Here is a 69,060-nt window from a genome sequence, read left to right on the forward strand (position 1 = left end):
TAGCTGGTTTGAAGCTGGCTAGGGAAGTTAGAGCTCAGAAACTCAACATCTACAGTGACTCACAAGTCATTACTCACAAATAACAGGATGCTACCAAGCCAAAGATCCTACCATGAAAAAATATTTGGATAAAACCAAAGAACAGTTCGGACAACTCGGGGAATATAGGATCTGCCACATACCCCACGAGCAAAATGCCCGAGCTGACGCACTCTCAAAGCTAGCCAGCACCAAACCAGGGGGCAACAATAGAAGCCTCATCCAGGAAATACTGTAGAACCCATCAATATCGGAAGAAGAAAAAATCCTAGCCATAACAGGTCGGGATCAAGCATGGATGACCCCCATAATTAACTACCTCAAAACAGAAGCTCTCCCTACAGATGAAAAGAAGGCAAAGGGGTTAAAAAGGGAGGCACAGTACTACACTATCATAAACAACACACTATACAAAAGAGGGATCTCAAAACCTTTGTTAAAATGCGTACCGACTTCCAATACAAAGGAAGTCTTGGAGGAAGTGCACAGCGGTATTTTTGGTAATCATCTCGGAGCACAAGCTCTCACCAAACAGGTACTCCGAGCGGAATTTTATTGGCCAACTCTACGAAAGGAAGCTACAGAATTTGTAAAGACATGTCCACCATGTCAGAAGCATGCCAACTTTCACATCGCCCCGCCGGAAAAACTCATTAGCGTGACCTCTCCCTGGCCATTTGCAAAATGGGGACTCGATCTTCTCGGACCCTTCCCACAGGGATCGAGACAAGTAAAATTCCTCATAGTAGGGGTAGACTATTTCATGAAATGGATTGAGGCAGAACCTCTAGCCAATGCCACTGCTCAAAGAAACTGGAAATTCCTATATAGGAACATTGTTACAAGATTCGGGGTCCCATACTCCATCACCACAGACAATGGCACCCAATTCACAGATACAGTCTTCAGAAAATTAGTGGCCGACTTGAATATAAAACACAAGTTCACCTCCGTCGAACATCCCCAAGCCAATGGACAAGCCGAAGCGGCCAACAAAGTCATATTGGCCGGGTTGAAGCGGAGACTGCAAGAAGCAAAGGGGGCTTGGGCCGAGGAACTTCCACAAGTCCTATGGGCATATCGGACAACCCCCCATTCTACTACGAACGAATCACCATTCCGACTAGCATACGGAGTGGAGGCAATGATTCCAATAGAGGTCGAGGAAGGATCTCCCCGAGTAGTCCACTACAATGAACAAACCAATTCTCAACTCCAAAGAGAAGAGCTCGGCATACTTCCAGAAATCCAAGAAAGAGCTCAGATCAGAGAAAAAGCACTAAAGCGGCGAATGGCTTCCAGGTATAATCAAAAGGTAGTGCCAAGAGATTTCACGGAGAATGATCTCATCCTAATCCGAAATGATATTGGAACAACTCGACCCGGAGAAGGAAAGCTGGCAGCTAACTGGAAAGGACCCTACCGAGTCACAGAAGTACTTGGGAAGGGCTACTACAGACTGTCCGAACTCGAGGGATGAGAACTCCCTAGATCATGGCACGCCTGTAACCTAAGAAGGTACTATAGCTAGGAAAGGTAAAAGATCTCAAGATGCACTCTTTTTCCTGAAAAGGTTTTTTAATGAGGCGTCAAGATTGAGACTTAAGGGTACGAAAAACTCCCGCCTATATATATATATATATTCCTTTAAATAAAATACATTTCAGATATTCCACAAATTCCCAAGACGCATTAATCTGAAGCCTTCATCGTCCGATTATAAAGCAACAGATCGACAGAAAGTGAAGAACAGATTCACTGTACGATCTCGATAGGAATGATCGATCGACAAAGGTGAAAATGCGATTCACCTAAAGATCGATCAAACCGGGACAGAAACCACCATCTACAAATCGGCAAAGATGAACACAGAATAATGCAAGAAGTTATCGAAAGTGATCCCAAAAAAGAACCTGACGAGGTCTTATGGATTGCTATATAATAACTTAAAAAGATTGGCCGATACTAAAAAATTGGACCAAGTCAACCCAAGTTATCAGCAAATCCCTGAAAAGAGGTCTGACCAACCCTATTAAAGAGGAATTGCTATAACTTAGAAGAGATTGACCTAACGAAGTTGGTTTCCTACAAAGACAAATTGTAGAAGTAATCCTGAAAGAGACCTAATAAAGGTCCAAGAAAGAGGATTACAAAAACAACTTAGAAGAGATCGACCTAACAAAGTCGGTCTCCTACAAAGACAAGTTGTGAAAGTAATCCCTGAAAGAGACCTAACAAAGGTCCAAGAAAGAGGATTACAAAAACAACTTAGAAGAGATCGACCTAATGAAGTCAGTCTCCTACAAAGACAAGTTGTAGAAGTAATCCCTAAAAGAGGCCTAACAATGGTCCAAAAAATAGGATTACAAAAACAACTAAGAAGAGATCGACCTAATGAAGTCGGTCTCCTACAAAGACAAGTTGTAGAAGTAATCCCTGAAAGAGACCTAACAAAGGTCCAAGAAAGAGGATTACAAAAACAACTTAGAAGAGATCGACCTAATGAAGTTGGTCTCCTACAAAGACAAATTGTAGAAGTAATCCCTGAAAGAGACCTAACAATGGTCCAAAAAAGAGGATTACAAAAAAAACTAAGAAGAGATCGACCTAACGAAGTTGGTCTCTTACAAAGACAAGTTGTAAAAGTAATCCCTGAAAGAGACCTAACAATGGTCCAAAAAAGAGGATTACAAAAACAACTAGGAAGAGATCGACCTAACGAAGTCGGTCTCCTACAAAGATAAGTTATAAAAGTAATCCCTTAAAGAGACCTGACAAAGGTCCGGGAAAGAGGATTACAAAAATAACTTAGAAGGGGACCAACATAAAGAAATCGGTTATGAGGCGCTAAAAATACAAACAAAAGCGAGAAAACCGAGAAGCAAGTCGGGCCCCCCACAGTCATGGCCTCAAAAGAATCCAAGCTACAAACAATAAGTACGAAAGCAATCTAAAGAGGCCAAGCAGCAAGATTCCAACAGATACGATGTTAAAGCACAATAAAAGCATGGTATGATAAAGCTTCAAGAGGCCACCAAAATCAACCTAAGAAAGCTACTTTTATTTTTCAAAATAAAAGTTGCCAGGCAGACAACTAAAAAGCGTCAGCAGTTAAACAAAACAATAAACAAGTTCAAAAGCCCACAAATCGGGCTATTTACACAAATACTTAGAAAGAAGATCAGCTAAGATCGGGAGCCTTCCCGGCAACATCAGTACGGGGAGAAGGAGGGCGAGTCTGAATAGGCACAGCATCTACAGTTCCATCATCCCGGTTTAGAATCTGGCAATCCGGATCAGACATAACGGGAGGAACCGAGGAGGTCGACACTTTGACAGAAGGCACAGGGGGAGGATCAGCATCATCATCATCCTGGTCATCAGGGACAATCTTACCATCCCTCACGACGTTGTCCAGGCTGAAGAGAGTAAGGTCAGCCTCAGGAGCAATAATCCGAACCTGCTCCTTCAGGTTCTCGTAGGCAGCAGTTACACTACCAACAAGATGACCCTGGAGCTCGGCATAATCAGCTCAGGCATTTTCCAACTCCTCCTTCAGACGCATCCCCTCCCGATAAGATGTGACATAACTATCCTTATGTCTCAGGGCTGTATCCTCAGCCAGCCTTACAGAGGCAGCTAAAGAAAGGGAACTCGCCTTCTCATTTGTTAGATCCTTTTCCAACTTGGCCACCTTCACCTCGAGCTCCTCCTTCAAGCCATTTATCCGATCAAACTCCCGTTTGGCTTCCTCCATAAAGGCTTTGGTGGCATGGAGAGGAAGACTTTGGGCAGTTCGATACAGGGCCGCTCCCAAGTGTGCCAACTTAATACCACTTCGAGCCACGCAATCAAAATGCTGAAGAAGGGAGACGTCATCCATAGAAAGGGCGCCATAAGGACCGATTTGTTGATCTATAAACTCGATCGGATCAAAGTCAGGAGCGTCAAGGTTGAAAGGCTCAGTTACTTTCTGCTTCTTACTAGGAGGAGGGCCAGAAGCAACGGCCGAAGTCTGTGAAGGATCAACCTGACGAAACTGAGGAGTAAGAATTGCTTTCCTCGGCCTAGGAGAAATCGGCACAGGAGGCTTTAAAGGGACCTGAGAAGATCCCTCCCCGGCCACCTTGGCCGAGATGTTCAGAGCAGCAGTTGCCTTCGTTGCCTTTTTAAAGGCCTTCATGGGATCACTATTCTTTGACATCTCTGCAAATACGAAATCAGCCACAACAAAGAGTTACAAATCCAATAAGAGGAAGAAAAGGGAAACAAGTATGAAAACAAGTCAGACAAGTACCTGATGATTGGATTTTTGACGGTATAGAATTTCACAAATGAATTCTCGTTGCAAGTATAGTTTCCAAACCAATCAAAAATCCTTTCATACAAAAGATTGTTTGTCACAAGTAACAAACCCCTAATTTTATAAACCGAAGTATTCAAACCTCGGGTCGTTCTCCCTAGAAATTACAATAAAGTGCCTTGTTATTGGTTAGAAATGTGTTTGGGGTTTTGGATAAGAAGCATGAAAAGTAAATGGCAATGAAAATAAACTAACAACTATAAAAGGCTCTTGACAAGGTATGAAAATTAGAAGTCCTATCCTAGTTATCCTTCTAAGTTGTGATGAGAATTGTTCATTGCTACCACTTAGTTAACCCTTACTAAATAAAGGAAAGTCAAGTGGATGAATTGACTTGAGCCACAAGTCCTAGCCAACTCCCAAGGAAAGACTAGCTTTAGTGCACTCCAAACCAATTAGCAATCTCTCCAATTACCAATCAACAAAGGAATTAGATAACTCAAGTGTCACTAATTACTCTACCTAGGCCAAGAGGAACAAAACCTACACTAAAATCCAACCAAGCATTTCATCAAACACTTGGAAGGCACAAAAGAAAAGCATAGTAATTTGACAACAAGAATAGAATCTAACAACAATTATTGCAAAGAATTAACAATAGCAATCAAGGAAATCACAATTATCATGAATTACCTCAAATTGTATTATGGAAAGAAAACAAAGGAATAACAATCTATCCAAAACAAAGTGAAGAATTACAATTATTAAAGCACATAACTAGAAAGAGGAAGAGGAGAAGATTAAGAATTGGTAAATGAAAAGTGAATCAAAGCATGAATTAAACCTAGATCTAAGAGGGAGATTAACCTAAACCTAATCCTAATTCTAGAGAGAAGTGAGAGTTTCTCTCTCTAAAACTACTTCTAAACTAAGCTATGACTAATGGTAACTAACATCTAATGTCTTCCCCTTAAACCTTCATCCTTTTATTCCTTTCTCCTAGCAATTGGCGCCAAAAATGAGTTCAAAAACCCTCTCAAATCGCCAGGCACGTGTTGCATTAATGAAGTCATGTGCGGTCCTCGACGCGTGCGCGCACGGTACGCGTGTGATGAGCGGATATTTTATACGCTTTTTGGGGGTAATTTCATGTAGATTTTAGTATGTTTTAATTAATTTTTAGTAGAATATTATTAGTTTTTAGGCAAAAATCATATTTCTGGACTTCACTATGAGTTTGTGTGTTTTTCTGTGATTTCAGGTATTTTCTGGCTGAAATTGAGGGAGCTGAGCAAAAATCTGAGTTAGGCTGAAAAAGGACTGCTGATGCTGTTAGATCCTGACCTCCCTGCACTCGAAAAGGATTTTCTGGAGCTACAGGAGTTAGAAAGTAGACATCTAGGGCTTTCCAGCAATATATAATAGTCCATACTTTGCGCGAAGATAGATGATGTAACTTGGCGTTGAACGCCAAGTACATGCTGCTGTCTGGAGTTAAACGCCAGAAAAACGTCATAATCCGGAGTTGAACGCCCAAAACACGTTATAACTTGGAGTTCAACTCCAAGAAAGGTCTCAACTCGTGAATAGCCTTAGTCCCAGCCCCAGCACACACCAAGTGGGCCCCAGAAGTGGATTTCTGCACCAATTATCTTAGTCTACTCATTTTCTGTAAACCTAGGTTACTAGTTTACTATTTAAACAACTTTTAGAGACTTATCTTGTACCTCATGACATTTTCAGATCTGAATTTTATACACTTTGACGGCATGAGTCTCTAAACTCCATTGTTGGGGGTGAGGAGCTCTGCAGCGTCTCGATGAATTAATGCAATTGTTTCTATTTCACTCAAACGTGTGTATGGTCCGATCTAAGATGTTTATTCGCGCTTAATTGTGAAAGAGGTGATGATCCGTGACACTCATCACCTCCCTCAATCTATGAACGTGTGTCTGACAAACACCTCCGTTCTACATCAGACTGAATGAACTTCTCTTAGATTCCTTAATCAGAATCTTCGTGGTATAAGCCGGATTGATGGCGGCATTCATGAGAATCCAGAAAGTCTAAACCTTGTCTGTGGTATTCCGAGTAGGATTCTGGGATTGAATGACTGTGACGAGCTTCAAACTCCTGAAGGCTGGGCGTTAGTGACAGACGCAAAAGAATCAATGGATTCTATTCCAACCTGATTGAGAACCGACAGATGATTAGCCGTGCTGTGACAGAGCATAGGAACGTTTTCACTGAGAGGATGGGAAGTAGCCACTGACAATGGTGACACCCTACATACAGCTTGCCGTAGACGTGCTTTACAAACAATTGAGTTAAATATTACATTGCAGAAATTCAGAGGACAAAGCATCTCCAAAACTCCAACATATTTCTCATTACTGCACAACAAGTAACGCTATTATTCTCTATTATTTTTCTAATAATTTTAAATACTTTGACTTCTTACAATTAAATCCAAATAACCTTATTGACTTCCTAACTAAGATTAATAAAATAAACATTGATTGCTTCAAACCAATAATCTCCGTGGGATCGACCCTTACTCACGTAAGGTATTACTTGGATGACCCAGTGCACTTGCTGGTTAGTTGTGCGAATCACAAATTCGTGCACCAAGTTTTTGGCGCCGTTGCCGGGGATTGTTGAGTTTGGACAATTGAAGGCTTATTTTATTTCTTAGATTAGGAATAATTTATTTTTGTTGTTATAGAGTCATTAAATTTTGATAGGATAGTCTCTTTTCAAAAATTTCTTTTCAAAAAAAAATTATTTTTCTTAATTAATTGTTAATTTTTCGTGAGTCTAGTGTCTTGTTCTAAGTTTGGTGTCAATTTCATATCTTATAATTTTTTCTAAAATTTTCGACTTGTGTTCTTTGTTCTTCATTGATCTTCAAGTTGCTCTTGTGTATTTTTCTTGATTGATCTTTAATTTTTCCTGTTCTGTGTCTTTTCTTGTTTTTCTTATACTAATCCAAAGCATTAGTCTTCTAAAAGGAATATACCCATTCAGAACAATTGTTACCTTTTCTGCCCATTTGGCTAGAATATTGGTTTATATTCTTGATAAGGGAACACCAATACTTTTGAAAATCTTTTTCAAAAATAATTTTTCTTTGATTTAATCTTGTGCCAAACTTTAAGTTTGGTGTTTTCTTGTTAATCTTTTCATAAATTTCGAAAATTTATTTTGATTTTCTAAAAATTTTAAGTTTGGTGTTCTTTCTTTTGTTCTTGGTGTTCTTGTGAATCTTCAAAGTGTTCTTGAGTTTTCTTGTGTCTTGATCTTAAAATTTTTAAGTTTGGTGTTTTCCCTCCAAAAATTTTCGAAAATAAGGAGCATTAGATCTAAAAATTTTAAGTCTTGTGCCTTTTGTGTGTTTTTCTCTTTCATCATAAAATTAAAAAAAAATATCTTTTCTAACTAATTTTAAAACTACATTTTCGAAATTTTTTATATAAATTTCAGATTTCAATTTCAAAATTTTTCGAAAAATTTTCACAAAATATTTTTAAATTTCTTTTTATGTATTTCGTTTTTATTTATTCCACTTTTATAAAATAAATAAAATCAACATATAAATTATCTCTTGTAATCCATCATGGAAGCAAGTAGGAATGAACAGTCCAAGAGGACTCTGGGGTCATATGCTAACCCCACTACTGCTTCATATGGGAGTAGTATCTGTATACCCTCCATTGGAGTTAGTAGCTTTGAGCTGAATCCTCAGCTCATTATCATGGTGCAGCAAAACTGCCAGTATTCTGGTCTTCCACATGAAGAACCTACAGAGTTTCTGGCACAATTTCTGCAAATTGCTGATACAGTACATGATAAGGAAGTAGATCAGGATGTCTACAGATTATTACTGTTTCCATTTGCTGTAAAAGATCAAGCTAAGAGGTGGTTAAATAACCAGCCTAAGAACATCATAAAAACATGGAAACAGCTGTCAGAAAAATTCCTGAATCACTATTTCCCTCCAAAACGGATGACACAGCTAAGGCTAAGCATCCAAGGCTTCAAACAAGGAGATAATGAATCCCGTTATGATGCCTGGGAGAGATACAGAGAGATGCTAAGAAAGTGCCCCTCTGAAATGTTTTCAGAGTGGGTGCAATTAGACATCTTCTACTATGGGCTTACAGAAAAAGCTCAGATTTCTCTAGACCACTCAGCTGGTGGATCTATACATATGAGAAAAACAATTGAAGAAGCTCAAGAGCTTATTGATACAGTTGCCAGAAATCAACATCTGTACCTAAGCAGTGAATCTTCCATGCAAGAAGAAGCTAAAACAGTAACTGCAGAACTCAGTCCGGTGGATCAGGCTAATGAATTTAATTAGCAGTTAGACTTTCTAACTCAGCAGCTAGCCGAATTCAAGGAATTATTACAGGAAACAAGAATGGCTAACAGGAATATGGAAGTGCAATTGAAGCAGACAGAAAAGCAACTGTCAAAACAAATAGCAGAAGAATGCCAAGCAGTTCAATTAAGAAGTGGGAAAACATTAAATACCTCACTTCAAAGCAGCAGGAAGCTAAGAAATGAACAAATGTCTACTCAAAATCCCTCTGAGGACAATCAGAGCCAGAGAGGAATAATGCTAGCGCTGAACGCCCAGACCATGCTCATTCCTGGCGTTCAACGCCAAAAACAAGCATGAATCCGGCGTTAAACGCCCAAAGGGAACATGGTTCTGGCATTCAGACGCCAGTGACAAATGAGGAGTTGGCGTTTAACGCCACTCCAGCTTCCACCCCTGGCATTCAAACGCCAGTGGGAAATCAGTCACATACAAGTGCTGATAACAACCCTTCTAAAAATGCTTCCCAACCCACTTCTGTAGGTAATAAACCTGCAGCAACTAAGGTTGAGGAATACAAAGCCAAAATGCCTTATCCTCAAAAACTCCGCCAAGCGGAACAGGATAAGCAATTTGCTCGCTTTGCAGACTATCTCAGGACTCTTGAAATAAAGATTCCGTTTGCAGAAGCACTTGAGCAAATACCCTCTTATGCTAAGTTCATGAAAGAGATCTTAAGTCATAAGAAGGATTGGAGGGAAACTGAAAAAGTTTACCTCACTGAAGAATGCAGTGCAGTCATTCTGGAAAGCTTACCTGAGAAGCTTAAAGATCCTGGGAGCTTTATGATACCATGCACATTAGAGGGTACTTGTACCAAGCAAGCTTTATGTGATCTTGGGGCAAGTATCAATCTAATACCTGCATCTACTATCAGAAAGCTTGGTTTGACTGAAGAAATCAAACCAACCAGGATATGTCTTCAACTTGCTGATGGCTCCATTAAATACCCATCAGGCGTGATTGAAGACATGATTGTCAAGGTTGGGCCATTTGCCTTTCCTACTGACTTTGTGGTGCTGGAAATGGAGGAGCACAAGAGTGCAACTCTCATTCTAGGAAGACCTTTCCTAGCAACTGGCCGAACCCTCATTGATGTCCAAAAAGGGGAAGTAACCTTGAGAGTCAATGAGGAGGAGTTTAAGTTGAATGTTGTCAAAGCCATGCAACATCCAGACACCCCAAATGACTGCATGAGTGTTGATATTATTGACTCTCTGGTAAGAGAGGTCAATATGGCTGAGAGTCTCGAATCAGAGCTAGAAGACATCTTTAAAGATGTTCAGCCTGATTTGGAGGAATCAGAGAAGATAATAGAACCTCTGAAAATCCCTCAAGAAGAAGAGAAACCTCCAAAACCCGAACTCAAACCATTACCACCATCCCTGAAATATGAATTTCTGGGAGAAGGTGATACCTTTCCTATAATTATAAGCTCTACCTTAGAGCCACAGGAAGAGGAAGCACTAATTCAAGTGCTAAGGACACACAAGACAGCTCTTGGGTGGTCCATCAGTGATCTTAAGGGCATTAGCCCAGCCAGATGCATGCACAAGATCTTACTGGAAGATGACGCCAAGCCAGTGGTTCAACCACAAAGGCGGCTGAATCCAGCTATGAAAGAAGTGGTGCAGAAAGAGGTCACTAAATTACTAGAGGCTGGGATTATTTATCCTATTTCTGACAGCCCCTGGGTGAGCCCTGTCCAAGTTGTCCCTAAGAAGGGTGGCATGACAGTGATTCATAATGAAAAAAATGAACTGGTTCCTACAAGAACAGTTACAGGGTGGCGTATGTGTATTGATTATAGAAGGCTCAATACAGCCACCAGAAAGGATCATTTTCCTTTACCATTCATAGACCAAATGCTAGAAAGACTAGCAGGTCATGAATACTACTGCTTCCTGGATGGATATTCAGGTTATAATCAAATTGCAGTAGATCCCCAGGATCAAGAGAAAACGGCATTCACATGTCCATCTGGAGTATTTGCATACAGAAGAATGCCATTTGGCTTATGCAATGTACCTGCAACCTTTCAGAGGTGCATGCTCTCAATTTTCTCTGATATGGTGGAAAAATTCCTGGAAGTCTTCATGGATGACTTTTCAGTATTTGGAGACTCATTCAGCTCCTGCCTTAACCATTTAGCACTTGTTCTGAAAAGATGCCAAGAGACTAACCTGGTTTTAAACTGGGAAAAATGTCACTTTATGGTGACTGAAGGAATTGTCCTTGGGCACAAAATTTCGAACAAGGGAATAGAGGTGGATCAAGCTAAGGTAGAAGTAATTGAAAAATTACCACCACCTGCCAATGTTAAGGCAATCAGAAGCTTTCTGGGGCATGCAGGATTCTATAGGAGGTTTATAAAGGATTTTTCAAAAATCGCCAAACCTCTAAGCAACCTGCTAGCTGCTGACACGCCATTTATCTTTGATAAAGAGTGTCTGCAGGCTTTTGAAACTCTGAAAGCTAAATTGGTCACAGCACCAATCATCTCTGCACCAGACTGGACATTACCATTTGAATTGATGTGTGATGCCAGTGACCATGCCATTGGTGCAGTGTTGGGACAAAGGCATGACAAGCTCCTGCACGTCATTTACTATGCCAGCCGTGTTTTAAATGACGCACAGAAGAATTACACAACCACAGAAAAAGAGCTACTTGCAGTGGTTTACGCCATTGACAAATTCAGATCCTATTTAGTAGGATCAAAAGTGATTGTGTACACTGATCATGCTGCTCTTAAATATCTACTCACAAAGCAGGATTCAAAACCCAGACTCATCAGATGGGTGTTGCTTCTGCAAGAGTTTGATATAGAAATAAGAGACAGAAAAGGGATAGAGAATCAAGTAGCAGATCACCTGTCCCGAATAGAACCAGTGGAAGGGGCGTCCCTCCCTCTCACTGAGATCTCTGAAACCTTTTCGGATGAGCAACTGTTTGCCATCCAGGAAGTGCCATAGTTTGCAGACATTGCAAACTACAAGGCAGTGAGATTCATACCCAAAGAGTACAGTAGGGTGCAATCAAAGAAATTAATCACAGATGCAAAGTACTATCTTTGGGATGAACCATATCTCTTCAAGAGATGTGCAGACGGAGTAATCCGTAGATGTGTGCCTAAGGAAGAAGCGCAAAAGATTTTATGGCACTGCCATGGATCACAATATGGAGGACATTTTGGAAGTGAGCGAACAGCCACAAGAGTCCTCCAAAGTGGCTTCTACTGGCCCACTCTCTATAAAGATTCCCGAGCATTTGTGCTTAATTGTGACAGTTGCCAAAGATCAGGCAACCTACCCCACAGTTATGCCATGCCTCAACAAGGGATATTGGAGATTGAGTTGTTTGATGTATGGGGCATTGACTTCATGGGACCTCTCCCACCATCATACTCAAACACTTATATTCTGGTGGCAGTGGATTATGTATCCAAATGGGTGGAGGCTATTGCAACACCCACTAATGACACTAAAACAGTGTTAAAATTCCTCCAGAAACATATCTTCAGCAGATTTGGTATCCCTAGAGTATTAATCAGTGATGGGGGCACTCATTTCTGCAATAAACAGCTTTACTCTGCTCTGGTACGTTATGGAGTTAGCCACAGGGTAGCTACTCCATATCACCCACAAACTAATGGGCAAGCTGAAGTCTCAAATAGAGAACTCAAAAGAATCCTGGAACGGACTGTAATTAACCGTAGAAAGGATTGGGCAAGAAGCTTGGATGATGCTCTGTGGGCATACAGAACAGCATTTAAGACCCCTATAGGGACCTCTCCATACCAGCTTGTGTATGGAAAGGCATGTCACTTGCCAGTGGAACTGGAACACAAGGCCTACTGGGCAACCAGATTCCTAAACCTTGATGCCAAGTTAGCTGGAGAAAAACGATTGCTCCAGTTAAATGAGCTAGAGGAATTTAGACTCAATGCTTTCGAGAATGCAAAAATTTACAAGGAGAAAGCAAAAAGATGGCATGATAAGAAATTGTCATCCAGAGTCTTTAAACCAGGGCAGAAAGTTCTGCTATTCAATTCTAGGCTCAAATTATTCCCTGGGAAATTAAAATCCTGGTGGAGAGGTCCATATATGATTACAAGTGTATCACCATATGGATAGGTAGAGCTTCAGGATAATGAATCTAACAAAAGGTTCATTGTTAATGGACAGAGAGTTAAAACATTATCTTGAAGGCAACTTCGAGCAAGAATGCTCAAAACTGAGACTTGATTAGAGCTCAGTGGTAGTCTAGCTAAAGACAATAAAGAAGCGCTTGCTGGAAGGCAACCCAGCCATTTACAAAGTTTATTTACTAATTAAATAAATTTTCTTTTTTTACAGGTATGAGTCCAAGTATCTTCAAAGGTGAAATAGCAATTGGTTGAAGTCACAGAGTTACAGGGAAATTTGGAAGCTCACTGGCGTGAAAAAGCCAGTAAGAAACACTTTGGGCGTTGAACGCCCAAAAGAAGCACCCACTGGGCGTTTAACGCCAGTAAGGGTAGCCATCTGGGCGTTAAATGCCAGAAAGAAGCACCTTCTGGGCGTTTAACGCCAATCTGCTAGCATCCTGGGCGTTCAGAAAAACGCCCAGTGACAAAGGACTTCCTGGCGTTCAACGCCGAAAGAAGCATCAGCTGGGCGTTGAACGCCCAGGAGAAGCAACAATTGGGCGTTAAACGCCCAAAACATGCATTGTTTGGGCGTTTAACGCCAGGATGGTGGGAGGAGGTAAAAATTCGTTTTTAATCCTAATTTTTCAAAATTTTTATGTTTCAATTCATGATTTCTTACATAAACATGTTCCAAATCGTCATCCATCATATCAAGTTAGTTTTCTAAAAACCCTGATTTCTAAAAATCCATGTTTCAAAAATTTTTAAATATATCTTAACCCAAAGAAACAAATGGCTTTCCAATCCGATCCAACTCTTGTAACTTTGTTTTCAAAACTCAATTATATTTTTAAATCTTTTTCAAAATTAAAATTTCAGATCTATCTTTTATTTATTAGTTAAATCTTTTTTTTTAAATACTATATCTTTTTCTTATCATATCTATCTTTTACAAATCGTATCTTATATCTTATCTTTTTCCTTTTTTCGAAAATTACCCACCCCCTCCCTATATTGTGAATTCGGCGCCCCCCCTCCTCATCACCTTCAAACACTTGCTCTCCTCCTATCCCTCTTATTTCTTCTCTTTTGCTTGAGGACAAGCAAAGCTCTAAGTTTGGTGTGTTTTATCCGTGATCACAAAAACATACCCACTAAAGATCATGGCTCCTAAAGGAAAACAACCCAACTCAAGAGGCAAGAAAGAGAACACTCCAAAGCCACTTTGGAATCAAGGGAAGTTCTTAACTAAAGAACATTCAGACCATTACTACAAGATAATGAGTCACAGATCAGTGATCCCGGAAGTCAGATTTGATCTGAAAGAAGATGAATATCCGGAGATCCAAGAGCAAATTCGAAACAGGAATTGGGAAATTCTGGCCAATCCTGAAACAAAAGTGGGAAGGAACATGGTTCAGGAGTTCTATGCTAATCTATGGCAGACAGACAGGCAAAGAATAATTGGAGCTGCTCTCTTTGACCATCGGACCTTAGTCAGAGGAAAGATCATTCATACCAATTCTGACAAGATCAGGGAGATATTTAAGCTCCCCCAACTGAAGGATGACCCAGACTCCTTTAATAGGAGAATGATGAGGGTCAATAAAGGGCTGGACAAGGTTCTGGAGGACATATGCATCCCTGGAGCCAAGTGGACCACCAGCACGACTGGCATCCCAGTTCAACTCAAAAGGGAAGATCTAAAACCAGTAGCCAGAGGTTGGCTAGATTTCATAGGGCGTTCCATATTGCCCACCAGCAACCGTTCTGAAGTCACTATTAAAAGAGCAGTAATGATTCACTGCATCATATTGGGAAAAGAAGTAGAAGTCCATCAGCTGATCTCATGTGAGCTATACAAAATAGCAAACAGGAATTCTAAAGACGCCAGATTGGCTTATCCAAGCCTAATTTCCATGCTCTGCAAAGATGCTGGAGTAAAGATGGGAATAACAGAATATATCCTAATTGAAAAGCCCATTACTGGAATATCAATGGTCAGACAACAGCAACAAGATGATCCAACCAAGAGGAGAGCACAAGAAGCCCTCCCAGAACTACCCCAATTCGAATATTGGAAACATCTTGAGGCTTCTATTTCCAAATTACAAGAAGCTATGGACCAAATAAAGGAAGAACAGAATAATCAAAGTAGCATGCTTTGCAAATTGCTCAAGGAACAGGAAGAGCAAGGGCGTGATCTAAGGGAGCTGAAGCGCCAAAAATTAATCCTTGAACAACATCCCACAGATTAGAGGAACATCTACTCCTCAAAACAACAGGTTGCTGAGTTCCAATTTTTCTGCTTTAGCTTAGTGATAGTACTATTATAGAAATTCACCTTAGGAGATATTTAGTAGTAATTAGTATGTCTATTTTGATTTTATTTCCAATTAAGCCATAATTTATTTTTCTCATCATCATCAGGCATAAATAAAGTAGTAGATTTTTTTTAGAATAAAGAAGTAATCTATATTTTCGAGTTCTCAATAATAAAAATTATAATTAATTATATGTGGTGGCAATACTTTTTGTTCTCTGAATGAATGCTTGAACAGTGCATAAATTGTACTTTGAATCTGATGAATATTGGCTCCTGAAGGAATGAGGAACACGAAAAATATTATTGATGATATGAAAAATCATGAAATTGATTCTTGAAGCAAGAAAAAGCAGTCAAAAAAAAAAGCCATGAGCCCTAGGCAAGGGTAAAAAGGATCCAAGACTTTGAGCATCATTGGATAGGAGGGCCCAAGGAAATAAAATCCAGGCCTAAGCGGCTAAACCAAGCTGTCCCTAACCATGTGCTTGTGGCATGCAGGTCCAAGTTACAAACTTGAGACTGAGTGGTTAAAGTCGTGATCCAAGGCTAACAGAGTGTGCTTAAGAGCTCTGGATACCTCTGACTGGGGACTTTAGCAAAGCTAAGTCACAATCTGAAAAGGTTCACCTAGTCATGTGTCTGTGGCATTTATGTATCTGGTGGTAATACTGGAAAACAAAGTGCTTAGGGCCACGGCCAAGACTCATAAAATAACTGTGTTCAAGAATCAACATACTACACTAAGGGAGTCAATAATACTATCTGAATTCTGAATTCCTGAGGATGCCAATCATTCTAAAATTCAAAAGATACAGGGAGATGCCAAAACTGTTCAGAAACAAAAAGCTACAAGCCCCGCTCATCTAATAAGAATCTGAGCTTCATTTAAAACTCTAAAATATTATTACTTCTTAATTTCTGTTAGAAACTATTTTATTTATCTAGTTGCTTGAGGACAAGCAACAGTTTAAGTTTGGTGTTGTGATGAGCGGATATTTTATACGCTTTTTGGGGGTAATTTCATGTAGATTTTAGTATGTTTTAATTAATTTTTAGTAGAATATTATTAGTTTTTAGGCAAAAATCATATTTCTGGACTTCACTATGAGTTTGTGTGTTTTTCTGTGATTTCAGGTATTTTCTGGCTGAAATTGAGGGAGCTGAGCAAAAATCTGAGTTAGGTTGAAAAAGGACTGCTGATGCTGTTGGATCCTGACCTCCCTGCACTCGAAATGGATTTTCTGGAGCTACAGAAGTTCAATTGGCGCGCTCTCAATGGCGTTGGAAAGTAGACATCCAGGGCTTTCCAGCAATATATAATAGTCCATACTTTGCGCGAAGATAGACGACGTAACTTGGCGTTGAACGCCAAGTACATGCTGCTGTCTGGAGTTAAACGCCAGAAAAACGTCATAATCCGGAGTTGAACGCCCAAAACACGTTATAACTTGGAGTTCAACTCCAAGAAAGGTCTCAACTCGTGGATAGCCTTAGTCCCAGCCCCAGCACACACCAAGTGGGCCCCAGAAGTGGATTTCTGCACCAATTATCTTAGTCTACTCATTTTCTGTAAACCTAGGTTACTAGTTTACTATTTAAACAACTTTTTGAGACTTATCTTGTACCTCATGACATTTTCAGATCTGAATTTTATACACTTTGACGGCATGAGTCTCTAAACTCCATTGGTGGGGGTGAGGAGCTCTGCAGCGTCTCGATGAATTAATGCAATTGTTTCTATTTCACTCAAACGTGTGTATGGTCCGATCTAAGATGTTTATTCGCGCTTAATTGTGAAAGAGGTGATGATCCGTGACACTCATCACCTCCCTCAATCTATGAACGTGTGTCTGACAAACACCTCCGTTCTACATCAGACTGAATGAACTTCTCTTAGATTCCTTAATCAGAATCTTCGTGGTATAAGCCGGATTGATGGCGGCATTCATGAGAATCCGGAAAGTCTAAACCTTGTCTGTGGTATTCCGAGTAGGATTCTGGGATTGAATGACTGTGACGAGCTTCAAACTCCTGAAGGCTGGGCGTTAGTGACAGACGCAAAAGAATCAATGGATTCTATTCCAACCTGATTGAGAACCGACAGATGATTAGTCGTGCTGTGACAGAGCATAGGAACGTTTTCACTGAGAGGATGGGAAGTAGCCACTGACAATGGTGACACCCTACATACAGCTTTCCGTAGACGTGCTTTACAAACAATTGAGTTAAATATTACATTGCAGAAATTCAGAGGACAAAGCATCTCCAAAACTCCAACATATTTCTCATTACTGCACAACAAGTAACGCTATTATTCTCTATTATTTTTCTAATAATTTTAAATACTTTGACTTCTTACAATTAAATCCAAATAACCTTATTGACTTCCTAACTAAGATTAATAAAATAAACATTGATTGCTTCAAACCAATAATCTCCGTGGGATCGACCCTTACTCACGTAAGGTATTACTTGGACGACCCAGTGCACTTGCTGGTTAGTTGTGCGAATCACAAATTCGTGCACCAGCGTGCGCGTCCCTGGCCGGTTCTGTAATGTGCGCGCGAGCGCCATGTACGCGTGCGCGTGCTTGGCTGACTTTGCTTCTTTGACTTTTTATGCTTCTCTCCACTTGTATGCTTCCTTTCCTTGCTTCCCTTGACCCATGTCTAGCCTATTTCAATCCTGGAATTACTAGCAAACACATCAAGCCATCTTATGGAATCAAGGAGATATTAGAATTCATCAAAATAAGGCTTAAAAAGCATGTTTTTACACTTAAGCATAAATATGGGAGAGATAACAAAACCATGCTAATCCATAGGCTAAATGTGACAAAAGGTTATCAAAACACTCTAAATTCAATACAAGATAAACCCTAAAAATGGGGTTTATCAGTACCCAAAACAGTCCAAACCAAGGACGGGTCATTCAAAAACCTTTTTGTATCAAGATGGGGTGGTTTCCCCCAGAGATCCTCAAGAACAACAACAAAGGCGCACTCAACATCATCAAGCATCTCCCAAGTATAGCGAGACACTCTTACATCCTTCTGCCACTCTAGAGGGAAAGAAGGCTCATCATTTTCATCAAGAAAAAAGGGGCGGGCCCCCTCGACAGCACGAACTTTAAAGAAGTAATTCTTGAAGTCCTTAAAAGACTCGTCATACATAGCAAAAACTTTATGGCCCTGGACGGACCTGAAGGAAACCCAAGAAGCTTTCTTTTTTGAAGAACCGCCAGGCTTGGCGGAAACAAACAAGTAAAGGAAAAGAGTTTGAGAGGGTGTTACATCTAATTCTCGGCAGAAAAGCTGAAAAATTTTAATAAAACCCCAGAAATTTGGGTGAAGCTGGGATGGGGCAATGTTACACGACCACAACAGGTCGGTCTCGAAAGCAGTAAAAGGAAAAGTAACGTTCAACTGACTGAAGAAGTATTCATAAGTATAAAAGAACGGGCGCTCTCCCTCAACGAAAGTCGGAAAACAAACTTTCTCGTCAGAATCAGGAGCAACAAGCTCATAATCCTCCTCACAGGCATTGTTACCACAAATCCAATGGCGCTTCCTCAGCTCTGTGCAAAACTCAGCATCCACAACAGAAACACACAACAAAAAAGGGAGTCCAGCCAATCGGACATCCCCTTGAGAACTCTGGAAGACATCTCTACAATGTTATTGCGAGAAGACATGAGGCCAACTAATCCTACAAGTAAGAAAAGAAGATGGGGTTACTATAAACATCTCGGACAAAGGGAGAAAACAATTCGGTCAATACTTCTCAGGCGATGAAAGAAAGAAAAGGAAAACCCCAAGACTCAAACCAAAGTCTTGGGGAATCCTTTGGAGGCAGTAACAAAGCAAGATTTCCATTAAAAATCTACAGCTTGCATCCCAGCATTTCTCAAAAAGAACTCAAAACAACAAACATATTTCACCAAAGAAAAACACAGAAAATCATTACAAAGCCTACCAAGCAAAAAGCATTCCCAAACATCAAGCATGCCAAGCAGAAACCATTAAAGATGCAACCTTTTTTCAAGATCAGGCAATCTCCAAAAGTGAGGAACAGATGCAGATCGAGTATCAGACAGGAAACAACCAGAAGCAACAATAAAACCCTAGAAAGTCTCGACAGAAATGCCAAGAAAACCCATAAGAGAAAGATAGGAAAAACACGCTACAGCCACAAGCAAATACAAGACCACGAAAAAGATTCAAACTTTCAAACATGAAAAATCAAAACTTCACCAAAAAACTGAAGACAAAGCTACGAAAGAAGCAAGAAAGCTAGTACCAACCTGGAAAGAGCAGCGAGCTTCAAAGAAAGCTGAAGATGGAAGACGGAATCCGGGAACGCCTTCTCACAAACAAAAGAAAGAACACGAACAAGAGAAATGTCGCAGGAAGAAACGTGAAACTCCAGGCGAAAATAGAAGCTCCAGAAACGCCAAACGATGTCGCAACACAGAGAAAGCAGAAGCGCAAACAAAAAACAGAGAGCGGAGAGAGCGGAGAAAAGAAGTTATGAAAAGGGCGAAAGGAGAGAAACTGTTTCTGGGCTTTCAAAATCGAAATAAAGAGCCAGAGGGAAACGGGGCAATTAATGCTAAAATTAAGGAAGGCATTAAACCCTCGCACGTTCCCAAAGCGCCGATATAAAAGCGCGCACTTTTGAGGAAACGCTCTACATTCAAAAGCTGCTACAAAGGAATCGACAAAATGCTTGAGTTCGGCTTCACCAAAGAAGGACCAAAGCCAAGGACTCGACCTCAAAAAAAGGAAGACCGAGCTCAAGCAGGGGCACTGTTCATACCCTGGGTCGAGCTGTCTGACCTGGGATGTTCTACAGACAAAGCGACCGACCTTTTCAGGTCAGGACAACCCGACCTCTTTTCAAAAAGCTCGGCGAAGTCACAGGAAAGCCCAAACAAAGGGCCCAAATAGAGGAACACGTCCCAAATCCAAGGGCAGCCCAAGCCCGTAGAGATGAAGACGGTTCCCTTAAAAGATAAAGATGACCTCACTTAAAGATAAGATAAAGATAAGATAAGATAACTAACTTATCTTATCCACAGGAGGCCACATCTCACCATTATAAATATACTAGAGCACCCAGGTATAACTAATACTCTGATTCTACTCAATACCTGCTTAATACCCTTGCTAACTTAAGCATCGGAGTCCCTTGTAGGTACCCTCCACCCTCCGGGGAGGAAGGATCAGCACCATCACCCAGTCTAACAAGTCGGACACAACAGCTCCGATCCGTACAGAAGATCTCGGACGAGATCGACCTACAGTTTCAGGTAACCCTCGGAACAGAGTTCCTTTGTTCATCTATGTTGTGTTTCATGATTCTGTGGAAATCTCCTTGTAAGTTGGGTTAGCACTTTACAGTTTGTAATTAGGTTGATTATAGTGAAATTCCATCATGGTTGTGATGGAGACTGGATGTAGGTTGATTTTTTAGTATTTATTTATTTATGTATTCTAGACTGAGTTTTGTGCTGTTCATTCTTGTGATTACAGGTTATGAGATTTCTGAGTTCATATTCTAGTTACTTTTGGTGTCTTTGTTACAATGTTCATCACCCTTGTAATGTTATATTATATCTTATCTTTTGTGACTAGGAATCATTTAGTTTGGTTAATTACTTAATTTTGTTCATGATTTTTGTTAGCTTGATTTTGAGTTTTGTTTAATTTTCTGTGACTTGGAATCATTTTGTTTGCTTAATCTCTCTCTGTCTTCGTCGGCAGTTCTGTCTCTCACTGTCACTGCGAGCTCACTCTGTCATCGCCGTTCATCTCTCGCCATCTCTTGCCATCATTTTGAATTTTGTTTGCTGTGACTTGGAACCATTTTGTTTGTTGTGATATTGAACATTTTCCTCTTTAAGATACTTTGGTAGTTGATAATTATGACAAGCTAGAATGATCAGAGGGAGATAATAATCAACATTCCAATTTGAGGTAAAGGTTCTACATTTTGTATCTATGCCAAATTTGATGACCTTGCCCAGTGGCTTCAAGGATCTATGAAGCCATTACAGTATTTGTTGGTTTCAAGATGCATCAATCTTGTAGTGCTTAAAATTATCTACATTTTATTTAAAATTATATATTGATTTTTTAATAATTTATTTAATAGTTAATTAAACTAGTTGAATTCTGATTAAACCTCGGTCAAACCATTAAACCAGTGAACCAATTATCTTACCGGTTTGGTTCTCGCAACCTTGCTAAATACATAAATTGATATATTTTTGTATCTGCTTTAAATTGAGGATAATTGGCTAAGGTATGGTTTCGGTTTTCTCTATGTAATATGTAATATTTCTGGACACTTAGGCTAGAAGACCTTAGGATATGATTGAATTGGTTGTTGATAATTGTTAATGTATGATGATTGTGATGATTGTGATGATTTTGATGAATGTTGATGTTGATTTATGATGTGGGGTTGAATAATGATGATTATTATGACTATTGATAATGAATTATAAGGCTTGTTGATGTTGATAAATGTTGAGGATGGTGAAATGATGTTGTGGGTTGTTAATTATTGAGATTTGAGTTTTATAAGTGAAATTTAGTGTATGGAATGGATGATAATATATATTGCTAAGTTGTGGAGTGATTAGAAGGTGTATGAATATAATTTAGGTACTTTGGGACTGTTTTGGATGTGGAATAATTGGTATGAATTGCGAGTTTTGGTAAATTTGATATTTAGAAAAGTTTTTGGTAAAAATAGATTTTTGGCCAACTTCGGTGGATCATATCTTGAGCCTGAATTTTTGAAATTGATTGGATTTTGTATCAAATTAAAGATAATTTAAAAAGCTCTAAAATGGAATAGATTTTGTGGAAATCCGAATTTTGTAGAAAAAGATATGAATGTTGGAAGTTCATGTCAAAAATTTGAATTCTGTGATGTTGCAAAAAATTGTAAGTTCTGGTTTGTGTGCCCATACACACACCTGTGTCTACGCACCGAGCAGAACGGGTGTTATGACTTGTGCGTACGCATGACGGGTGTGCACACGCACACCCTGTGAAAGTTGCAAGTTGTGCGTACGCACGAGTCATAACACCATTCTGCTCGGTGCGTAGGCGCAGGTGTGTGTGTGGGCACACTCTTACGCGTACGCACAAAATAAAAAATTTTACTTTGTGTGTGTATGCACACATCTATGCGTACGCACAAGCCTTGTTTTTTCAATAAAAATTTTGTTTTTAATTGTTTTACCTTCCCAGTAAACTTGCAAACCATAATGCTTGTTTAAGATCCCTTAGCTTGTTTTAGGGCTTTGAAGTATAGAGAATACAATGAGTGAGTTTAATTAGTAAATTTACGTATGAGTTTAGAAGACAATGACTTAAGCCTGGTATGTTAGTTGGATAGAATTGTCATGTGTACTGGTGGAGAGCCGGGTTGATGTTGAATTTGTGATATTTGAGGCTGGTGATGGGATTGATCATATCATTGTGATATGCTTTGTTCTCTGTCGTATGTGCTGTGGCAGTCTCTCGCCTACGTTTGGATGTGAGGGATGTGGCAGTCTCCCGCTCACGTGACATGCATTGATTTGATAAGTTGCTATGCGCCTCGGGCAAAGGCTATGGCAGTCTCTCGCTTGTCGAGGTAGTGGTACTAGCATAGGAATCGAGGCAGTCTCCCACCTACGTTGAGATGTGAGGACTGTGGCAGTCTCCCGATCACATAAACTTTTTGCCGCAAGAGTGAACTCGGGAACTATAATATGAAAAAGTGTGCCGGGCACTATATCCACGAGTTGAGAGTGAGCAGGGCACTATATCACTGGACGTGGCAGGAAGGCGACATCTTAGGAATGTGTCGGGTTGGCATTTGAACCGACAAGTGATATCACGAGCCAAATAGAATAGACATTCATCATAAGCATCTTTTACATGCTTGCTTGCTTTGATTACTTGAGTTATGCCTATTTGAATAACATGCCTAAATGCTAGTTGATTTACTTGTTATATATGTTTACTATTTGTGTTTTACCTGTTTGCATTAAATGTGTTTTTAATGACGTTGAGGAAGATTGGCAGGCGGTGGCGATGGGATCGCACGGAGGGTAGGTTAGTGAAGGCTGTGGGACAGCAGTGCCTAGTTCTAGTTAGAAATCCCTTAAGTTAGAATAGCTTATTTACGGCTTATATATATATATATATATATATATATATTTGTTAAGCTTGAATATTTGTTTTTGATGCGAAGTTCTAGGATTGCCTTTGGCATCCCGAATCTTTATATCTTACATATTGGGACTGTTACCATACTGAGAACCTTCGGTTCTCGTACCATATGTTGTTGTTATTTTTTAGATGCAAGTCGCAACCCACCTCGGTGAGTTTGCGGATATAGTGACAGAGTAAAGCATGATCTTTCTTATGCTTTATTTTACTTTACTTTTGTTGTAGTTATTCTCTCACCTTTTGTATTCTATACCATATGTTGTTGTTATTTTTCAGATGCAGGTCGCAACCCACCTCGGTGAGTTTGCGGATATGGTGACAACACAGAGGATGATCTTTCTTATGCTTTATTTTACTTTACTTTCATTGTAGTTATTCTCTCACCTTTTGTATTCTATACTTTTTTTTTCGCCTTAGAGGCTTACTTGAAAGATAAGTTGTATAAGCTATCTTAACTTAAAAACTCTGTATCGTCTGTTTGTAACTAGTCGGCCTAAACTCCGTGGGCTACAACAAGAGTTTCTTTGACTATATATATATATATATATATATATATATATATATATATATATATATATATATATATATATATATATATATATATATATTATTTATTTCTATATCATGTCTTGTGTTATATCTTGAGCCTTTATGCATTTTGTTTTCGTGGAGGAACGTTTCGCGCATTGTATCTCTGTTTCTATGTCTTTGGACTATATTTCTTCATCAAGCTTCTAGTACTAGTATTTCCTTCTATATTTACTACTGTATGAGCTTTAGAATTGTCGTGACACTTTGTTATCCTTCGCTTTACGGCTAGAGGTAAGGCTTATGGTAATTGGGTTTTACAATATCCACGAAAAAAAAAGATAGAGAGGGAAAAGCAAGTACAAGAAAAACGTTAAATACCGCCGGATTTAGCGTCGGAGATTAGCGGCAAGTTTATCGGTGGATCTCGTCAAATAAAAAGATTACCGTCGGATTTTGATATTCCAATGGTAAATTCACAGGTAATAATTGGAGAAAAAATAAGAAAAATTGGCGCCGGAATTACCATGGAATTTACTATTGGATTTACCCACCAGTAAATCTTAATAAACGAAACGCTGCGTTTTGGTCTTATGCAATGCATTACCGTCAGATTTATCTACCAACAAACCTGATCTAAATTCAAAATGCGCGGCACTCCCTCTTCACTTTCTAGAACATCCTTCTCTCTCCCCCATTATTTCTCTCTCTTCTCTCTCCCCTGCAACATCCTCTGGCAGCCCCTCCGACCACCCTCCGCCAGCACTACGCACCTCCATTCTCCTCTAAAGTCTATGTCAAGTTGTCTAGATTGTATTTTGTTTCTTCAAACGGATTTGCTCCTTCTGTCTCCGCCACCATTCAAAGTGCTGCCATTGCCGCACTCTTTGTCGTCGGAGCTGTGTCTCTCCTCTATCATCTAAGTAGCCAGGTTGCCCTCATCCCTCTCCCTATTCCATTCTATTTTTATTTTTTCAATAAAAAATCCTAACCCCTTTTTTAAACTACCATTCAGGTCTACCGCTAGCTCTAGTTCTTCTGCTCACGATAAATTAGAGATGAAGAACAAGAAAACAAAGTTAATGTTAGCTGTGCATGTAGCAGAAAATAGCCATGATGAAAGTTCTATTATCGATGATGTTATTGCCGAAAAGGAAAAGGATATTTTATTTTATTTAAAATAGAATTTTTTTAATTTTTTTATTTTTCAAAAATTTATTTATTTACTACTAAAGAAATATTGTTCTAATTTTTTTTCTAAATTTGTTTTTGCTTGTTTTTTATGAATGTTGAGGTGGGTCGACAGAAAATTTATTGGTGTTAATGTTGATTGATATAAAGATGTGATAAACAATTTTAGGTTTGGTTTAAATGATGTTTTTGGATTAATAATAGCTGAATGTCAATTAATGTTTGATGTAGATGGTTGATTCATTTTGTATGTGATTGTATTTGGTTGATATTGTGGATTTTAAATTTTGTATGTGATTGATTGATTTGTGCATAACTTGACAGCATATTATAATCTTTATGTGATAATTTAAAGGCAAGAAAATACATATTGGATAGCCTTAACAGCACTGCTCAAAAATACCAAGTATGTATATGAATTTCTCCATCTTAAATCCTATGCTGCTGATAAATGACAATAGTATAGTATATTATTTCTAGTAAAAAAATAAATGTCCTATTAATAAAATTTAGACAATATTAAATTAGACAATACTAATCCATATACATAATTAATCACTTTCATAATTCATGTAGGCATTTATAACAATATATATATTTGTTCATACTAATTAAATCTTTGACTTGAAATGAACTCTCTCAGCTTAGAGAATTTGAGCTGCTAAAGGCTGTTCATTTGGAACCAATTTCCTTTGACATGGAGAAAGATTTAATAACCCCAACATTCAAGTTGAAGAGACCACAGTTACTCAAGTATTATAAGGTTTGTCTTCAAGACGTGATCAATATTTCATAACTCTGTTTCACTTCAAACCTTACAAGGTTTTAGTGGTTTGCTTGTTTTTTTGTTTATTTATTTTAACTCCTTTATATTCTGATATGATTTAGAATTTGAACAAGCCTATAAATGTAAATTGGTTTTAGCTTCCCTGTATCTGAATTCGATGGCTATCTATGAATTACAATGAAATGTTTGTGATGAGCGGATATTTTATACGCTTTTTGGGGGTAATTTCATGTAGATTCTAGCATGTTTTAGTTAGTTTTTAGGAGAATATTATTAGTTTTTAGGCAAAAATCATATTTCTGGACTTTACTATGAGCTTCTGTGTTTTTCTGTGATTTCAGGTATTTTCTGGCTGAAATTGAGGGAGCTGAGCAAAAATTTGAGTTAGGCTGAAAAAGGACTGCTGATGCTGTTGGATCCTGACCTCCCTGCACTCGAAATGGATTTTCTGGAGCTACAGAAGTCCAATTGGTGCGCTCTCAACGGCGTTGGAAAGTAAACATCCAGGACTTTCCAGCAATATATAATAGTCCATATGCGCGAAGATAGACGACGTAACTTCTGTCTGGAGTTAAACGCCAGAAAAACGTCATGATCCGGAGTTGAACGCCCAAAACACGTCATAACTTGGAGTTTAACTCCAAGAAAGGCCTCTACTCGTGGATAGCTTTAGTCTCAGCCCCAGCACACACCAAGTGGGCCCCAGAAGTGGATTTCTGCACCAATTATCTTAGTTTACTCATTTTCTGTAAACCTAGGTTACTAGTTTACTATTTAAACAACTTTTAGAGACTTATCTTGTACCCCATGACATTTTCAGATCGGAATTACATACTTTTTGACGGCATGAGTCTCTAAATTCCATTGTTGGGGGTGAGGAGCTCTGCAGCGTCTCGATGATTTAATACAATTCCTTTGTTTTCCATTCAAACACGCTTGTTCTTATCTAAGATGTTCATTTGCGCTTAATTATGGAGAAGGTGATGATCCGTGACACTCATCACCTTCCTCAATCCATGAACGTGTGCCTGACAACCACCTCCGTTCTACCCCAGATTGAATGAGTATCTCTTAGATTCCTTAATCAGAATCTTCGTGGTATAAGCCGGATTGATGGCGGCATTCATGAGAATCCGGAAAGTCTAAACCTTGTCTGTGGTATTCCGAGTAGGATTCTGGGATTGAATGACTGTGACGAGCTTCAAACTCCTGAAGGCTGGGCGTTAGTGACAGGCGCAAAAGAATCAATGGATTCTATTCCAACCTGATTGAGAACCGACAGATGATTAGCCGTGCTGTGACAGAGCATAGGAACGTTTTCACTGAGAGGATGGGAAGTAGCCATTGACAACGGTGACACCCTACATAGAGCTTGCCATGGAAGGAACCTTGCGTGTGGAGAAGGATTTCAAGGAAGAGTTGAAGTCAGAGGACAAAGCATCTCCAAAACTCCAACATATTTCTCATTACTGCACAACAAGTAATGCTATTATTCTCTTTTATTCGTTCAACAATTTTAAATACTTTGACTTCTTAAAATTAAACCCAAATAACTTCATTGGCCTCCTGACTAAGATTAATAAAATAAACATTGATTGCTTCAAACCAATAATCTCCGTGGGATCGACCCTTACTCACGTAAGGTATAACTTGGACGACCCAGTGCACTTGCTGGTTAGTTGTGCGAATCACAATTCGTGCACCAAGTTTTTGGCGCCGTTGCCGGGGATTATTGAGTTTGAACAATTGAAGGCATATTTTATTTCTTAGATCAGGAATAATTTATTTTTGTTGTTATAGAGTCATTAAATTTTGATAGGATAGTTTCTTTTCAAAAATTTCTTTTCAAAAAAAAATTATTTTTCTTGATTGATCTTTAATTTTTCTTGTTCTGTGTCTTTTCTTATTTTTCTTGTACTAATCCAAAGCATTAGTCTTCTAAAAAGAATATACCCATTCAGAACAATTGTTACCTTTTCTACCCATTTGGCTAGAATATTGGTTTATATTCTTGATAAGGGAGCACCAATACTTTTGGAAATCTTTTTCAAAAATAATTTTTCTTTGATTTAATCCTGTGCCAAACTTTAAGTTTGGTGTCTTCTTGCTAATCTTTTCATAAATTTCGAAAATTTATTTTGATTTTCTAAAAATTTTAAGTTTGGTGTTCTTTCTTTTGTTCTTGGTGTTCTTGTGAATCTTCAAAGTGTTCTTGAGTTTTTCTTGTGTCTTGATCTTAAAATTTTTAAGTTTAGTGTTCCTTGGTGTTTTCCCTCCAAAAATTTTCGAAAGTAAGGAGCATTAGATCTAAAAATTTTAAGTCTTGTGCCTTTTGTGTGTTTTTCTCTTTCATCATAAAATTCAAAAAAAAAATAATATCTTTTCTAACTAATTTTAAAACTACATTTTCGAAATTTTCATATAAATTTCAGATTTCAATTTCAAAATTTTTCGAAAAATTTTCAAAAAATATTTTTAAATTCTTTTTATACATTTCGTTTTTATTTATTCCACTTTTATAAAATAAATAAAATCAACATATAAATTATCTCTTGTAATCCATCATGGAAGCAAGTAGGAATGAACAGTCCAAGAGGACTCTGGGGTCATATGCTAACCCCACTACTGCTTCATATGGGAGTAGTATCTGTATACCCTCCATTGGAGTTAGTAGCTTTGAGCTGAATCCTCAGCTCATTATCATGGTGCAGCAAAACTGCCAGTATTCTGGTCTTCCACATGAAGAACCTACAGAGTTTCTGGCACAATTTCTGCAAATTGCTGATACAGTACATGATAAGGAAGTAGATCAGGATGTCTACAGATTATTACTGTTTCCATTTGCTGTAAAAGATCAAGCTAAGAGGTGGTTAAATAACCAGCCTAAGAACAGCATAAAAACATGGAAACAGCTGTCAGAAAAATTCCTGAATCACTATTTCCCTCCAAAACGGATGACACAGCTAAGGCTAAGCATCCAAGGCTTCAAACAAGGAGATAATGAATCCCTTTATGATGCCTGGGAGAGATACAGAGAGATGCTAAGAAAATGCCCCTCTGAAATGTTTTCAGAATGGGTGCAATTAGACATCTTTTACTATGGGCTTACAGAAAAAGCTCAGATTTCTCTAGACCACTCAGCTGGTGGATCTATACATATGAGAAAAACAATTGAAGAAGCTCAAGAGCTTATTGATACAGTTGCCAGAAATCAGCATCTGTATCTAAGCAGTGAATCTTCCATGAAAGAAGAAGCTAAAACAGTAACTGCTGAACTCGGTCCGGTGGATCAAGCTAATGAATTTAATCAGCAATTAGACTTTCTAACTCAGCAGCTAGCCGAATTCAAGGAAATATTACAGGAAACAAGAATGGCAAACAGAAATATGGAAGTGCAATTAAAGCAGACAGAAAAGCAACTGTCAAAACAAATAGCAGAAGAATGCCAAGCAGTTCAATTAAGAAGTGGAAAAACATTAAATACCTCACTTCAAAGCAGCAGGAAGCCAAGAAATGAACAGATGTCTACTCAAAATCCCTCTGAGGACAATCAGAGCCCAGAGAGGAATGATGCTGGCGCTGAACGCCCAGACCATGCTCATTCCTGGCGTTCAACGCCAGAAACAAGCATGAATCCGGCGTTGAACGCCCAAAGGGAACATGGTTCTGGCGTTCAAACGCCAGTAACAAACAAGGAAGTGGCGTCTAACGCCACTCCAGCTTCCACCCCTGGCATTCAAATGCCAGTGGGTGATCAGTCACATACAAGTGCTGATGACAACCCTTCTAAAAAGGCTTCCCAACCCACTCCTGTAGGTAATAAACTTGCAGCAACTAAGGTTGAGGAATACAAAGCCAAAATGCCTTATCCTCAAAAACTCCGCCAAGCGGAACAGGATAAGCAATTTGCCCGCTTTGCAGACTATCTCAGGACTCTTGAAATAAAGATTCCGTTTGCAGAAGCACTTGAGCAAATACCATCTTATGCTAAGTTCATGAAAGAGATCTTAAGTCATAAGAAGGATTGGAGGAAAACTGAAAAAGTTTACCTCACTGAAGAATGCAGTGCAGTCATTCTGAAGAGCTTACCTGAGAAGCTTAAAGATCCTGGAAGCTTTATGATACCATGCACATTAGAAGGTACTTGTACCAAGCAAGCTTTATGTGATCTTGGGGCAAGTATCAATCTAATACCTGCATCTACTATCAGAAAGCTTGGTTTGACTGAAGAAATCAAACCAACCAGGATATGTCTTCAACTTGCTGATGGCTCCATTAAATACCCATCAGGCGTGATTGAAGACATGATTGTCAAGGTTGGGCCATTTGCCTTTCCTACTGACTTTGTGGTGCTGGAAATGGAGGAGCACAAGAGTGCAACTCTCATTCTAGGAAGACCTTTCTTAGCAACTGGCCGAACCCTCATTGACGTCCAAAAAGGGGAAGTAACCTTGAGAGTCAATGAGGAGGAGTTCAAGTTGAATGTTGTCAAAGCCATGCAACATCCAGACACCCCAAATGACTGCATGAGTGTTGATATTATTGACTCTCTAGTAAGAGAAGTCAATATGGCTGAGAGTCTCAAATCAGAGCTAGAAGACATCTTTAAAGATGTTCAGCCCGATTTGGAGGAATCAGAGAAGGTAATAGAACCTCTGAAAATCCCTCAAGAAGAGGAGAAACCTCCAAAACCCGAACTCAAACCATTACCACCATCCCTGAAATATGCATTTCTGGGAGAAGGTGATACCTTTCCTGTAATTATAAGCTCTACCTTAGAGCCACAGGAAGAGGAAGCACTAATTCAAGTGCTAAGGACACACAAGACAGCTCTTGGGTGGTCCATCAGTGATCTTAAGGGCATTAGCCCAGCCAGATGCATGCACAAGATCTTACTGGAGGATGATGCCAAACCAGTGGTCCAACCACAAAGGCGGCTGAATCCAGTCATGAAAGAAGTGGTGCAAAAGGAGGTCACTAAATTACTAGAGGCTGGGATCATTTATCCTATTTCTGACAGCCCCTGGGTGAGCCCTGTCCAAGTTGTCCCTAAGAAAGGTGGCATGACAGTGATTCATAATGAAAAAAATGAACTGGTTCCTACAGGAACAGTTACAGGGTGGCGTATGTGCATTGACTTTAGAAGGCTCAATACAGCCACCAGAAAGGACCATTTTCCTTTACCATTCATAGACCAGATGCTAGAAAGACTAGCAGGTCATGAATACTACTGCTTCCTGGATGGGTATTCAGGTTATAATCAAATTGCAGTAGATCCCCAGGATCAGGAGAAAACGGCATTCACATGCCCATCTGGAGTATTTGCATACAGAAGGATGCCATTTGGCCTGTGCAATGCACCTGCAACCTTTCAGAGGTGCATGCTCTCAATTTTCTCTGATATGGTGGAAAAATTCCTGGAAGTCTTCATGGATGACTTTTCAGTATTTGGAGACTCATTCAGCTCCTGCCTTAACCATTTAGCACTTGTTCTGAAAATATGCCAAGAGACTAACCTGGTTTTAAACTGGGAAAAATGTCACTTTATGGTGACTGAAGGAATTGTCCTTGGGCACAAAATTTCGAACAAGGGAATAGAGGTGGACCAAGCTAAGGTAGAAGTAATATAAAAATTGCCACCACCTGCTAATGTTAAGGCAATCAGAAGCTTTCTGGGGCATGCAGGATTCTATAGGAGGTTTATAAAGGATTTTTCAAAAATCGCCAAACCTCTGAGCAACCTGCTAGCTGCTGACATGCCATTTATCTTTGATAAAGAGTGTCTGCAGGCATTTGAGACTCTGAAAGCTAAATTGGTTACAGCACCAATCATCTCTGCACCAAACTGGACATTACCATTTGAATTGATGTGTGATGCCAGTGACCATGCCATTGGTGCAGTGTTGGGACAAAGGCATGACAAGCTTCTGCACGTCATTTATTATGCTAGCCGTGTTCTAAATGATGCACAGAAGAATTACACAACCACAGAAAAAGAGCTACTTGCAGTGGTTTACGCCATTGACAAATTCAGATCCAATTTAGTAGGATCAAAAGTGATTGTGTACACTGATCATGCTGCTCTTAAATATCTACTCACAAAGCAGGATTCAAAACCCAGACTCATCAGATGGGTGTTGCTTCTGCAAGAGTTTGATATAGAAATAAGAGACAGAAAAGGGACAGAGAATCAAGTAGCAGATCACCTGTCCCGAATAGAACCAGTAGAAGGGGCATCCCTCCCTCTCACTGAAATCTCTAAAACTTTTCCGGATGAGCAACTCTTTGCCATCCAGGAAGTGCCATGGTTTGCAGACATTGCAAACTACAAGGCAGTGAGATTCATACCCAAAGAGTACAGTAGGGTGCAATCAAAGAAATTAATCACAGATGCAAAGTACTATCTTTGGGATGAACCATATCTCTTTAAGAGATGTGCAGACGGAGTAATCCGTAGATGTGTGCCTAAGGAAGAAGCGCAAAAGATTTTATGGCACTGCCATGGATCACAGTATGGAGGACATTTTGGAAGTGAGCGAACAACCACAAGAGTCCTCCAAAGTGGCTTCTACTGGCCCACTCTCTATAAAGATTCCCGAGCATTTGTGCTTAATTGTGACAGTTGCCAAAGATCAGGCAACCTACCTCACAGTTATGCCATGCCTCAACAGGGAATCTTGGAGATTGAGTTGTTTGATGTATGGGGTATTGACTTCATGGGACCTTTCCCACCATCATACTCAAACACTTATATTCTGGTGGCAGTGGATTATGTATCCAAATGGGTGGAGGCTATTGCAACACCCACTAATGACACTAAAACAGTGTTAAAATTCCTCCAGAAACATATTTTCAGCAGATTTGGTATCCCTAGAGTATTAATCAGTGATGGGGGCACTCATTTCTGCAATAAACAGCTTTACTCTGCTCTGGTACGTTATGGAGTTAGCCACAGGGTAGCCACTCCATATCACCCACAAACTAATGGGCAAGCTGAAGTCTCAAATAGAGAACTCAAAAGAATCCTGGAACGGACTGTAATTAACCGTAGAAAGGATTGGGCAAGAAGCTTGGATGATGCTCTGCGGGCATACAGAACAGCATTTAAGACCCCTATAGGGACCTCTCCATACCAGCTTGTGTATGGAAAGGCATGTCACTTGCCAGTGGAACTGGAACACAAGGCTTATTGGGCAACCAGATTCCTAAACCTTGATGCCAAGTTAGCTGGAGAAAAACGATTGCTCCAGTTAAATGAGCTAGAGGAATTTAGACTCAATGCTTTCGAGAATGCAAAAATTTACAAGGAGAAAGCAAAAAGATGGCATGATAAGAAATTGTCATCCAGAGTCTTTGAGCCAGGGCAGAAAGTTCTGCTATTCAATTCTAGGCTCAAATTATTCCCTGGGAAATTAAAATCCCGGTGGAGAGGTCCATATGTAATTACAAGTGTGTCACCATATGGATACGTAGAGCTTCAAGATAATGAATCTAACAAAAAGTTCATTGTTAATGGACAGAGAGTTAAACATTATCTTGAAGGCAACTTCGAGCAAGAATGCTCAAAACTGAGACTTGATTAGAGCTCAGTGGTAGTCCAGCTAAAGACAATAAAGAAGCGCTTGCTGGGAGGCAACCCAGCCATTTACAAAGTTTATTTACTAATTAAATAAATTTTCTTTTCTTTACAGGTATGAGTCCAAGTATCTTCAAAGGTGAAATAGCAATTGGTTGAAGTCACAGAGTTACAGGGAAATTTGGAAGCTCACTGGCGTGAGAAAGCCAGTAAGAAACACTTTGGGCGTTGAACGCCCAAAAGAAGCACCCACTGGGCGTTTAACGCCAGTAAGGGTAGCCATCTGGGCGTTAAACGCCAGAAAGGAGCATCTTCTGGGCGTTAAACGCCAGAAAGAAGCACCTTCTGGGCGTTTAACGCCAGTCTGCTAGCATCCTGGGCGTTCAGAAAAACGCCCAGTGACAAAGGACTTCCTGGCGTTTAACGCCAGAAAGAAGCATCAGCTGGGCGTTGAACGCCCAGGAGAAGCAACAATTGGGCGTTAAACGCCCAAAACATGCATCGTTTGGGCGTTGAACGCCAGGATGGTGGGAGGAGGTAAAAATTCGTTTTTAATCCTAATTTTTCTAAATTTTTATGTTTCAATTCATGATTTCTTACATAAACATGTTCCAAATAGTCATCCATCATATCAAGTTAGTTTTCTAAAAACCCTGATTTCTAAAATTCCATGTTTCAAAAATTTTAAATATATCTTAATCCAAAAAAAACAAATGGTTTTCCAATCCAATCCAACTTTTTTAAGTTTGTTTTCAAAACTCAATTATCTTTTTAAAATCTTTTTCAAAATTAAAAATTTCAGATTTATCTTTTAAATTATCATTCATATCTTTCTCTTTTTAAACTATATCTTTTTCTCATCATATCTATCTTTTATAAATCATATTTTCTATCTTATATCTTCCTTATTTTCGAAAATTACCCACCCCCTCCCTATATTTTGAGTTCGGCGCCTCCTCCTCATCACCATCCAACACTTGCTCTCCTTCTATCCCTCTTCTTTCTTCTCTTTTGCTTGAGGACAAGCAAAGCTCTAAGTTTGGTGTGTTTTATCCGTGATCACAAAAACATACCCACTAAAGATCATGGCTCCTAAAGGAAAACAACCCAACCCAAGAGGCAAGAAAGAAAACACTCCAAAGCCACTTTGGAATCAAGGGAAGTTCTTAACTAAAGAACATTCAGACCATTACTACAAGATAATGAGTCACAGATCAGTGATCCCGGAAGTCAGATTTGATCTGAAAGAAGATGAATATCCGGAGATCCAAGAGCAAATTCGAAATAGGAATTGGGAAATTCTGGCCAATCCTGAAACGAAAGTGGGAAGGAACATGGTTCAGGAATTTTATGCTAATCTATGGCAGACAGAAAGGCAAAGAATAATTGGAGCTGCTCTCTTTGACCATCGGACTGTAGTCAGAGGAAAGATCATTCATACCAATTCTGACAAGATCAGGGAGATATTTAAGCTTCCCCAACTGAAAGATGACCCAGACTCCTTTAATAGGAGAATGATGAGGGTCAATAAAGGACTGGACAAAGTCCTGGAGGATATATGCATCCTTGGAGCCAAGTGGACTACCAGCACGACTGGCATCCCAGTTCAACTCAAAAGGGAAGATCTAAAACCAGTAGCCAGAGGTTGGCTAGATTTCATAGGACGTTCCATATTGCCCACCAGCAACCGTTCTGAAGTCACTATTAAAAGAGCAGTAATGATTCACTGCATCATGTTGGGAAAAGAAGTAGAAGTCCATCAGCTGATCTCATGTGAGCTATACAAAATAGCAAACAGGAATTCTAAGGACGCCAGATTGGCCTATCCAAGCCTAATTTCTATGCTCTGCAAAGATGCTGGAGTAAAGATGGGAATAACAGAATATATCCTAATTGAAAAGCCCATTACGAGAATATCAATGGTCAGACAACAGCAACAAGATGATTCAACCAAAAGGAGAGCACAAGAAGCCCTCCCAGAACTGCCTCAATTCGAATATTGGGAACATCTTGAGGCTTCTATTTCCAAATTACAAGAAGCTATGGACCAAATAAAGGAAGAACAGAATAATCAAAGTAGCATGCTTTGCAAACTGCTCAAGGAACAGGAAGAGCAAGGGCGTGATCTAAGGGAACTGAAGCGCCAAAAATTAATCCTTGAACAGCACCCCACAGATTAGAGGAACATCTACTCCTCAAAACAACAGGTTGCTGAGTTCCAATTTTTCTGCTTTAGCTTAGTGATAGTATTATTATAGAAATTCACCTTAAGAGATATTTAGTAGTAATTAGTATGTCTATTTTGATTTTATTTCCAATTAAGCTATAATTTATTTTTCTCATCATCATCAGGCATAAATAAAGTAGTAGTTTTTTTTAGAATAAAGAAGTAATCTATAATTTTCGAGTTCTCAATAATAAAAAAATTATAATTAATTATATGTGGTGGCAATACTTTTTGTTCTCTGAATGAATGCTTGAACAGTGCATAATTTGTACTTTGAATTTGATGAATATTGGCTCCTGAAAGAATGAGGAACACGAAAAATATTATTGATGATCTGAAAAATCATGAAATTGATTCTTCAAGCAAGAAAAAGCAGTCAAAAAAAAAAGAGAGAGAGAGAAGGAGCAATAGAAAAAGCCATGAGCCCTAGGCAAGGGTAAAAAGGATCCAAGGCTTTGAGCATCAATGGATAGGAGGGCCCAAGGAAATAAAATCCATGCCTAAGCGGCTAAACCAAGCTGTCCCTAACCATGTGCTTGTGGCATGCAGGTCCAAGTTACAAACTTGAGACTGAGTGGTTAAAGTCATGATCCAAGGCAAACAGAGTGTGCTTAAGAGCTCTGGATACCTCTGACTGGGGACTTTAGCAAAGCTAAGTCACAATCTGAAAAGGTTCACCTAGTCATGTGTCTGTGGCATTTATGTATCTGGTGGTAATACTGGAAAACAAAGTGCTTAGGGCCACGGCCAAGACTCATAAAATAACTGTGTTCAAGAATCAACATACTACACTAGGAGAGTCAATAATACTATCTGAATTCTGAGTTCCTAAGGATGCCAATCATTCTGAAATTCAAAAAATACAGGGAGATGCCAAAACTGTTTAGAGACAAAAAGCTACAAGCCCCGCTCATCTAATAAGAATCTGAGCTTCATTTAAAATTCTAAAATATTATTACTTCTTAATTTCTGTTAAAACCTATTTTATTTATCTAGTTGCTTGAGGACAAGCAACAGTTTAAGTTTGGTGTTGTGATGAGCGGATATTTTATACGCTTTTTGGGGGTAATTTCATGTAGATTCTAGCATGTTTTAGTTAGTTTTTAGGAGAATATTATTAGTTTTTAGGCAAAAATCATATTTCTGGACTTTACTATGAGCTTGTGTGTTTTTCTGTGATTTCAGGTATTTTCTGGCTTAACTTGAGGGAGCTGAGCAAAAATCTGAGTTAGGCTGAAAAAGGACTGCTGATGCTGTTGGATCCTGACCTCCCTGCACTCGAAAAGGATTTTCTGGAGCTACAGGAGTCCAATTGGTGCGCTCTCAACGGCGTTGGAAAGTAGACATCCAGGGCTTTCCAGCAATATATAATAGTCCATACTTTGCGCGAAGATAGACGACGTAACTTGGCGTTGAACGCCAAGTACATGCTGCTGTCTGGAGTTAAACGCCAGAAAAACGTCATGATCCGGAGTTGAACGCCCAAAACACGTCATAACTTGGAGTTTAACTCCAAGAAAGGCCTCTACTCGTGGATAGCTTTAGTCTCAGCCCCAGCACACACCAAGTGGGCCCTAGAAGTGGATTTCTGCACCAATTATCTTAGTTTACTCATTTTCTGTAAACCTAGGTTACTAGTTTACTATTTAAACAACTTTTAGAGACTTATCTTGTACCCCATGACATTTTCAGATCGGAATTACATACTTTTTGACGGCATGAGTCTCTAAACTCCATTGTTGGGGGTGAGGAGCTCTGCAGCGTCTCGATGATTTAATACAATTCCTTTGTTTTCCATTCAAACACGCTTGTTCTTATCTTAGATGTTCATTTGCGCTTAATTATGGAGAAGGTGATGATCCGTGACACTCATCACCTTCCTCAATCCATGAACGTGTGCCTGACAACCACCTCCGTTCTACACCAGATTGAATGAGTATCTCTTAGATTCCTTAATCAGAATCTTCGTGGTATAAGCCGGATTGATGGCGGCATTCATGAGAATCCGGAAAGTCTAAACCTTGTCTGTGGTATTCCGAGTAGGATTCTGGGATTGAATGACTGTGACGAGCTTCAAACTCCTGAAGGCTGGGCGTTAGTGACAGGCGCAAAAGAATCAATGGATTCTATTCCAACCTGATTGAGAACCGACAGATGATTAGCCGTGCTGTGACAGAGCATAGGAACGTTTTCACTGAGAGGATGGGAAGTAGCCATTGACAATGGTGACACCCTACATAGAGCTTGCCATGGAAGGAACCTTGCGTGTGGAGAAGGATTTCAAGGAAGAGTTGAAGTCAGAGGACAAAGCATCTCCAAAACTCCAACATATTTCTCATTACTGCACAACAAGTAACGCTATTATTCTCTTTTATTCGTTCAACAATTTTAAATACTTTGACTTCTTAAAATTAAACCCAAATAACTTCATTGGCCTCCTGACTAAGATTAATAAAATAAACATTGATTGCTTCAAACCAATAATCTCCGTGGGATCGACCCTTACTCACATAAGGTATAACTTGGACGACCCAGTGCACTTGCTGGTTAGTTGTGCGAATCACAATTCGTGCACCAGTTTGACAGTTTGAGTGCCTCAATTTGATAAACTAATGTTACTATACAAACATGTGCAGAATCATATTGACGAACTATACAAGGAAGCAAAGGGAACAAAGGTGTGAACTATATAACAAGAGGGTACCCTATAGTTCTACATTATGCTTTGATAGTAATTTTTACCATTTGTATTAGAAACCATTTGGTTTCTTGTAAATATATGTTTATGAATGAACACTATGCAAGTGATAAACAAAATTTAGTTGTCGTTCCTTGTATTAAATTGTTAGTTTAGAAATTATTAGATTTTAATATTTAAGATTATATATTGAATTTTTAAATAATTTTTTAAAAAAATTAAAATTTAACTTTATCGTAGAATTTACAATCGGTAACTATTAATTTAATTTTTAATAATAAATAATATATTATCGTTGATTTATCGGGAAAAAATCCGATAATAATAGGCTCTAAAATTTCATAATTAAAGGTTTGTATTCGCCATTAAATTTGTCGGTAATTAGTGAAGAACGAAAAAATTTGACCAAAAATAATTGCTGATGAAATTTATACTTATTTTACTGCTAAATTTGATGATAAATTTGATGGTATTTAATATATATTTTTTTGTAGTGCAGGAGGCGAAGAGTGAGAGGGATAAGGAGAGGCCTCGAATAGGGAGAAGAAGGGAAAATAATTAACGACCAAGAGTGAGAGGGAGAGAAGTGGAACAGACGCAGCAAATCTAGATGAGAAAAAGGAAAAAAGTAGTCGAAATTAAAAGAGAAAGGAAATAGGAAAAAAATTTTATGAATAATTAATGTGTTAGGACGATGTTGTAAATATGAAAATATAATAAAGATAAATTAATAGTATAAAAAAAGTGTATAAAATTTGTGTCACGATATATAAAACAAAGACACCAACTAATTAAAGACATGTATTTTATGAATAATTGTGTGCTATTGTATTTTTAAAAAATATGTCTCAACAAACAAACGATTAACATGTATATATACCACTTTATTTATATCTCTTGTGGATATAAACACTAATCAAACACTATCTAATTTATCTAGTCTAGTATATTCGATAGGAGAAATGGTACATATTATAGTTTATGCAAATTGTTTAAAATTTTTTAAGGCCCTTAAGTTCACCTCTGAATATTAGTTTAGTTATTGTATCTAATTTTCTTTTTGGGCTAATACTATTAACTAAATAGTGATTGATTTTTAATATCTATGTATAGAATATGACTTTTTTATTTATCATTATTTCCATTTAATTTGTTGGGAGAGCATACCAAGATCCATGCCCATATATATATATATATATATATATAGGCAACCACGGCACAAAATAAACTCAAAATATCTTAGCCAAATTTGGCTTTCTCACATTAGGTAGTAAGAAAATATCAAGTGTGGCTTAAATGCATATGTATGTATGTGTATATATATATATATATATATATATATATATATATATACACATATATATATATATATATATATATATATGCAAGCTAACTAATTAAATGGGCTCTTTATTGTTCATTTCAAAAAATCAAAGTCAAAATCCTAAAATATCCGACAATCAATTTACTTCAATCAATGGATCAGTGAGAGTTTGTAGGTCATACAGTGTATATACTTTCTTTTATTTTTTTAAATATAATTCAAAGACTTTTTAAGTCACAAATTAATTCAAATGACAAACTATAATATTTCCGAAAGTTTCCAAGAGTTAGATATGTTAACATCAACCAACTCGACTTTTTCTCTCTCGTCTATAAGAAACCGATAACTTGATCATAACATTAACAAGCAAATAATATATATGTAGGGAAGACCAAATTAAAGAAGAATATAGGGAATTAACAGAATAATTAATGAATAAAAATGTTTGTTGTGGTTGTTGCCATTGAGGTAGGGAGATTGGAATTTGCTTCTAACTTAGGCCACTGGATTTTTAACCTTAAGAAACTCATTCAAAGTTGGCGAATTAACAAAATTATTCTGAATAATAACAACAGAATTATGTTAAAAAAAGACGACATGAGTGATAATCTTAACAAACATATATATCCTTTGTCTTGTCAACAAATTAAAGCAGGATTAACATACATACATACTCAGGTCAAACCTTGTTAAACAAGAAATTAAGACTTAATATGGTGGCCTGGTCATATGTTAGATTGGATTATATAAGAAGTGAGAGTTATTTCACACCTAAAAAAAATGATCAAACATAACTATAATTTTTGAACAACGTGAAATGAATGGATATAACAATTAAGCTCGCAATTTGAGTCGGATAGTGAGATATAATAATAATAATAATAATAATAATAATAATAATAATAATAATAATAATAATAATAATAATAATAATAATAATAATAATAATAATAATATTTAAAAAACAATAAAAATATCATTTAAAATAATCTAAATTCATCTAATTTAATATTTATTAATTATTACAATTAATAAATATTAAATAAAATAAATTTGAACTATTTTTTTTTGTCTTCCAAACATGATCGTATTTGAATACCTAAAAAAAATACGTTTTCAAAAAATTTCTAAGCATTTAAGGTTTTCGCATAACCCTAGCCATATATAAAAAAAGTATTTGAGAGATAATAAAAATTAGATTAAAGTAGTTTAAACTTTTTTATTTTGTGTTTATTAATTATCGCTAAAATGATTAAATATATTATATGTAATAATTGTAAATTATAGATGCTAAATATATGAAATTATAAATATTAAACTAAATAAAATAATTATAAATTATTGTCTTTTTAGTATTACATATATATAATTATGCTGTTTTTGGAATATTAATATTGTCGTGATACTTTATTTTGGCACAAAATAGCGTTAATTAATATTTAGAGTAATACAATTAATTTAAATTGGTTGAGTAATCAGTTTATTTGTACGCTTAAGTAATTGTTGGACGTTTGAATATCATTTTATGTATGCCGCGATTCATTGATCAATAACACACTCTTATATAAAGCTCAAATTCATAATGAATTAGTTTTTGTCTTGTCGAACTGAAATAACGCAGAAAACCCAAAAAAATATTTAGAGTAACAGGTTCATAAACAGCTTCTAATTTTGTGTTGTTGAACGGTGCAAGTAGATCCTATCTTGTTAAATAATGCTAGCTTATACATTGAATAATACACCAAACTCAGAAGATAAAATTAGTATGTTGTGAGCACAAAGACATGTTATGTACCAGTTAAACGTAGAAACTATTTTTACTGTGCTGAATTCCAGATTTTAGCTTTCGATTTGTTTAACCAAACTATTGTTCCTTTTCAAACGTCGTTTCATGGAATTAACACACTGCTTATATTAGACGTCACTTAATATTTTGTCAACATCAATAATGGTGGATCGATGCTACGCAGCTGTTATTACGGCCTTTAATGTGTGCAATGCCTTTATTTTCTGTCACCTTCTCATCAGGCCAAATGATATACCTTCACGAAGTTTTAAAATTATTACTTAATTATACGAACGTATTTTCATCTAAAACTAATAATTAAAAATTAATAGATAATTTGATAAATAAATTGTATAATATAATATATATTACCATTTTAAATTCATATGAGGATATCTTTTTTATACGGAGATATTTTCATGTGATCTAGTAGTCAGTGTTTTTTAAATATTTTTTAGAAAAATTAGTATTTGGATGAATATAATGTTCATTATATATGAAGGTAATTAATATTTAATACATAGTCATTTTAACATTATTTCAGCTAAATTCATAAAACACTGTATTTATATTCTTATAATAATAAATATATATTAAATATAGCTTAAGAGTTTAAATTATATTTCTCTATCTAGATGTTATAACTTGCACCTATTTATTCGGTTTGATCAATTCTAACATCCTTCATTTATACATTGCTTGAATATTCTTCTATCTCATCAGATGTAAACATCGTCAAGAACGGCCCAACCAAGTTAACAAAGTTTTCTTTAAAAATTAAAGAAAACAATAATTTATAATTGCGCTTATGGACCATGCAACAAGTTTGTAAACCAACACACAAAACACAAAAATGCCCACGTACGTAATCACAAAAAGACATACCAAGACAAAAATAAAAAAAAAATCAATAAAAGGTATAGCATTCATGGTTTAATTTATGGAATTGAAAAATTAAAGTACAGAAAGTCAACAATAGTTCAGCAAACTAATTTGCATATCAATTAACAATTAGAAGGAAATAAACGTTAAAAAAAGGTTCAAAACTAAAAATATTAAAAATATCCAAAACTTAAGTAAAAAAAATATTTAGAAGTGATATAAAGCAAAATTAATTTTGAGTATAAAATTTAAGATTTATAATTTAGATATCAGAATTTAGGATTTAAAATTTAAGATTTGAAATTTAATATTTGGCGTTTATAATTTATGGTTTATAATTTAGGATTGTTGGCTGATGCTAGTGATAGGTGATTGGTAGCGGTGAATAAAATTGTAGTGTTAAGAGTAAAGAAAAAAAAAAAGATCAAAGGATAATTTTAAAAAGGAAAAGTATGAGGAGTTAATGAAATATTTATACAATGTGTACAATGGAGGTTTATAGAGTATTAAAGATATAATCATTAGTGTTATCTGTTTTCATTAGCTGAAGCTTTTGGGATGAGTGGTATCATGACATGATATTAGAGCGCTAGATCCGAAAGGTTAAAAGTTCGATCATTCGTTGTATACATTGTACCAATAGTCCATTGTCTTCCTAGCGGAATCAAAAAAAATAGTGAGTGAGTGAATTTGTTTGAGTGTGACTCAATAGTTGTCTATTAATTGAAGTAGTTAACTATTTTTTGTTGTCTCTCTAGTGAACCTGAATTGAATTTATTAAAGTTAAAAATTTAAAACTCTATGATAATAACAATATTAAACATTGAAGTATAAAGAATTATTATATTGATAAAAGAAAGAGATATATATTCTAAAATTTAAATATTTATTTGATAGAAACATTGAAGCATATATAAGAAGAGAACATATATGACCTGTTACATAAGGGTAATCAAGGCTTGCACATATATATACACCTAAAAGAACTCACGTACAACAACTGAAGCACATGCATATATAGAACTCAAACAAAGATGTAGGCTAATTTTGTGTAATAAGTAAAAACATTACACTATGTATATATGTATCTCCCTCCTTTGATTGGAGTTCATCATGGTGTGATTTTGAGAAATTAATGCATTGTTGAAACTGAAGCGTTTGCCACCACAAGATCTTTCACCACTTGTTCCATGGTAGGACGAGAACGTGGATTTTCTGTCAAACAGGCACTTGCTATCTTCACAATTTGCATAATCTCTACTGCAATTGGATTTGTAGGGTAAGGAAGACGATGATCCAACTTATCCTTTAAGAAAAACTTATTATCAAGTGTTGATGCATATTCCATTGTCTCTGAAGATGGTATCATCACCATAGATGATGATGCAGCATCTCCAGGATGCTTCCCCAACATTATTTCCAAAGCTAATATCCCGAAGCTATACACATCACATTTTTCATTCACCTCCATAGTGTAAGCAAGTTCTGATGAAGCAAATTAATTTACAAGGTATCATCATATGAAAAATCATGTAATCATCATTATCAATAATAAAGGAAACAAACCTGGAGCTGCATAACCAAAGGTCCCTGCAAAAGAGGTCCAATTTGATGAATTTGGATTAAGAAGTTTAGATGCTCCAAAATCTGACACATGAGCCTCATGTTCCAAATCCAGAAGAACATTTTTTGCTGATATATCTCTATGCACTATAGGAGGTGAACAATCATGGTGCATGTAGCATAAAGCATTAGCTACTCCTTTAACAGCATTCACCCTCCTATTCCAATCAAACTCAACCGCTTCTTCATCATTCGCTAGAATCTTGTCAATGCTACCTCTTTCTATAATCTCATAAACCAAAAAGGAGTGCCGAGAATGAGAACAGAATCCATATAGCTTCACAATGTTGCGATGACGGATTTCTGTCAAGGCTTGAATCTCACTCTGGAAAGTTTTGAGATTGGGAACTTCTTCATTTGGTATTGAATGAAGTTTTTTCACGGCAACAACTTGACCGGTGGACAACTCAGCTCGGTAGACAGATCCAAAGCCTCCAACTCCAATGAGATATTTGTTGTCAAAATCTTCTGTGGCCTCAATAATCTCTTCATACACCATCTTGCCATCATAGCTCCAAATTGCAAATAAATTTTGAGTTTGCGTCTCTGTAGCATTGCTTTCCTTTCGGCCTGTTCCTTGGTATACACGGCATGATACCCATAATACTAAGAGTGCTATTATGATGGCCAAAGAAAGGACCAATATGAGCACAACAACTTTCTTAGCTTTATGGTCATTATGAGAATCACCAGTTGATGACGCTGGACAAGGCTCAATACCAGTGACATTACCACACAAACCTTTATTATCTCTCAATGCTTCAAATGGAGCTTTTATGAAGGCTGGAATATTTGGAAGTGGGCCTTCTAATTGGTTATATGATATATCCACAGTTGTCAAACTTAACATCCCATCAAAACTTGAGGGAATGACACCAGAAAGATTGTTATGAGAGAGGTTCAAATTTTCTAAGAACATCAAGTGGCCAAGTGATGCTGGAATGCTTCCATCTAAAAGATTGTCACCAAGATCAAAGTCATGAAGGGATCTTAGATTCCCAAGCTCGAGAGGAATAGTTCCATTAAATTCGTTTTGGCTCAGACTCAAGTTGGACAACTTAGGCAACATGCTAAGTTCTTTTGTGATGAGGCCTCTGAAATTGTTCCTGGCAAGATCCAACGTTTCAAGTTGTTGCAATGATGAAATCTGAATGGGAACATTTCCGGAAAAACTGTTGTTGCTTAACAAGAGTTGTATCAGCAAAGTCAACTTTCCAAGCTCTTTTGGAATTGCTCCCGTAAGATGATTTGAAGACAAGTCAAGTTCTTGCAAGTTGGTTGCTTCACTTAGTTCCGTTGGTATATGACCCGACAGATTATTGTTGGAGATCTTGAGGCACGTCAGGTTGGAACATTTCCCCCACTTTGATGAAAGATGGCCATGAAAATTATTGTCACTCAAATCAATGTAGACCAAATTTGGATATACACCAAAAGATTCAGTTATATTTCCGGTTATCTGGTTTCCGTCAAGCCTTAATCTTACAAGGCTGGAGCAATTCTTTAAGCTACTTGGAACTACACCTGTGAAGTAGTTATTTGCGGCTGAAAGTTTAGCCAAATTTCCACTTGTACAGATGTTGTGAGGCAACTGCCAATTGAAATGATTATTACTCAATTGGAGATTTTCCAATTCTGTGAGCTTGTTATACTCTATTGGAATTTCACCACTAAGTTCATTCGACAATAACACTAGTTCCAACAGTTTTGTCAAGTTTCCAATGGAGGAAGGGATTGTTCCAGAGAGTATATTTTCATCAAGGCCAAGTCGAACCAAATTTGCTAATTTTCCGATAGTGGAAGGGATTGGCCCAGAAAAATTATTATCACCAAGGTCAAGTTGAACCAAATTTACCAATTTTCCGATAGTGGAAGGGATTGGCCCAGAAAGATTATTTTGATAAAGGTCAAGTTGAACCAAATTTACCAATTTTCCGATAGTGGAAGGGATTGGCCCAGAAAGATTATTTTTATCAAGGTTGAGCATCTCTAACTTGACTAAATTCCCAATGGACAATGAAACTGGACCTGAGAGCATATTCCCACTAAGAAGAATAGAGTTTAAATTGACCAAGCTACTTGTGGAAGGTGGAATTGTCCCTGAAAGGTTATTGGATGACAATTGGATCGTAGAAAGAGAATAAAGGTTTCCAATTTCATCAGGAATCGCACCAGAGAGAGAATTGATATAAAGGTATAGATATACCAAATTGCTTAAATTTCCAATTGTAGAAGGAATACAACCAGAGAGATTATTGTCAGAAAAATCAAGCTGATAGAGATTTGTCATGAGACCAATTTCTCGAGGGATGGAACCAGAAAGTTCATTGGTTTGAAGCCATAGAAACTTCACATTAACTAACTTGCCTATTTCTCGAGGAATGGGACCATCTAAATGGTTGATATTCAAATTGAGTACAGACAAATTAGTTAAGTTGCCTATTGTAGTAGGGATAGAACCTGTGAGATTGCAATGTTCAAAATGCAGCTGTGTTAGATTCCTCAACATCCCAATCTCGGCAGGAATGGATCCCCTTAAATTATTATTGTATGCAAATGACAAATACTTCAAGTTGCTCAAATGCTTAGTTTCTTGGGGAATGTTGCCCAAGAAATTGTTGGCACCCAAATCAAGAACGGTGAGTTTAGACAAACTACCAATTTGTTTGGGAATGAAACCAGAGAACTGATTGGAGTGGACATCAAGAGTGTCCAGATTGGATAATGCACCAATTTGTTTGGGAATGGTTCCATAAAAAGAGTTGTTCCTCATGACTATTGTATGGATGCTGGGAAGTGACGAGAAATTGAGAGTTTGAAGCGTACCTCTTAGGCCAAAGTTGGTAAAGTTTAGCGAGGACACAGATTTGGAGTGGTCACATGCTATTCCCACCCAATGGCAGGGGTCGCTACCATTCCAAGAAGAGAGCAAAGCCTGGCTTTGCTTCTCAAAGCTGGCTTTCCAGTCCAGCAAAGCATACGCTTCTTCGTTGCCTTGAATAGCAACTGAAGTGGTAGTCATGGAAGTTGTAACACTCATTAAAAGAAGGCAACACATTGCTAAGAGCTTCATGGGATTAAGCCTTGGGAAGAATGGCAACATTACTGGCTATGGGGGGTGAATTTTTTAATTAACACTCAGATGCTGATGAACAATATGCATGGATGTGGTCGATACATATAAACAAGGTCAGAAAATCCAAAATTCGTGGTAAGTTTTGTATGCACTTATAAATGTATAATTATTTAAATATTTATTACCTCAATATTATGAGATTAAGTAAATCTTACTTTTACGTTAATTATAAAATGAATCATCTTATTACACTATAGACTATACATTTTTAACTTATTCGTAGACTTAAAAGCTGGGGGAATCACTAGGAAATTCTTCTCTAACAATTGAAAGGATCAATTAATAAGACCTTTTCCAAATATTTTTGGAATTTTTGTATGGCTAGAGAACTAAGTTGGATATTGTTCTGGAAGAGACCAAACAAAGGTTACTCGACGGTTCAACTCAGCGAGGTTGATAGCTCCATATATGGCCCTAAGTCGCCAAATGATCAAATCATACTCTATAGGATAGCGGTTACGTGAGCAAGTTGTAACTTCAGAAACCTTCCAATAATCAATTGAATCCAACTCTCTTAGAATAAAAGGTATGTTATCTCCTTATGATATATCATATATTTAATAATTAATTGAAATTATATTAACTCTTAATTTAATCTAAGTTAGGATAATCTAATTATCTAATTAACTAATATATACTTTTTTTGTAATTAACAAAAATTACTAAAAAATTATATTTTATAATTTTAATCACATAATAAAAAAATTTAAAAATAAAAAAATAAATAAAATTTTTGGTGCCTCTTTGAAATTGAAAGCCGGTAAAAATTTTATTTATCATTTTATCTTAAAATCAAAAAATTATATTATTACACTTTTCGTATTAGATAATTTATTGTTCAATATTATTAACTAAATTTTTTATATGTTCATATTTATTAATCACCCCTCATACTCACTTTTTCACCAAAGGCCTACTATATATACAAAAAGAAAATTGATCACCATCATCTTCTTTTTCTTTGTTTAAATCTCTTTGATGTTTTTTGGTAGTATTATATATGTACTCTTCTCTCTCATTTATCAAGAGAGAATTCTAAAAAATTTGATGTATAGTAACTTTTATAATTTACAAAAAAGATTATATAATGGTTAATTGATTAGGTAATTAAAATTTAGATTAAATTAAAAGTTAAAGTTAATCATAATAAACTAACTAATTTTATCAAATAATTATTAAACATTATAAGAAATAACTAATTTTTTATTTTAGAAAGAATTGGATAAAATTTATCAATAAATAAATAGAAATGTATAACTCATATTTTTACAACCTAAATATCCTAGTTATCTGAATGACTTTAATTTGTTGACTTGAGTATCCAAATTTTTTATAGGTATTTTCTTCCGCCAATTCTCAAAGTCAATAGACTCCCCATTTCGATCACCAAGTTTTTAGTTCAGATTCTCAACTCAAATAATCTCGTGCTCAAACAGTCTGTCTGCATAGATATATACTTGATCATATAATCTATTTAAATTTGTTTCTATGATTGATCATATATTCTTTTTATTTAATGCTTTATGATCACACAAAAAAAAGAATGTCCTCACTATTGGAATTTTTCCCAAGATAGACAAAGTTATAAATTACGGGTGAAAACATATAGTGTGAACTTGTCATGTATATCGTCTATCTACCATTTCATTCAAATCTTCCATTCATGTTGGCGATTACAATTGCCTTGGCCCCATGCATATATGTGTAAAGCCATGACCCGATCCTTGGAACAGAGGCCGATCTAAGGGGGCCTAAGGTGGCGATGGTCCCCTGTTTCTTTTTAAAAAAAAAGTAGTATTATTAATTTATTATTATTATATAATTAATATATATATATATATTAATTATAGATTAAGTATATTTTAATATATTACATACTAAAAAAATTATATGTTAATAACTTAATATGTATAAATTATAATTTGTATTATAATATATTAGTAGCAAATAAAAAATAAGTTTAAAAAATAATAAAAACTTATGAATATATAAATAATTAAAAAATTATTGAAATATATAGGTTTGGATTAATGTAAAAAATCAACAACTATAAAAAAAATTTATTTTGATTTTTTCTATGACAACAATAACAATTGAATAGACTTTTTAAACAATAAAAATTATTAAAACAAGATAAAAAATGAATTTTTAGCAGATTATTATATAATTGTATATGTTGAAAAAGAAAATGCTTCAAAATTTATTCCAGATAATAAATTGATAATTTTAGTTATATGAATATCGCTAAACAAATTTAAAAATACCAAAACTTAAAGTATGTAGTTGAATGTTGATTTTTATATAATATAATTATTAATTTTGACTTATATACTATAAATTATATTTTGTTGACTTTTTGTTATATTATATTTTAATTTATTTTATATTTAATTTAGTCCCCCTCTTATAAAATTTCTAGATCCGTCACTATCTTGGAAAATGATGTTTGATTTTATATGACCATGATTAAAAATATAATTATTAATGTATCTTATTCTATCAACTTAAACTTAAATTTAAAATTTTAAGAAAAGTAATTTTATATCATAGTGTCAAAAATTCTATAGACAAAAGGTTTAGAATTCAATCATTATTATTTTTTTAATAAAAAATTAGTATAAAGTAAATAAAAATGATGAAAAAAGGCCTACTTAAAAATTTAAATAAATCTAAAAATTTTATTTAAAAAACATGTTAAAGATATAATCATAAAAAAATCTAAAAATCAGTATTTTTATTGAAATTTGGCTAGCAGTTACTTAACCATAAAAAACAAAAGAATAATCCTACATCATTAAATATCATTTTATACCATTAAAAATATTAATAACAACTAATTAATGACTATATATCACAAATTCTACTAACCTCTAATATTCCTCTATAATCATTTATGTAAATCTTTCTATCAGTTTAAAAAGAAGTAGTTTCACATAATTATTTCTCCTTTAAGGTCACGCCCACTAAATCTGGCATCTTTCACCAGTTTGATGTTTGTTCAATTCCTCGCCTATTAATTTGCACATTAATTTTCAGTGAAAGATTAATTACAATCAAAAACCACATTATTATATGATATCAAAATTCATCTATATATCAGCCCGGGCCTGCTACACATACAAGCCTACAAGCAACCAAATTGGCCCAGCCCAAACACGAATCACGCGCATGAAAGAGAGATAGGATGCCGCGTCCAAATCACGCGCTCAGCATTCGAACGGTTACGTATGGGAGACTCTTCCACTTCTTCCACTTCTTCCATTTCTCAAGGCACTTTCAAAACAACGAAACCCTCTCATTTTCGAGCGAAAATCAAGTTTCAAAATATAGAAATCGTAGTTCAAAAACTGCATCAAAACACCATCAACCTCTCTGTGAAGAATCTGAAGAAAAAACAAACCAAGAATACTCAACGTAAGTCCATTAAAATACTGTATATTTTACTTTTCTTCTACGTCGTTCTGCTAGGGTTTACTATTACTCTTACTTCTTTGTTATACGTCGTTCTTCTAAGTTATACGTCGTTCTTCTAAGTTCTACGTCGTTCTACATTGTTATTCTAAGTCCTCCTGCTATTTTTGTTGATTTTTGGGGGTTTATTCCGTAGATTCGGGGGTGTAAACTGCTTAACCTTGTAATGTGGCTTTATATTGAAGCATGGTTGATTGATATCTGTCTGATATCTATATGGATGTATCTGAATAATATCTATGGGTGTATCTCACTGTAATCAATGGGTGTATCTTGTTTGACATCTTTGGGTGTATCTGAATAATATCTATGGGTGTATCTCACTGTTATGAATGGGTGTATCTTGCGAATATCTGGCTGTATCTGACTCATATATATGGGTGTATCTTACTGTTATCAATGGGTGTATCTTAATTGTTATCAATGGGTGTATCTGAGTCATATATATATGGGTGTATATTACTGATATCTTTGGGTGTATTTTTAGTTTCAGAGAAAATGGCAGCAAGAAACCAAACCAAAGACATGAAATGTGCCACACATCTTCTGAATGATAAGTTCAGAAACATGACTGAGGAGAAGAAGGCAATTGTGAGGGATCTTGGATTCGGTGGGTTGATGCACATCCCACCACTGAGGGTGGATCACCAACTCTTAAGGGAGCTGGCAAAAAACTTCAAACTTGGGGAGAACAAACTGAAGACAGGATATGGTTCTTTCCATATAACCCCCAAAAAAATAGGTGATGTGCTTGGCATCAATGCAACAGGTAATTATCTCAAAATTATAGATGTATATTAAGTTGTTGCTTGGGTGTATATTAACCTGATGCTTGGGTGTATTTTAACCGACTTGGATGCTTTGTTGTCTTCCTTTTTGTAGGAGATCTATTTCCTGAGAAAGTTGACTATAAAAAACTTTCTGATGATGACAAAATAATTTATAGAAGATTCCAGGGTAAGACCCTCAAAAGTCTTACCGATGAAATGATGGAAATCGGCGTTGGCAACGAAGAGGAACGCCTGATGTTCAAGAGGATATTCATCCTCTACATACAGATGGCGTTCCTTTTGCCAACGACGATAAACAAAATATCGCCCGTGCACCTGGTCCCGATTTTTAAGATGGACGGCATAGAGGAGAGAAACTGGGGGGGGCATGTTTTGACCTTCATGATCAGGGGCATAACAGACTACCAGGAGAAGAAGAAGAAGGCAATCAATGGCTGCCTCTTCGCCCTGATGATAATCTACTTTCACCTTTCAAAAAACAAACGCAAGAATAGGGTTGAAAGACCACCAAAGCCATGGATTGCCAACTGGACTAAGGAGCAGTTGGTGAAAAGAATGAATGAAGAGAGAGAGGAAATTTTGGTGAGTAATCATAATAAGTTGGTGTACTTTATTTACCCGAATGGTGCTAACTAAAATATCTCATGTTTCAGGGGATTTTGAATTTGGCAGAGACAAAAGAAAAAATGAGAAAAAAAGAAAAAAAAAAAGAAGAAATAAAAAAAAAACAAAAAAAAGGAAGGCGAGCTCAACATCGTCTTCGGAGACAGAAACTACCGACAGTGACACTTCTACCTCTGAGTCTGAGGCTCAAGAAGACTCGGAGGATTCGGGAATTAAACACCCCGGCAAAAAGGGGAAAAAGTAAGTACCATACTTGGGTGTAATTTCTTTTTTGAGTTGGGTGTATTTTATTTGATCACGTTGGGTGTATGTAGTTTATTAAGCAGGGTGCGTTTCGTTTGCTGCGTTGGGTGTATATTGTATACTCAGTTGGGTGTATCTCGTGAATTCATTTGGGTGTATTTTTAATATGTTCTAAATGATGATTGTTTGTCTGCAGATGGACTCAAGAAAAAGAAAGCAGAGGGAAGAGGAGTCAGATTCTGATTCAGAATCTGAATCTGAACCAAGTGATGAGTAATGTCCTGAAATTATTACTCCTTTCTTTTGGCTTCTTTATAAAGATTTTGTGTATTAACCGAGGTGTCTTTTATTGACTTATAGGAGCGAAGAATCATCACCTGGGAAGAAGGAGAAGAAAAAGAAAAAAACAAAAACAACACCAAAAGAGTAAGCACTTCTTTCATTAATATTCTGTGATAAAATTAATTTTTTATTTCTGATTGGTACTGTTTTTTTTTTCCACCCAGAACACCACAAAAAAAGAAAAAAGTAGTTGTGGAGGATTCACCTCCTGAAGAAGATCAATACTTTTACGGGTACAGTACCTCGTAAGCTATCCTACGGTCTATCATCGTAATTATTTTTGTTAACGTCTTATTTTATGAATGTAGTGAGACATATGAAATATCGAGTGACGAACTCGATGAATTGCTAGGGGAAAACGTTCATAAATCTGCTGCAGAGGGGTATGTCTTGCTGTGCTGTGTATTTGAGATTTTGGTGTCTTTTGTTTGCTAATAATTGTATCTTGTTTCGCAGGGACAACCAGGCTGACCTGCGACCGACAGAAGGTCGCTATGTGTCCTCTGAAACGTAAGAAGCTTTATTATTTAATAAAAACTTGTTTACTAAGTTGGATGTATCTTGTTTACTAAGTTGGATGTATATTTCGTTTGAATAACATGAAATCTGTTTAGACTACCGGCTGTGAACTTGGGAAGTGATGATCCTTCCTCTCAAGGACGCACAGAACAGAGTAGTGTAAACCAGCCATCACAGAGCATGTAATTTCTCTTTCAAATAACCGTTACTTTTGTTCTTCTAATAACTTCTACTTCTAATTCTGTATGTATTTTTTTTAGAAAAAAAAGCCCTTTATTATTTTATTCAAGAAAAAAAAGGCAGCAAAAAAAAGCAAAAACTGCAATTATGTAAGTTCTCAAAAAACAAAGCCCGTCTTCTTTTTGAATTGTTCGGGTGTATTTGTTGACCTTCTTTGGGTGTATTTTAGGTTGACTCCGGATGATTCGAATATGATGGTTGTTAGGGAACAAACGCCATCGGAAGCGCTTGCAATGTGAGTTATCCAAGAATATTTCAACCTTATAACCTTATTATTTTCAAATACGTTGTTAACCTTTCATTTTTATTCTTGTTTAGAGTCTCGATCCAGTTTTTTGTGCCGCCATCCCAGCAAACAACCACTGACGCAGATTCCGAACCAACCCCTATGCTACAGATTGAAGGGGCTAGAGAAACGTAAGAAAATAGTATTGGGTGTATATTTGTTTAGGGTTTGGGTGTATATTTGCTAACAGTTTGGGTGTATACTCTTCCTGATCGATTTTTTTGTAACTGTGCAGCACTCCTGAAACCCCCAAACAACATCAAGAAACAACACCCAAGCTTCCCCCAGCTCCAACAAAAATGTAAGTTAATTAGACTAGAATCAATCTTTGCTTGTCATTCGTATATTCTTACTCTTATTCTTATACATAATGATGCAGTCATCCAGACGCCGAGGACGCTACTGCCCTGTTGATGATGGCACGGACAGCAAGCTATGTTCCTAAAACAGATCTGGGGATGCCATCATTCAGCCTCGGATTGACAGATTCAAGCCAGGAGGGGGCGTCGACGCAGGAGAATGAAAGGGAAAAATCTCCAGAAACTGCAACTATGCTAGAACAATTGGACAGTTTGGTCCAAAAGTTAGCAAGCAGTGCGTCAAAGGGAAAAGACGAAAGTCCACAAATTCGAAGGGAGACTGGGGGAGAAAGTTCTGCTAAGTTTGAAACCCCGGGGGGAATAAATCAAATTCCGGATGATATGAAAGAAAAGTGCTACATCTGGGGGACGAGACTGAAGGAAGATGCAAAGGGCGATACTAACGAGTTTGAGGAGATATGCACTCTGACTGGCCAAGGAGAATACATTTTGATGAGAACGCACCTTGCATCCCTCCAGGAAAACAGTGATATAGAATCTCAGGTAATTTTAGACTAACATTAATGTTTTTACACCAAAGTCAACTGCAATGTTTATTAATTTAAAATTGATTTCTAGGTTGTATCTGCCATCTGCCTCATCCTAAACCAGAAAAAGGAAAAGAGGTTTCATGCACAAATATACTGTCTCCCCCCCGATATTGTAGTAAGTGTTACTTCTATGAACTTTGGGTGTATTTTATGCATTGGTTTGGGTGTATTTTTTAGCTTAGATTGGGTGTAAGTTGTTTATTTTCATGTTTTCATTTCTTGTATTGCAATTCTTGCAGAGCATGGCACTTTCGGATCACCCAAGGGGGGAATTCATATCTCCGAAAACGAACAGAGAATTCAGGGTGGAAGCCTACCCCAGTTTCATTCCCTTCATAGATAGAAGAAAATTAAGTTCGCATCCATATGTAAGTTTTTGTTTCGTAAATTTGTTAGTACGCTTATTTACTTATATGCCAAATAAAATAACAGACTGTTGAAATGTGGCAATCCTTCAGATTTTTGCTCCTGTTTGCCACTCGGGACATTGGTGGTTATGGCTGATAAATACAAGAACGCGGAAATGTCAAATACTTGACCCGCTACACAAAAAAGCTCCAAGCGATGAGAGAAAGGACATTAATAAATTCACTGTAAGTTGCCTCTGTCTTCTTTACTTTAATAGATAGGTCTATTTTGAAATTTGAGTTGGGTGTATATTCCATATTCAATTGGGTGTATATTTCATATTAAGTTGGGTGTATCTTGTCCATTCATTCGGGTGTATTACTGATTTGTTTTGGTATTTAAGGGATATGTATTTTCAAGATTGATAGCATATGCCGGCGGGAAACCTCTCGAGAAAGGCGAGAAGGAGAAGGAAATTAAAGCACCATATGTTTAAATTTCAGGCCAAAAAACAAGGTATAGATTTGTGACTCTGAACCTTAAACTTTCCTAAATGAGATTTGTAATTTATTTTCTTCGTTTTCAGCTATGACTGCGCTATTTACGTAATGAAGTGGCTTGAGTTAATAGAGCCGGAAAACATTAAAAAGGGGAAGTATGAATGGGATAATTGGACACAGGTAACTGTCTTTAGAACTATATAACTCTGTATTACTTTACTGAATTAATATTTCTGTTTAAACATAACATACTTTTTAATTGTAGGAGGAGGTGGACCACTATAGAGTGGAGTATGCTTCCCGGATACTATTCAGTGAGTTGAATACACAGAGAGATCGGGCAATTAGAGAGAGTAGTGCTATAAGGCTGTCGAAGCCATCCTCTGTATTATTGAGTCCGTTTTGTCAGATTAATTCTGAGGATATAGAAAATGGGTAGTTTGTAAATTGAACAAATGATGTAAATATTTGCCATTTATCAACAACTTCTATTCCATGTATATTTTTTCCCATAGTTAAACTATCTGTGCTGATAAACTGTCTGTGATGTATTCAAAAACTGTATTACAGGTGGTAAAACATAAAGCAAAAAATCAAGGCATACGCATATTATAAACTGTTACACCCAACGCAAGTCTAATAATACACCCGAGGTTGAATAAAATATACACCCAATTGTCTGTGCTGTATTCAAAATGAATGAATTACATGTACTAAAATATGAAAAAAAAACATCAACTGAAATATACGCCCATAACCTGTGAATTTTTACAGCTTTTGTTCTATATGTATCTATATATGTGTCTATATGTAAATTGTCTATTAACAAAAATACACCCAAAGGTAACAGTGATTTTACACCCATACTCTCTATAACTATACACCCAAAGAGTTATCCCCTGCTGCTGGTACCCTGAACTGATAATTTATAACTTGTCCCTGGTATTGGCTGCAACTTGAATGCGCCGCTGATGCAGCATCAAACAGGTTTATCTGAATATAACACTCACGCATTAGCTAAACAATTAACTAGAAAAATAAACTCAATCGCCACAGATTTAAAGAACATTACATTTACCTCGCTTAAAACTTTTGTCTTCTTCTTCTTTGTCGCATTTGCAATCTGTTTCTCCAGCTTTGAACCTAGCCTGTTTTTTGGACGTCCTCTTGTTCGAATCCTTGGCGGGCTTTGAAGCTCGTTAACGGATTCCAAGTTGGCGTCTTCGTGGGATAAAGAAGATGTCCCCTTCCTTTTGGCTTTTACTGCTTCCATCTCGGCCATGACGTTATCGTACGCACGGTGCAGAATTGCAGTCAGCTCCTCCGATTCGGAGGCAAATTCGCAAATATTTTGCGAACGAAAAACCAGTTGGTCGAACCTCTTGCTTCTTGGCTCCATTAGTGGCTCGTCGTGGCTGCTCTTGATGTGTGTGTGTCGCCTCTTTACCTTCTTGCTCCATCGTTCCAGTATGTATCTAGGGGACACTTGGCTTACTTGTTCGAAGCTTAACACGCTTAGTGCGTGACGGCACAGTATCCCTCTCGACTCGAATAATAAGCATTGGCATTTTACCTCGGCTGCAACTGAGTCGTAGGTAACCGCGAACTTGTCCAATATTGAGCTGGAAACTTGTTCTCCGACTTCGTATACTGAATAGCCTAGAGCGGAATTCTTTAATCTGGTGATGCAATTCGCCTTTCCTCTGAATTGCGCTTGGACTTCCCTAAACTTTGCATGAGTGTACGCATCTTGAAACTGAGCTTCAATGGAGGATTTCGTTGCACACGGTATGACCGTATGAAAATCTGCAGCGTCTGATTCTCTCTCTGCTTGCTCCCTGCTTCCGAGGCAATTATCGTACTGTTTGACGAACTGAATGAGCGAGCTGTTCCGGGTGATGTACTTGTTAAAAAATGAATGCATGCTCTCGCTCCTTTGTGTGCTTCTCATCCCTGCCCAGAAGTGGTGATCCAGATAGATAGGAACCCATATGTGACGGTCTTCGTACAGATCTGCATAATACACCCAAACACAAACGGTAAAATACACCCGAGAGAGCGTACAATTTACACCTCTGCTGCAGAATTTAAAAACACATTACCTGAGAGCCACTTGTTGTCCGCAAGACCAAAATTCACCAGAAAATCGTTCCAATTCCTATCGAATGAGTCTTTGCTGTGAGAGTTCCAAACAACATGGCTCATTTGTTGTTTGATATCGGCGTGTCCCTTGTACCCGTTTAATTTGCTTGGAATCTTCTTCATGATGTGCCAAATACACCAACGGTGAACTGTTGTTGGCATACAAGCCTCTAAAGCCCTTTTCATTGATGCGCACTGATCGGTGAGAAACCCTTTCGGAGCGTTTCCTCCCATGCAACGAAGCCAGCATTGAAATAACCATTTGAATGATTCAATTTCTTCGTTCTTCATCAAAGAGCATCCGAGAAGTGTTGACTGACCGTGGTGATTCACCCCGACAAAAGAACCACAGACCAAATTATACCTGAAACGAATTACCATGGTCCAGAATGCAAAATCATTAGGTACACCCCAACAAATGCTTAGAATACACCCAATGACACAGCCAATATACACCTCTGCTGCGGATTCGTAAAAATAAATTAATTTAGCATCATAAACAGGGACAGTTTGTTACCTGTTTGTATTGTAGGTGGTGTCGAACGAAATGACGTCTTCGAAATACTCACAGGCGGCTCTGCTTCTTGCGTCGGCCCAAAAGGCCAGCTTAATCGATTGATCCTCCTCGAGTTCGAGCTCAAAAAAGAAATTCGGATTCTTCTCTTTCATCCTTAACAAATATTTCCCGAATTCCTTTGCATCTTCTTGTTCGGAAACATTCCGCACTTCCCTGGTAATGTAATTCCTCACGTCCTTTTCGATGAAATTTAACTCACGGTGACCCCCGGCAACCGCAACAAATGATTGGTAGGTTTTGCTTGGTCTGATACCGGCCTCGTCGTTATTCTCTATCGTACGACGAATGGACATGCTTAGTTCCCTGTGCTGTTTGAGCATCTCTGCTTTGCTTGGACAGCAGGGGTGTGAATGATCCAGCACAACCTTTGAAATGATCCAAGCACCGACATCCTTCAATGTGTGTATATAAATTCTTGCAGGACAGTTTAAACCGGCTGTCGGATTGGTCTTCTCGGTTGGAGATATTTTAGATCTCCATTTTCCCTCTCTGCTACATGTAATCAGTTGATTCTTAATCTCGTTTCCCTTCCTATTTGTGCACCGAACTCTTGTAGAGAAACCTGCAGCCTTGGCGTAGTTCCTGTAAAATTTTTCGGCATCTTCAAGAGTCGTAAAGGTCATTCCGACCTTCGGAACAAGCTCGTCATCAACAACAGAGAGAGGCTGCACAATAAACCGTGTCAGAACTGTGAATACACCCATAGATATGATACAAATACACCCAATCATGTCTAATATGATACACCCGAACCGAAACAACTCAACTACAGAATGACCTTTAAAGCCATAAACTGTCAATACACAGACTGCAGAATACACCATGTAAAAAACTAAAAACACACCCAATCATGTCTGATATAATACACATGAACAACAACAACTCAATTAAAAATAACAAAAAAGCAGTAAAGTGTATATACACCCACACTTATAGCTAAAATACACCCAAAGAAGAAATTGATCTACACCCGAGCGTCTGCTATAAATTCCAAGTAATTAAACAATGTTCAGCAATTTTTAAACTACACAATGCTATACAAATTACTGTAAATCAAACCTCAGGAACTTCGTTAGATTCAAATTCATAATCCACATCGCCTGGATTCAGCGCAGAATCTGAGCTTGAAGGATCCATTATCTTCAAAACGAGTTCGAACTTTGATTTCAGAAAACAACAAATCAAGAGAGAAAACGAAGCTCGAGTTGCAGAGAGAGAAAAAAAGAACGTAAACAAAGAACATACCAGTGAGAAAAGAAGAGGAAAAGATCGATGGAGAAGAATGAGGAAAACGCGCGAGAAGAAGAACAACCAAATCTCAAAATAACGAAAACGAAGAAGGAAACAAATATTTTAAATTTGGAAGTTAGATATACGCGGCATATTATATAGCGCGTGTAATCAACGTAGCTGGAGGAGCGAGTATTTTAAATTTATTATTTAATAAACTTGTAAAGCATACAAGCCCTAATGGCTTGTATGCAGAGCTTTTCCGATATCAGCCGCCTATTAGGAATATAAATTAAAATAGTCTCATATTTATATTTATTATCAAACGTCATAAATGATATAATCAAATTAGATTCGCATTTATAATTAAGCTTTATAACCAATTTAATCAAACTTGATTTATGCTTATACTAAAATTTCATAAATAATATAATCAAGTTAGAATTGTATTTATAATCAAAATACAAATAAAATTATAAAAAAAATATATAGAGATCTTTGATTTTGTTATTCATCAAAATTTGATTATTTTTTGTGAAAATATTTTACTATTCTGATTTGTTACGAAATGTTGATTATTCTACTGAAAATTATTCGACTATTTTGGTGATTGATTATTTTATCTAAAAATATGTGAAACAATATATATATAAATATAAAGAATACATGTGACTGATTTTTTATATTCATAAAAAAAAGTTTGCAATTCAATGCACCTTTCTTTGATCCAAAATATATAACCTACCAGTTATAATTCTCAAATTCTGCATATACACGGATTAACTAACGGATTTAGTAGCATCATGATCTTTAAATGAATTTAAGGTAGCATATAAAATTGTTCTTGTTAATTAACATATATAACCAATTTAGATTAGTTTAATGGTTAACTTATTAATTTACTTAACTAAGTATATTGAGAGGTCGAATTCTATTTAGTATATGTAATAATCCATTAAATAATAACAAATCTTTAAATAAAGATTCGATGCCTCCTCTTTAATTTTATCTGTCTCAAACTCTAAACCTAGTAGTGGTGGTGGTGTTTTTTTTTTTTTTGTCGTCTTAAAATTTGAAAATAAATATTAACTTATAATTGATTGCCAAAGAAAAGTTGGTAGAGGTATAATTGAAACTTATTTTCTGTATTATGATAAAATTAAAATAAATTAAAAGTTAATAGTTGAGCTATTAGTGTCGGATGAAAACGATTTGATGGTAATATATTTTTATTCGATGATTTTTTCTTTTTCAGATTAGATCTGACTATAATATTATTTACAGTCGGATTTATATATAAAATTCGACAATAAAAAAAAATTCTTGTAGTGAATAATAGAGCAGATCAGAGAGGTGGCAACAGCCAGCGAAGGTGACACGATGACGGCAAGGGATCAGAGCTGGAGCCTGTGATGTTGACGCTGGGATAAGAGGATTTGTTACTGTTGGAAGGTTTGTGATTGTCCTTTGTTTTAGTGTTGGGAGAGAAACTGAGGTGGTCTTAGGGTGAGAGAGAGCTTGATTGTTTTTTTGAAACTACGATAGGATTGTCACTGGCCTTCTGAATCTTGAGAGAGCTTGATTGCCTTTTAGCTAATTGTTGAGGTAGGGTTTTTCGAGTGAATGTATTAAATTGTTGAGGCACTTTTTAATTATTACGGTTCTTTTTAGATTATGAAATTTATAAATATGGGATAATTATTTAAAATTTAATACTGTCACAATTATCTTTGCAGTTTTATCATTAATATTTGCCACGTTAATGTTTGCCATTAATAAAAATGGGATTAACTGAGAGATGACCATTTTTGTCAAATTTAATTAACTTTAAGAAATTTATTTGTCGTTTTGTTTTTTGGGAATTTTTTTTGTGAATGCCGAAATCTTAATTTCGGATATATTTTGATAAATTACAGTTTTATACGAAACTTTTAATGAAAACGCAAAGATTGAATCAATTAAATAAATTTAATTCTAATGCATCCAAGGTATAGTAGAGTTTCAGTTGAACAAATAATAGAAGAATCATTGAATTGATTCAGGAAATAAAAAAGCATTAAAATATCGGAATGAATATCACCTCTATTTTCATAATGTATGTGAGCTTTATTTCTAATTTTTCAATAAAAGAATCATGCATGCGTAGAATGACAAGACAAAAATTAATAGTGACAAAATTTCACCCTATTAGAAGAAGCCACCAAAATGGGACGAGCTTGGAGGGATTAAGGTCAAGAAATACAACCATATTGGCTATAGGGATGAACTTTTACGGGTGGCACCGCAGTTTTTGGTTTTTTTAACTCACTAATTTATTACCGCTAATTAGATTAGATTGTGGTTATGTTAATAATGTTATGCAAAGTTGAAGGTCGTCCCTTGTTCGAAATAACCTGCAAGCTGCGCTCTTGCCTTCATGGCCCACTGAATCACTTTCGCATCCTTCCATATAGGACACAAACTCACATAAGTTCTTTGTGGACTTAGAATAATCGTTATTCCATCATTAAAGCATGACTGTGATACGTAATGTGTAAGTCTGCTCGACTTGTTTCTCCCACGAGCTAATTACATACATAATTTAGGTTGTGTGGAACATATATATATATAATAAGAAATATTAGAGGACTAGTAAAATTTATTAATTTTGTTCTGATAGATCCAATCCAACTAGGATTGGAGGCCCATTTGTTAGATTCACCACTTGATGGGTCCATAATTCGTTTAATTGATGGTGTTTCTCGTGTGATATCATCCACCTAATGAAAATCTAGACAGATAGCAGAAGCTTTTAGACGAATAGGCTCAAATAGAAGAGCCCACCTCAGGACATGCGATAAAGGAGAGAGACCTACCCCTTAAATGGAAGAGCCTACCCTAAAACATGATATAACGGAGAGGGACCTACCCATTTTTCAAGATACGCTGCATCTTATCCTAATTAGTCGCCTATTCGTATGGATACTTATTTTGGTATCAAAGTGTCTTTGTAGGTGACCTTACCCTCCGATCCACCAACAACTTTTGAATCTCCTCCTCTCTTTAGTTTTCGCGTTTAGGTTCCAACCCTCACCTACAATAATTCTTACTCCATCAGACCGACAAACAATTGAACGAATTTTAATTATCAATTAATTATTAATATTTAAAAATATAAACTAAAAAATAATATTAAATTATTAAATTAAAAAATTAGATTAATAACTAAAAATAATAACTAAACATAATAAATTTTATTAGCCCTCAAACATTTTTTGTTTATAATATTTGAATCATTCAATTTGATCAGCATTTAGCTGTTTAGAATATTCAAATGTGGAATTGGAATTGGATAGCTTATTAGATGTCTTAAGATTTAATTTTTTTTTTTCTATTGACTTTAAAGATGTCTCAATCCAATTCTTTAAAACGTGAAAAATAAACTAAGTTAGGTTGATCTAGTTATTAGTTTATTAGTCTGTTTAAGTAAGTGTTGGGAATTTAAATCTTACTTTGTGTATGCAGCAACCCATTGGCCAATGTCAAACTCTTAAACAGAACTCAAGTACCGCAATGGATTAGTATTTAGCCTGTCAAATTAAAAAATACCGTAGATAACAAAAAAATATGAAGAACAACTCATCCCACAAAAAATTAATACTACTTGTTAAGCTTTTATTGTTGTTGTATGTTGTTGGTGTTGTAATTATCCTTAAAAAACACTGCATTGCCACTATTTTCTTTATAATCCAGCGAGCTCAAAACCAGTAAAACATAATAAGCAAGAAATACATCTGAGTACATGATTCTTTTAAGTAGTCAATATACTGCGGAACTGGAGTCGAGGCGGTGTTGAGGAACACACTTGGGAACTGGAGTCGGAGATGCGAACGGATTACCCGCAGGTATGGTTTCGGTTTCCCGTATCTAATATGTAATGTGGTAGGAAATACTTAGGCTAGAGGCCCTAAGATAGGCATTGAATGGTTGATGTTATTGAATGATTGAGATATATGATGTGGTCATATATGTGATGATGATTATTGATGCCTTGGTGGTATGATGTGTGAGAAATATGCATGTTGTAATATATGCTTGATTATTGGTTATGGTTGAATTGTGGGTTGAACCATGTTGATGGTGAGTATGATGCTGTTTGTGTACCATGATGATTTATTGGAATTGGTGTTGTTGAGAATTGGCATGAAGAATAGTATATGACATGTCAATATGTTTGAGCTTGAGCCACTTGGGTGAAGTGGTATATAATGGTGAAATAGTGATTTTGGTAAATTGTGAGTTATGTGTCAATGTGTGAGTTGAGGAGGCTTGATGTTGAATTTGATACATTTTGAATTGATTTCAAAGAAAAGGGATGAAATTGACATGTTTTGATTGATTTTGGAAAGAGTTGAAAATGGTTTGTTTTGAAAATGGCATATTGTGGTTTTGTATGAAAATATGGTTTTTGGGCATACTTTGACGGGACATAACTTGGATTACGGATCCCCGTTTTGTACCAAATCTGTTTAGAAATGAAATTGGATCCGGGATGTCCATGCCGTTCGAAGAACGGGCGAAAAACGATTTAAAATGAGGAAGTTATGTCCGTTGGAAGATTGGGGTAAAAATCTGTGAATTCTGCAGCTTTTAACTTAGAAAATTCTTAGCAGAATCACCCCTTGCGCGTGGGCGCACCTGGCGCGTACGCGCCGATCTTCCAAAAAGCGCCATCCACGCGTACGCGTGATGTGCGCGGGCGCGCCGATTGTGCTGCACCCAATGCCCAGCCATTTTCCAGAGAGTTATGCCAGAACTGTGCCGGTGTTGTGCCTGGGGCACGAGAACACCCGCGCGTACGCGAGGTTGACGCGTGCGCGTCGATGGGCAAGTTTGGAATCCACGCGCTAGCGTGCATGACGCTTACGCGTCGACGAGTTTTTGAGGCCATCCACGCGTGAGCGTAGAGTGCGCGTACGCGCGGCCCTGTTTCATCCCAAAGTTGATTTTTGAGTTTTAAAAGCCAAATCTCATACTTCTAAGCCTCCGATCTCACCATTTATGTCTTAAATCATTATGGCATGCCTAGCTATTAAAAAGGGGCTAGTGAATGTGATAACTTGCGAGTGAAGCAAGGGAAATATGAATGATCAATGAGGATCAAGATGATTATGTGAGATGTGGAGGATGGTGGAGGAAGTGCTTGTTATACCAAGGGCCGAAAGGCTATAACTGTTAATGAAATGGCTGGTTATGGATTTAACCATGAGCCGGAATAGCTGTGTATGCTATGAATATTGGCTGGTTCTGGATTGAACCGTGAGCCTGAATGGCTAGTATGGATGTTGATCCATGGATGAGAATTCATGCATGTTGATGCTGAATTATTGATAATTGTGAAATTGCACTTCCACTATCTGAGTACGAGTTTCCTTGGGTAGTAGCAGTGGCTAGCCACCACGTGCTCCAGGTTGAGACTCGAAGCTCTGTTAACCCTATGTTGTAAGTGTGGCCGGGCACTGTGAAAGGCCCGGATGAGCTCGAACCCCCGTAAATATTCACCAGTGAGGGTGATGTATATGGATCATGTTTATGATCAAGTTTATAACGAGTATAACTCGAATTTGGGGATGCACGACAGAGGGACAGTCCAATGGTTAGCGACCAGGACTTGTCGGGTTGGCTATATAACCGACAAGATGATATCATCAGCCACTAGGGACAGGCATTCATCATATGCATACTATGTGAATTGTTTGAGATTGCCTATTTGACTGCATATAACTTGCTAATTGTCTAAATGTCTTACTTGCTCCTATTTGTATATTCCTTGTTTGATATAACTGTGTTTGCTATATTATACTCCTGCTGGTGGTTGGGAGGTCTGAAGGAATTGGAAAGGGAAGTATTAGTTAGACTGAAGAATCTTTAGTCAGATGCCCTTATATGGTTTAGCTTGTTTATAAGCTTTGATATTATCTGGAGGAAGCTCTAGGATTGCCTTTGGCTTTCCTCTATTATTATGTATTATATATGTGGAAACTGTTACCTGCTGGGAACCTCTGGTTCTCACCTATGCGGATTTTGTGGTTTTCAGATGCAGGACGTGAGGTGTCCCGCTGATGCATGCTGGAGACTTCTGTTATTGCGAAGATCCTTTGTTCTTGGGGCTATGTTTTGGTTTATATGTTTTGTTTAGATACTTTTATCTCCATTTAATAATACAGACTGTGATGACTCCTCCTATGGGAGATTTTGGAGAATAGGTTTTATGTATTTGTGTCCCTTTGGGTTTCCTTTGGGGTTTTCCTTATTTTATCATATGTATATATTGTTATGCTCGGACCGGTTATCTTCGCAGCCGGATCTTGAGTCTTGATATTCCTGTTTTTGACACTCCTTTGTATATATATAATCTCGCGTTGGTTATTCTTGTTCGTTACGTTTTCGATCGGAGTGTTGCGCTTTTGAGTTGCGGTTTTTGTTTACCCCTTTTTCTACAAAGGCTCCTAGTTATAATCAATTATTCATACTACTATACGTACTAAATTTTTATTTTAGAGGTCGTAATACCTTGCCATCTCTGAATTATGACTTAAGCATAAGACTCTGTATGGTAGGGTGTTACATTATGGTATCAGAGCAGTTCGTTCCTGTAGAGCCTGAGGGATGGACTGATTATGCTTCTGTGCATTCTCTGTGTGTGTGTGCTATGTGCTATTAGTATATCTGCTTGATATAATTGGCATAAACGTTCATGAGCATGCATTTGGGACTTTGAAGTACTAGACTTCCGATATTGAGACTGATCAACTTAATATCGATTGTTTGGTATGTATAGGAACCAGATGGCGCCTCGTGGACGCGGTAGAGGTAGTGCGAGAGGTCGTACAAACGCTCGTGCGCCGGAGAATAACCCTAATGACCCGGTGAACTTTATGACTGCGTTGGAGAACATGGCTGCTGCTATGCAAGCCACTGCTGAGGCCCTTGGTCAACAAATGAACAACCATGGTAATGATGGAGGTGGAGTTCAGGGCCCAATGACACTGGCAAACTTTTTGAAGGTGAATCCGCCTAAGTTCAAGGGAACTACTAGTCCGACTGAGGCTGATACATGGTTTCAGGCTATAGAGCGAGCGCTGCAAGCGCAAGTGGTGCCTGAAGGACAGCGTGTCGAGTTTGCTACCTATATGCTCGTCGGTGAAGCATCCCATTGGTGGCAAGGTATCCGACGTCTTCTGCAGCAGGGTGATGACTATATCACTTGGAATGTTTTCCAAGAGGAGTTCTATAAGAAGTACTTTCCGACTTCTGCTAGGACGGCTAAGGAACTTGAATTGTTACAACTGAAGCAGGGTACTATGTCCATATCAGAGTATACTGACAAGTTTGAGGAGTTGTTCAGGTTCTCTCGCATGTGCCAAGGGACCCCAGTGGACTATGAGGAATGGAAGTGTGTTAAGTATGAAGGAGGACTCCGGAGTGATATCTTCAGTTCAGTGGGACCAATGGAGATTAGGACCTTCTCCGAGTTGGTAAACAAGTGTAGGGTTGCTGAAGAGTGTGTGAAGAGGGCAACCGCTGAGAAAGGGAGTCAAAGGGGATCATTCCCACAGAGCCGAGGGAAGAGCTTTGCACCTAGAGGTTCGTCTTTCAAGAGAGGAAGCTCTTTCAGGAGGCCCAACAACAACAACAATTCCCAAGGGAAGAAGTTTGGGAAGCAGCCTCAGAATGATCAAGCTTGCACTAGGTGTGGGAGTCACCATCCGGGAGCACCATGCAAGGCCGGATGGGGTTTGTGCTACAATTGTGGAAAAGCGGGGCATAAAGCCGCCAATTGTCTGGAGAGACAGAAACAAGGTGCTGGGAAGGCACAACAGACTGGTCGGGTGTTCACCACTTCAGCTGTAGGAGCTGAGGGATCTGAGACACTCATTCGAGGTAACTGTGAAATAGCTGGTCAAACTTTAAATGCTTTATTTGATTCTGGAGCATCGCATTCATTCATTGCATTTGAGAAAGCCCATGAGTTAGGATTGAAGATTGTAACCTTAGGTTATGACCTAAAGGTGTATAATGCTACCCATGAGGCTATGGTAACTAGGCTAGGATGCCCGGAAGTTTCCTTTAGATTCAAGCAGCGTGATTTTGTTCATAATTTAATCTGCTTACCGATGATTGGTCTTGATCTTATCTTGGGATTGGATTGGATATCTAAGAACCATGTTCTGCTTGATTGTTCTACAAAGTCGGTGTACTTTATGCCGGAAGATACAGAAGGGCCGGTCGTGGTAAATAATTATTACTTGAATTCGATGATGGTGAATTGTTCCGGAACCGAATGTCAGGGTATCATGTTGTTAGCCGCGGGCGTTTCGGGTGATGATCAAAGGTTGGAACAGATTCCGGTTGTGTGTGAGTTTCCGGAAGTGTTTCCTGATGATATTGATGAGTTTCCACCTAACTGAGAGGTTGAGTTTGCTATTGAATTGGTGCCCGGGGCGGGGCCAATCTCAAGTGCTCCTTATAGGATGTCACCGTTAGAGATGAACGAGCTAAAGTCTCAGTTAGAGGATTTGTTGGGAAAGAATTTTATACGCCCAAGTGTCTCTCCGTGGGGTGCTCCAGTGTTACTGGTGAAGAAGAAGGATGGGAGTATGCGGCTCTGTGTGGATTACAGGCAACTGAACAAGGTTACAATAAAGAATAAGTACCCATTGCCGAGAATTGATGATCTCATGGATCAGTTACAAGGAGCTGGAGTTTTCTCCAAGATTGATTTGCGATCCGGTTATCACCAGATAAGGGTGAGGGGTGAGGATATTCCTAAGACCGCTTTCAGGACTCGTTATGGTCATTACGAGTACACTGTAATGTCTTTTGGGTTAACAAACGCTCCTGCGGTATTCATGGATTATATGAATAGAGTTTTCCGTCCGTTTTTGGATAAATTCGTTGTTGTCTTCATTGATGACATACTAATTTACTCCAAGACTGAAGAAGAGCATGCGGAACATTTGAGGACCGTGTTGCAGATTCTAAAGGAGAAGAAACTCTATGCAAAATTGTCTAAGTGTGAGTTCTGGAAGAGCGAGGTGAAGTTTTTGGGCCATGTGGTGAGTAAGAAGGGAATAGCCGTAGATCCAACTAAGGTGGAGGCGGTGATGGATTGGAAACAACCAACCACCATAACAGAGATAAGGAGTTTTCTGGGTTTAGCTGGCTATTACCGAAGGTTTATCAAAGGCTTTTCACAGATAGCTTTGCCAATGACAAAATTAATCCGCAAAGACACTCCGTTTGTTTGGACTCCTGAGTGCGAGGAGAGCTTTCAGACACTGAAGAAAAAGTTGACCACTGCACCTGTGTTAGTGTTACCCGAGCCGAATGAGCCATTTGAGGTGTATTGTGATGCCTCACTGAAGGGTCTAGGATGCGTGCTAATGCAGCATCGTAATGTGGTGGCGTATGCCTCACGACAGTTGAGACCTCATGAAGTTAATTATCCTACGCACGATTTGGAACTCGCTGCGGTTGTGTTTGCCTTGAAGGTGTGGAGGCATTACCTCTATGGGGTTAAGTTCCAAGTTTTCTCTGATCATAAAAGCTTGAAGTATCTCTTTGATCAGAAAGAGCTCAATATGAGGCAGAGGAGGTGGATGGAATTGTTGAAGGACTAC

General features: G+C 37.4%; 1 protein-coding gene across 1 annotated transcript; it reads right to left on the minus strand.

Annotated features, from left to right (window-relative positions):
• Positions 1-43,285: 43,285 nt before the first annotated feature.
• On the minus strand, positions 43,286-47,430 carry LOC112796986 (uncharacterized). The gene is made up of 2 exons (XM_025839697.3): positions 43,983-47,430; positions 43,286-43,901 (listed from the first exon to the last, which is right to left on the minus strand). Exons 1-2 carry the CDS (start codon positions 47,140-47,142, stop codon positions 43,549-43,551), a joined length of 3,513 nt encoding a protein of 1,170 aa, XP_025695482.1. The 5' UTR covers positions 47,143-47,430; the 3' UTR covers positions 43,286-43,548.
• Between the last annotated feature and the right edge of the window lie 21,630 nt (positions 47,431-69,060).

This window comes from Arachis hypogaea, chromosome 4 (assembly GCF_003086295.3).
Source record: "Arachis hypogaea cultivar Tifrunner chromosome 4, arahy.Tifrunner.gnm2.J5K5, whole genome shotgun sequence".
NCBI lineage: Eukaryota > Viridiplantae > Streptophyta > Magnoliopsida > Fabales > Fabaceae > Arachis > Arachis hypogaea.

Bases quoted from the DNA above. Each gene is read 5' to 3' on its own strand.
- LOC112796986 (XM_025839697.3), bottom strand. From the start codon at position 47,142: ATGTTGCCATTCTTCCCAAGGCTTAATCCCATGAAGCTCTTAGCAATG. The intron at 43,902-43,982 runs GTTTGTTTCCTT...TTGCTTCATCAG, and splicing joins CTTTGGTTATGCAGCTCCAG to AACTTGCTTACACTATGGAG.